At 45.8% G+C, this 72089-nt stretch overlaps 2 protein-coding genes across 2 annotated transcripts; both read right to left on the bottom strand.

The window, feature by feature from the left end:
- Positions 1-38723: 38723 nt before the first annotated feature.
- LOC309548320 (histone H1.3-like) lies at positions 38724-39333 on the bottom strand (the record flags this gene model as incomplete). The annotated part of the gene is made up of 2 exons (XM_082248259.1): positions 38724-38969; positions 39070-39333. 2 exons carry the CDS (start codon positions 39331-39333, stop codon positions 38724-38726), a joined length of 510 nt encoding a protein of 169 aa, XP_082104385.1.
- Positions 39334-59182: 19849 nt separating this feature from the next.
- On the bottom strand, positions 59183-65587 carry LOC309545656 (HEAT repeat-containing protein 1-like; the record flags this gene model as incomplete). Its single annotated transcript, XM_082244927.1, has 1 exon — positions 59183-65587. The coding sequence occupies one exon, from the start codon at positions 65585-65587 to the stop codon at positions 59183-59185; it is 6405 nt and encodes a 2134-aa protein (XP_082101053.1).
- Positions 65588-72089: the final 6502 nt, after the last annotated feature.

Below are 72089 nucleotides of genomic sequence, written 5' to 3' on the forward strand. Positions count from 1 at the left end.
ATGCCTCATTCATTTTTATAAATGTGAGGTAGTCAACACTGTCGTGAGCTAGGTGAGTGCGCTTATCGGTCACGATCCCCCCTGCTGCGCTGAACGTGCTTTCGGACAGGACACTGGATGATGAGCAAGCCAATAGTTTCATTGCACATTCTGCAAGCTCTGGCCAGAGGTCAAGCCTGCCCACCCACCCAGTAGTCCAGGGGTTCATTACTTCTCAGAGCGTCCACATCGGCCTTTAACCCAATGTAGTCGGACACCTGTTGGTCTAGGCGTTCCCTGATGCTGGATCCGGAGGACAGCTGTGGATGGGTCGGCTGAAAGAATGATCTCATATCAGAAGTGACCAACACATCTTTAAACCACCCTCTTCTTGCAGGCGCTGTTGGATTGTTACTCGCAACTTTTTCTCTGAGTGGAAATTCCTCTGCCAGCGCACGCAAAAGCAGAATGCAGCATTTCTCGAAGCAAGGCCTGGAAGTGCTGCATTCTGACAGCCCTCTGTGATGGTGGTAACATTTCCGCCATTTTTTGTTTGTACTGGGGTCTAAGTACGTTGCAACCCAGTACTGGTCATTTTGTCACAGGGTCATTTAAAAAATGACAGGCAGAGGAAGAGGCAGGCCCTTCTGGGGTAGGGCAGAAGCACCAGGCCGGAGCCAAAGTGGGAAGTTGCAGAAGGTGCGTTCGATTACGTCAAAGGACGCACCAGACTTGGTTGAGTGGCTCACTCAGCCTTCCTCTTCTACACCCTCCTCATCCTCTCTATATGCACCCTCTTCACTCTGTGCTGTGTCCACCTGCAAAGACACCACCACCAACACCACCATATATCTTCCGCTTGAGTTACAGGAATTATTTTCCGATCCATCACAAGACATTTGCGATGCGCAGCCATTCTTGGCATCGGATCAGTAAGAGGAGGTAGCAACAGCCGCCACTTAGCAGTCTGACGACAGTACCCAGATCAGCCCAAGGAGGTTGGTCCCCGCTGTTGCTGCCTACTCCGAGATCTCAAATGTTAGTGGTGGGGAAGATGACGTAGATGATGACGTGTCTATGGACGTCACATGGGTGCCTACAAGAGAGGAAGAGGAGGGGAGTTCAGAGGGAGAGATGGACCAGATAGGGAGGAGAAGCAGGCCGAACCTAAATTGCACAGGAGGGACAAACCAGACTGCTAATATACTGTATCAGGAGCGATCCATCAACCATGTACGGTCACATCTGGAGCTCCCAGGACACCGGCACATGGCTCCGCAGAGTGGGCTTTTTTTAACGTGTGTTTAATAGTGTTGCCATCTGCAGCCTTTTCAGTAAACGCAAAAGTCGCGGTAAGCCCAACACTCACCTAGGGACGACCACCTTAAGAAGGCACCTGGACTCCCATCACCGAGCCCAGTGGGAGCAACGCTGTCAGAACCCACAAAGCCACACTCCAGGCTCTCACCATCCAGCCTCTTCTCCTTCTCCCCTCTCCTCACAATTGACCTCCGCTCCACCTTCCATCATGCCGTCTAGCCTCTAGCAAACACGGGCAGGGAAGGTATATAACTTTTACTGCTCACTGGGTGAACCTTCTGATGGCCGTCAAGCATGTAGCCCATGGCACCCATGTAGATTTGGTTTTACCGCCACGGATTGCATGCAGGCCTGCCTCTTCTTCTCCTCCTCCATCCTCTCTCTCCTCCTCGGCTGACTCCTCCTTTTCCGCTGCTACCGTCTCTTCTGCTGCGCCGCCCAAGATCCCCAGAACCTATTCCACATGCCAGGTGAGACGTTGCCATGCTGTGCTGTGTCTGTTGTGCCTGGAAGCCAAGAGCCACACTGGTCCTACACTTCTTTCAGCTTAGCGTTCACAGGCAGATCAGTGGCTAACACCTCTCAATTTGACAGTTGGTAAAGTGGTGTGCGACAAAGGTGCCAATCTGCTGAGCGTGCTGAAACAGGGCAAAATTACACACGTGCCATGCATGGCACACGTCCTGAACTTGGTCGTGCAGCGATTCGTTGTCAAATACCCTGGGGTCCAGGACGTCTTGCGGCAGGCCAGGAAAATCTCGGGCCATTTCCGAAGATCTTACACAGCCATGGCTCGCCTTGCTGACATTCAGCGGTGACACAACCTGCCCGTCAGACATCTTTATTGTGACTGCCCAACGCGATGGAACTCAACCTTGTATATGCTTGATAGGCTGCTCCATTAGAAACGTGCAGTTAACGACTACCTGTACAAACTCTGTGGCAGGACAGGTTCTGATGAGCTTGGGTTTTTTTCACCGCGCCAGTGGCTGCTCATGCGCCACGCATGCAGACTTCTGTGGCCATTTGATGAGTTCACCAAACTGGTCAGTCGCAGCCAGGGCGCCATCAGTGACATCGTACCTTACGCCGTCTTTCTGGAGCATGCATTGCGTCGTGTCATTGATCAAGCCGTCGAGGAGCAGGAGCAGGAAGATGAGGAAGTCGCAATGCAGGATGAATTCCCAGGGGGAGCTACTCCATATGAGACAAGTCAACAACAGGAGTCTGAAGAGGAGTCAGAGGAGGATGGTGCCGTGGCGGATGAGGAGGAGCAAGAGGAGCATGCTTTAAACCTTTCTGGGATCCCTGGTGTTGTCCGTGGATGGGGGGAGGAGAACGAGGACGACATTATCCTGGATAATGAGCAGGAGCCAGGCCACTATACCGCTTCCAGTTTAGTGTAAATGGGGGCCTTCATGCTCCAGTGTTTTAAGAGGGACCCCTGTATAAAAAGCATAAAGGGCAAGGACCTGTACTAAGTAAATACAGTGGCATAAAAGGCCTTTTATGTCCGTTGAATGCCTAATTTTTGGGGCTGTAATGGCCGACACTTATTTATCCTGTGAATGCCTAATGTACCTCCCGCCACAGAATACCAAGTTCTTTGCTGTAGGGCAAACGCCTGTTGGCTAATTTTTGGGGCCTGTACTGGCCGACACTTACTTTTGTATACTGTGTATGCCTAATGTACCTCCAGCCACAGAAAACCAAGTACTTTGCTGTCAGGTGAACGCCTGTGGGCTCATTTTTGGGGCCTGTACTGGCCGACACTTACTTCTGTATCCTGTCAATGCCTAATGTACCTCCAGCCACAGAATACAAAGTTCTTTGCTGTCAGATGAACGACTGTGGGCTAATTTTTGGGGCCTGTTCTGGCCGACACTTACTTCTGTATCCTGTGTATGCCTAATGTACCTCCAGCCACAGAATACAAAGTTCTTTGCTGTCAGGTGAATGCCTGTGGGATAATTTTTGGGGCCTGTACTGGCTGACACTTACTTCTTTATTCTGTGAATGCCTAATTTTTCAGACTGGCATTGAAAATCAATGGGTCTGCAAACGTTCCACTAAATTTTTGAACGGATGCGGACCAATTTTAATGACGTGTGAATGGACCCTATATGTATTTAACATGTATTTAAATAAATTTGGTGTTATCGCTCTCACTCTCTCATACTGGTCACTGGAAGTTCAACATGGCACCTCATGGCAAAGAACTCTCTGAGGATCTGAAAAAAAGAACCGTTGCTCTACATAAACATGGCCTAGGCTAAAAGATGATTTCCAAGAAGCTGAAACTGAGCTGCAGCATGGTGGCCAAGACCATACAGCGGTTTACCAGGACAGGTTCCACTCAGAACAGGCCTCACCATGGTTGACCAAAGAAGTTGAGTGCACGTGTTCAGCGTCATATCCAGAGGTCGTCTTTGCAAAATAGAAGTATGAGCATTGCCAGCATTGCTGCAGAGGTTGAAGGATGGGGTCAGCATGTCCGTGCTCAGACCAAACGCCACATATTGCCTCAAATTGGTTGTCCCAGGAGGAAGCATCTTCTAAAGATGATGCACAAGGACAGTTTGCTGAAGACAAGCAGACTAAGGACATGGATTACTGGAACCATGTCCTGTGGTCTGATGAGACTAAGATAAACTTATTTGACTCAGATGGTGTCAAGCTTGTGTGGCGGCAATCAGGTGAGGCGTACAAAGACAAGTGTGTCTTGCCTACAGTCAAGCATGGTGGTGGGAGTGTCATGGTCTGGGGCTGCATGAGTGCTGCCAGCACTGGGGAGCAACAGTTCACTGAGGGAACTGTAAATGCCAAAGTGTACTGTGACATACTGAAGCAGAGCATCATCCTCTCACTTAGGAGACTGGGCTACAGGGTGGTATTCCAACATGATAACGACCCAAAACACACCTCCAAGATGACCATTGCCTTGCTAAGGAAGCTGAGAGTAAAGGTGATGGACTGGCCAAGCATATTTCCAGACACTAAACCCTATTGAGCATCTGTTGGGCATCCTCAAATGGAAGGTGGAGTAGTGCAAGGTCTCTAACATCTACCAGCTCTGTGATGTCATCATGGAGGAGTAGAAGAGGACTCCAGTGGCAACATGTGAAGCTCTGGTGAACTCCATGCGCAAGAGGATTAATGCAGTGCTGGAAAATAATGGTGGCCACACAAAATATTGACACTTTGGGCCCAATTTGGACATTTTCACCTAGGGGTGTATCACTTTTGTTGCCAGCGGTTTAGACATTATTGGCTGTGTTGAGTTATTTTGAGGGGTTAGCAAACTTATGCTGTTGTACAAGCTGTATACTCACTACTTTACATTGAGGGGTGTACTCATTTTTGTGAGATATGGTATATATATATATATATATATATATATATATATATATATACAGTGGGTACGGAAAGTATTCAGACCCCCTTAAATTTTTCACTCTTTGTTATATTGCAGCCATTTGCTAAAATCATTTAGGTTCATTCTTCTTCCTCATGAATGTACACATAGCACCCCATACTGACAGAAAAACACAGAATTGTTGACATTGTTGCAGATTTATTAAAAAAGAAAAACTGAAATATCACATGGTCCTAAGTATTCAGACCCTTTGCTCAGTATTTAGTAGAAGCCCCCTTTTGATCTAATACAGCCAGGAGTCTTTTTGGGAAAGATGCAACAAGTCTTTCACACCTGGATTTGGGGATCCTCTGCCATTCCTCCTTGCAGATCCTCTCCAGTTCTGTCAGGTTGGACGGTAAACGTTGGTGGTCAGCCATTTTTAGGTCTCTCCAGAGATGCTCAATTGGGTTTAAGTCAGGGTTCTGGCTGGGCCATTCAAGAACAGTCACGGAGTTGTTGTGAAGCCACTCCTTCGTTATTTTAGCTGTGTGCTTAGGGTCATTGTCTTGTTGGAAGGTAAACCTTCGGCCCAGTCTGAGGTCCAGAGCACTCTGGAGAAGGTTTTTGTCCAGGATATCCCTGTACTTGGCCGCATTCATCTTTCCCTCAATTGCAACCAGTTGTCCTGTCCCTGCAGCTGAAAAACACCCCCACAGCATGATGCTGCCACCACCATGCTTCACTGTTGGGACTGTATTTTACAGGTGATGAGCAGTGCCTGGTTTTCTCCACACATACCGCTTAGAATTAAGGCCAAAAAGTTCTATTTTGGTCTCATCAGACCAGAGAATCTTATTTCTCACCATCTTGGAGTCCTTCAGGTGTTTTTTAGCAAACTCCATGCGGCCTTTCATGTGTCTTACACTGAGGAGAGGCTTCCGTCGGGCCACTCTGCCATAAAGCCCCGACTAGTGGAGGGCTGCAGTGATGGTTGACTTTCTACAACTTTCTCCCATCTCCTGACTGCATCTCTGGAGCTCAGCCACAGTGATCTTTGGGTTCTTCTTTACCTCTCTCACCAAGGCTCTTCTCCCCCGATAGCTCAGTTTGGCCAGACGGCCAGCTCTAGGAAGAGTTCTGGTCGTCCCAAACGTCTTCCATTTGAAGATTATGGAGGCCACTGTGCTCTTAGGAACCTTAAGTGCAGCAGAAATCTTTTTGTAACCTTGGCCAGATCTGTGCCTTGCCACAATTCTGTCTCTGAGCTCTTCAGGCAGTTCCTTTTGACCTCATGATTCTCATTTGCTCTGACATGCATTGTGATCTGGAAGGTCTTATATAGACAGGTGTGTGGCTTTCCTAATCAAGTCCAATCAGTATAATCAAACACACTCAAATGAAGGTGTAGAACCATCTCAAGGATGATCAGAAGAAATGGAAAGCACCTGAGTTAAATATATGAGTGTCACAGCAAAGGGTCTGAATACTTAGGACCATGTGATATTTCAGTTTTTCTTTTTTAATAAATCTGCAACAATGTCAACAATTCTGTGTTTTTCTGTCAGTATGGGGTGCTATGTGTACATTCATGAGGAAGAAGAATGAACCTAAATGATTTTAGCAAATGGCTGCAATATAACAAAGAGTGAAAAATTTAAGGGGGTCTGAATACTTTCCGTACCCACTGTATATATATAACTCATACAGGGAGGAGAAAGGAAAGGGAAAAAGGAGGAAAACACCACTTACTATCTAACTTGCATTCTACCCTATTTAGGGGACAACGCACCAACCTTTCCGACTCACATACTCATACTCTTTCACTTGATTATTTTAAGCTCATTATCCATTTATTATAGGCATTGCCACTTTTTCCCATCCCACTTCCATATATCTGTTGAAGTAAGTAACCATCGTATTACATTACTAAGACCTACTATCCAATGCTCTACTTTTGCATTCTTTAAAAACATTAATAGTTATACATAAATTCCAATAGAATGCACAAGAAGCATGGTGAATTAAGGGACAAAGGTTTTCCTAAAAGAGTATTAGTTAATTATTAGTCCATAGTAGCAAATAAACAAGACATAACATAGTGGCTTGTGCAAGCAACAGAATATCCTACACAACCAAGGAGAGAAAATCAAAGTGCAGAGCCTTCTGATGGAAAACAAAACTATACATTATCCAGGGGGAGACGTACCAAAAATATCGTAATTCACAGGCCGTGGTGGTATAAACCCCAGCAATGGGGTATCAGGGTTAGGCATACCCAGACAGTAGGGAGGGCTGTGAAATACATATGTCATACACATTGATCCAAAAACAATTCAAAGGACCTCATAGGTCTACCACCTGTAGGTGATTAGGACTCCCACCCTCCATCCAGATGAGCAGCTCCAGACTGGCATCGAGCCCAAGATTGGAATGTAGAAGGACCCTGCTGGGGAAACATAACTCCCGTACGACCCGGCATCCATGGAAATAACTGATGCCAGTTGGGGACCGGGAAGGGTTAAGTCTACAAAAAAGAAAATCAGCTTGTGGAGAGTAAAAAACTTTCCGTATTATGACCTATATAGGTAACCTCCATCTGTAAGTATATCCCATCTGACGCACCTGGTCCAATACTGGACCAAGGAGAGCTCTGTGCCGCAGTGTGGCTCGGGGAAAATCGTAATATTTTACCTTGTGTGCCGTCAAACGCGGCCCAGGTGAATGCATTTTAGCTCACAAGATAAGTTTGCCTGTGCTTGGGGGGTGAGGAGGATGTAGTGATATGGTACTTGCCTAAAATGCACATTATAAAGAACCCAGACGAGAGAGTGTTTATATGTTTTTTGTAACAGTCTGTTTATCTGTTTGTTTGTCTATGTATGTCACATGCTGCTGTGTCTCTGTTCTATCTTGTACTAACTTCCAGACATGGGAGTAAGTCACACATGTGCAAGTCACAAGCAAGTCTCAAGTCTTAACCTTCAAGTCTCAAGCAAGTCCCAAGTTACTATGGTGAAAAGCAAGCAAGTCAAGTCGAGTCCCTGCTTGAAGTCAAGCAAGTCATTTATTTTGGTCAAGTCAAATCAAGTCAAAATACTGATCTACCCCAATTTTCACCTTTAAATCAGTTAAAAGTCAGTGGTCAGGAAAGGTTTTGTTTTATTTTCAACATTAACAAAACCGCTTAGTACTTTTTTCTTGGCATATTAAAGAAACACTTTGAATGCCCAAACAGCTCAAAATCTTTCGTCCGGTCATGTTTCAACACCACAGTCACTAAAAACATGTTAAGTATTTCCATTGTTAAACAGCCAGTGTGCTAAAAATCAGAACACACTGACATATTTTAAGTGACTGTGGCGTCAGGAACATAACAGGCACATTAATTTTGCTTTAACACATATCGAGAAAATGCAAATATTTAATAACTTAAAAAAGTAAAGTCATTTCGAGTCATATGTCTCAAATCAAAGTCAAGTCTCAAGTCATGAATACCAAGTCAAAGTCAAGTCGAGTCTTTTATTAATTTTAGTCAAGCAAGTCTCAAGTCCTCAAACTGGTGACTTAAAGCGGAGTTCCGGGCACAGAAGTCATTTTTTAACAAACATACCCCCGGGACAGTCAGGGCTAGTACATTCCACAATGGCTAGCCTCTGATCTGTCCCTGTTCGCACTTACCTTTTAGAAGAAATACTCACTTATAAAATTTCTTCCACAGCGTTTCCATCTCTCTTGTGGGCAGCTGAAGCCGGCGCGGTCCTCTTCTGTGTCTTCTTCCGCGTCTTCTTGTCCCAGAATGCGCCTGCACCGGCCCCTCTCGTCACTTCCGGTGCGGCGCCGCATTCCTAAACAGCTTCTGGGCATGCCCAGAAGCTGTTTAGCAGGGGAATGCGGCATCGCCCGGAAGTGACGAGCGGGGCCGGTGCCGTCGCATTGATTCCTGGGAGCGATGACGTTCAGCTCCCAGGAATCATCGCAGCGCAGGAAATGACAGCGGAGCCGCAGGGCTGAGGGAGGAAGTACCCTGAGGTGAGTATTTACGATCTTCAATTACAAGGTGAGTTTTTAAAAAAAAAAACCTAACTATCCTTTTCAGGACGGGCACAAAAAAAAATATCGATTTTGTGCCCGGAACTCCGCTTTAAGTCTGACTTAACTCAAGTCATGTGACTCGATTCCCCCACCTCTGCTAACTTCTGCTGTATGTGTGGGTTCCTGAAGCCGTAACCACGAGGGTTGCCGGCTTAAAGTCCTTCGGAGCTCAAGAAGGTAAAGGCTGTGCTGGCTTAACGCCTGGCCAGTCCAACGGAGGGGTTATGAGCCTGTGGGAGAGTGAAAGCAGGGGCCGTTTTGTGGTAAGTGAAACCCCTTGCTGGGCATGTGAAATTGTGAGCGTGTGTAATTAGAAATAAGGTAAATAAAGTTAAAAGCAGAGTACTGACCGAAAAGCTTCCCCCTTGATCTCTCGCTCTCTCCTACTGCACTGTTGTTTCGCTTTCATTTCCTGCATTGATCCTTTTGGTCTTCGCTGGGTCTTGACAGAATTCAGTGCTTGTATGACAACACATCCTGTCCTGAAAGGTTTCAGGATAAAATCCTCAAAAGTAGGCAGGGGGTAAGTATGGCGGTTTCAGCTTTAGAAGGCTGACCAGGGAAGGACTGTAGACCACCAATTCATTTATCTTTGAAATTACTCTAAGATAAAGAAAGTGGATGGGTCCTCTCCCAGGAACGTCTGGACTGACGCGGTGCGAAAAGACACTGAGACACTGAGACTGATCAACGTCAGCCGGGACACTATTTTAAACACGAGCTGGTCTGTTTCTATCTAAAAAACTCTCTGTAAATGTATTTTACTTCTGTTTCCTCTGTATAAAGAATTAACAGGGCTAAGCATTTCCTTGTTGGGAGGATCTGGCCCAGAACCAGGTGGAGATCAGACATCTGTACCTTGCTGATATGAGGAATGCTGGCTGCTTCCCTAGATAGTAGAAGCAATTTACTAACATGGCTTAACTAAATTTATATAAGAGCTTTGGAATTTATATAATGCAAAGGTCTTTATGTATATGTTTTATTGCAGTGATGGCAAACCTTGGCACCCCAGATGTTTTGGAACTACATTTCCCATGATGCTCATACACTCTTCAGCAGTGGTGTATTTAGGTTTTGTGCTGCCCTAGGCCTGACTAAACTTGGGCACCCCCAAATTTAAAATATGACCCTCCCCTTCCAGTAAAAGGCTACATCATCCCTTCCTGTTTATGACCCGCCCTGTCATCTGTAAACCACAACTACAGACAATCAGTGCCTATCAGTGCAGCCTCATCAGTTCCCATAAGTTCAGCCTCATCAGTACAGCCTTATCAGTGCCCATCAGTGCAGCCTTATCAGTGCAGTCTCATCAGTGCAGTCTCACCAGTGGCCATCAGTACAGCCCATTCAGTGGCAGCCTATCAGTACCCATTAGTGCAGCCTATCAGTGCATTATATCAGTGCCCATCAGTGCAGCCCTGTGACGAGACCCTTGCTCGCTCGCTTCCGCTCTTCCGACACTCCTCTGTTTCTAGTGAGTCAGCTTGCAGATCGCAACGTCTGATGGTTCGGTCAACCAAGGCTCCGGGATCCGAACTACAGCCATGTGCCGTTCGGAATCCATTAGAACAAACACCAAGCAGGCTGTATGTAAGTTCAAACAGGAAGACGTTTATTGGAAGTACACAATACACTTTTATACAGAATTTGGAACATCCTGCCCCCAACAACCGCTTTCCCATTGGTCAATTGCAAAGTACATGCCGTTCTCCTTCAGGTCTTCCTTAGCCATGCAAATGAGCACTTGAAAATGAGTCAGCAGGGATTGGCCAGATAGCTTGACCAGAAGGACTGTTATGTGTAATGAGACAGAAGCCCCCAATACACATTACTCTGAGTGTCAATACATCCCTTAGCAGACAACAGGTGAGTTCATTAGCACACCCGACAATAGGTGAATGGAAAGCCACCTCAGACAAAAGCAACATTGTTAGACAGTCAGTCTCCTCATTGAACTTCCTGGAATGACCATATTAGGAGTTGTACTTCCTGGTCAGAGACCTCATGGCAAATGGGAACAAATCTCAATGTTTCTACATGGAGACCTTGCTGACAAATATGAAGCCATCCAAATCATCACCCATCTGTCCTTAAATTCCAGTGACGGTGAACACCGTCACAAGCCCCATCAGTGCAGCTTATTAGTGCTGCCTCATCAGTGGCCATCAGTGCAGCCTCATTATTGGCCATCAGGGCAGCCTCATTAGTTCCCATCAGTACAACATATGAGTGCCCATCAGTGCAGCCCCATGAGTAAAGCTTATCAGTGCCGCCTCGTGCCCATCAGTACAGCCTCATCAGTGCCCATCACTGCAGCATATCAGTGCTGCCTTATCAGTGCAGCCTCATTATTGTCCATCAGTGCAGTTTATCAATACCCACCATAGCCGCCTCATCAGTGGCCATCAGAGCAACATAGCAGTGCCCATCAGTGCAGCCTATTGGCGCCCATCAGTGCAGCATATCAGAGTTGCCTTATCAGTGCAGCCCCATCAGTGCAGCTTATTCAGTGCCGCCTTATCAGTGCCCATTAGTACAGCCTTATATCACAGGATTAATAAGATTACTCCTTTCTTTTAAGATATTTGGACTTGTGTTTGCTGCCACTGATTGTAATCATAGGATTATTTCACTTATTTGTATAATAAATAGGAAGTCCATAATCATTAAAGAAATAAGTGATAATCAGTGGCAGCAAACATAAGTCCAAATATCTTATAAGATCGGAGTAATCTTACTAATCCAGTGACATAGCGATAGTACATATGAGGTCCATACGGGTCCAAATATTATTGACATCATATACGATTAAAAGTCCTAGTTGTATATGATGCAATTCAATATTCTCTCTCAAGGACAAGGATGTTTAAAGAAATGAAATTGTATTATTGACATGATGGCTGCCATACCTGGGGGCGGAGGAGGGTGGGCGGAGCATTAGACTGCAGTGCCACACTTAATACAACTGACCAGATGGCCGCCAATGCTAATAAGTGTGGTCGGCGGCCTGCGGTCTGTCTGAATGTCCTCACCGGCCGGTATTATCATACCCACAGGTAACAGTGTGACTGCTTTATGGGGCTGCCAGATTGATTTGCCTCCTGGACCCTGCCCTCTGGCCCAATTTGCCCCATAAGACTGGCACTATACTAAAAGTGTAGTGCCAGCCAGTGGGGACCTTTTTGTGTAGGAGCCGGGAGAAGGCTGTTTTTTTTTTCTTTCTTTCGGGGTGCAGCTTTTTTGCTGTCCCCCTGCAAAGTGCCGCTCTAGGCCTGGGCCTTGTTGGCCTAGGCCTAGATACAGCACTGCTCTGCAGTGTAGTTGAGCATCATGGGAAATGTAGTTCCAAAACATCTGGGGTGCCAAGGTTCGCTATCACTGTTCTATTGACAGGAAAGGGAGTATTGAAAGGTATAACCTGAAATAAATGTTTAAATGAACAATACACTAAGTACATGCCACACACCATTGTTTGTTTTTGAAATATTGGTGGTGGTGTTGGGGGCTATTGCCTGGATTCTATTGACAATAGTTGTATTTAAACGAAAATGGACACCATTCCTCATATCAGATTCCCATTGATTCTCAAGTCATTGAGCCAGAGCGTGGGGAATATGTAGCATTGAGGAACATTGTCCATGAATTCAGCCAATGTGACCCAGAGGTGTGACCCACTAATAATCCACAATACATCTGATAGATTGGGAGTAATAATTGACATTGTCTTTATATGTTATTTCATTTTATTTGTTTTAATTGTGGTGTTAAAAATTGGGAGGGATAGGCAAAGAGGGTTTGTTATCTGTGATCTCAAATTTCTCATATAAGTGTGAAGTGTGAATCTGTGCCGAGTTGAGGAATTTAGAGAGCAGGTGCCTCAGTAGTAAAGAGGGCTACCTCCTTATTCTGTGTGATAATCACTGTACACTAGAAGGGGTAACTGTGAATGCATAAGACTGCCCAAGGAAGAGGTAGCCAGGGCCGGCCTTAGGTGTTCAGGCGCCCTGTGCGAGCTAATCCTGTGGCGCCCCCCCCCCCCCCCCCCGCGCGCGCATTTTCTTGCACCTTTTTTGCACTTTGACTTTTCTTTTTTATGATCACTAATAACTTAGCCCCCCGTACATCAGAGACCCCCCACACAGAGCCCCCTTTACATCAGAGACCCCACACAGAGCCCCCTTTACATCAGAGACCCCACACACAGAGCCCCCTTTACATCAGAGACCCCCCACACAAAGCCCCCCTTAATTTAGAGGCCCCCTACATCAGAGAGCCCCCCCCACACAGAGCCCCCCTCACATCAGAGACCCCCCACACAAAGCCCCCCTCACTTCAGAGACCCCTCCACACAAAGCCCCCCTCACATCAGAGACCCCACACACAAAGCCCCACTTACATCAGAGACCCCCCCACACACAGAGACCCCCTCACATCAGAGACCCCCACACAAAGCCCCCCTAAGATCAGAGACCCCCTACACACACACACACAAAGCCCCCCTCACATCAGAGACCCCCCACACAAAGCCCCCCTCACATCAGAGACCCCACACTCAGAGCCCCCTTACATCAGAGACCCCCACACAAAGCCCCCTTACATCAGAGACCCCACACACAAAGCCCCCTTACATCAGAGACCCCCCCACATCAGAGACCCCCACACAAAGCCCCCCTAACATCAGAGACCCCCTACACACACAAAGCCCCCCTCACATCAGAGACCCCCCCCACACACAAAGCCCCCCTCACATCAGAGACCCCCCACACAGAGCCCCCTTACATCAGAGATCCCCCACACAAAGCCCCCCTCACATCAGAGACCCCACACACAGAGCCCCCTTACATCAGAGACCCCCCACACAAAGCCCCCCTCACATCAGAGACCCCACACACAAAGCCCCCCTACACACACAGAGCCCCCCTCACATCAGAGACCCCCCACACAAAGCCCCCCTTACATCACAGACCCCACATACAAAGCCCCCTTACATCAGACCCCCCCCACACACACAGAGCCCCCCACATCAGAGAGCCCCCCTTACATCACAGACCCCCACACAAAGCCCCCTTACATCAGACCCCCTCCATGGAGCCCCCCACATCAGAGAGCCCCCCCTTACATCACAGACCCCCACACAAAGCCCCCTTACATCAGACCCCCTCCATGGAGCCCCCCACATCAGAGAGCCTCCCCTTACATCACAGACCCCCCACACAAAGCCCCCTTACATCAGAGCCCCCCCCCCATGGAGCCCCCCACATCAGAGAGCCCCCCCTTACATCACAGACCCCCCTCACACAGAGCTCCCCACAAAAAGCCCCCCCTTACATTTTTTTAAAGGAGAGAGTCCTCACTTACCTTCTGCTCTCTGCAGCTTTTTTTTTCTTTAAACTTCCCGCCCACACATCCCCGGGAGTGTGGACAGGGCGGGAGGAGGAGGAGAAGGGACAGGGTGAGGAGGAGCTGACGATCTCTCCTCTGGCGTCAGTGCAGGGAGGGAGGAGAGATTGTCAGCGTGGAAGGATCGGAGCGGCGGCTGAGCTGTGTGAGAGATACACAGCTCGCCTCACTGCATCAGTAGGGTGACCGAGGCACAGCCGCACAGCGGGAGGTAAGCGGTGGCTGCGGCCTGTGTTAACCCTGTCCAGGGTGCGGTCGTCGCTCACCTCCCGCTGTGCGGCCTGAATCACCTGATCTTCTGCGAGCTGTGATGGCCGCACGGCGCCCTTGTTGCCCATGGTGCCCTGTGCGGCCGCACGGCTCGCACACCCCAAAGGCCGGCCCTGGAGGTAGCAGCAATGAGGATTAAGATTTCTGGTGAAGATAGCCACCTATTCGGGGAGCAGGTGATATCTAGGTAATCTATGTAGCAAACTATTTTAGTTTCACCTTTCAGGGTGGTTGTGAAGAAGGTGTAAGAGAATTGAGTGTCCTGTCCTGGGGGCAGGAAGGAGACACCTTCTGGAGAAGGTGTGTTATAAAGAAGGGGAAGTGGGACAAAATATTGGCTCTATATGAAAAGCTGGTTGGTGACAGGTTCCCCAATGAGGTCTCCGTAACAGTCTTGTCTATGTTGCCAGGATCTTATAAGCAGATTAAAAAAAGCCTCATCCGCCACTTTCTCACAGCGGCGCGATCAGTGATTGCCAGACATTGGCGTCAACCACTGGCGCCCCCTATGGCTCAATGGGCATGTGAAGTCGACCGGATGGAACATATTGAAAGACTGGTGTCTTGGGAGAATAGCAAATCAGATTCTCACACTATCATGTGGTCAGTATGGCTCAACTTTCGCTTTTCCAGCGAATTTGATACTTTTGTTTCGGACTCTCCGGGCGATCCCCCATAGGCCCCCCCCTCTTTTTCCTCCTTTTTCTTTCTTTGCTTTACCTCTTTCGGCTTTCCCTTACTAAATCCCATTTTCATATTTCTGTATATGGTCTTTATTAACACTTCTGATTCCCCAGCACGGTCACACTGAGAACTTGGAATCAAGCAATACACTTTCTTGTTTAAGCCATTATCCCGGTTGTATCATTTATACTTGCTGTTCCTATAGCTGTTCATTACCTATATGGTACTGGTTTACTGTGTGATTCATTGATATTGTAAGCACTGTACAATATAAAGAAGGGGAAGCTTTGGCCAAGCTTTTGCCTACTCAATTCTGGGAGAAAAGGGATAAACAAAGGACCCAGGGGTTTCCAAAATGGGAAATCATTTGGGAGGAGGTGCAAAAATTAAGGGACCACCTTTGACTCCTTGCCCGGAATTAAAAGCACGCTATGGCAAGTGGGTGGTTAAGTATTTAAATAAATGGCACAGACTGACACAGATCATAGACTACCTTGCCCTTCACCATGATATTAAAAGTAAAATGACAGGCCCAAATTAATTGGCGGCCTGGGCGAGGTTTGACAAATTAAGCTTATTCAAAAACCTCAAAAATCTTGTTGGCAGTATTGCCAAAGGAGTCAGAAGGAGAGGGGGATATATCAAAAAAGATGGTTATGAGCACCCAACTATTGGCTAAAACTCTCAAAAGGGACCCAGCAGTCCAGCTGCAGAGAAGGTATCAAGCAGTGTCAGGGAGGTAGCAGGTCATGATGGCCGTCCACCCCCATATGCAGCAGCATCAGCTCCAAAGGGGGGCCGTTTGAGGGTGAGAGGGACGTCATCAGGAGAAGGATCTAGCATGGGATCATCACATGAGGTGAGTGGATATAGTGGTTCACCAGGGGATGTGTCTCAATTTGCTTTACATTTGTATTCCCCCTTTGCCACCTGATAAGGAATGGGATCAGGAAGACGCTCCTGACAGGGGAGGACTGGGCCAGGGGGCAGGGGGGCAAATGCCCCCTGGGCCACTCTGATGTCCAGTAAAAAGGCTGCGCCGCTTCTGCCACAGACATGCCTAAAGGATTCCTGGTGAAGAGAAGTAAAATGTCTCTGTCACTGACCTACTGATTGTGGGATGAAGAAGTGCAGGATGGTGTAAACTGTGTCCTCCTCTAGCCAGTCCCAACCGGGGAGTTGGAAGAGTTGGGAACCCAGATTCAGCCAGTGAGTAGAGAGTGAGTAGAGAGTACCTGAAGCAGCGCTACAGCCTGAAATAGGTGTCAGGAGGAGGAGGGGAAGAGGGAGAGTGGGAGGGGGGCCGAGTTGCTGCACCATGGGCCTCTGGTTTGTACTTGCCCCCTGGGCTGAAAGTTGCCAGTCTGCCCCTGGCTCCTGATACCACTGGGGAGGCAAATAGGGAACCTTATTACAACCTTAAAGGAAATTAAAGGAGCAATTGTATCCAGTAAGGGAACAGAGAACATATGATCAGAACCAGCATTTGACAGGGTCTAATAACCCATCAGGTTCCCTGGACTCCCGAGGAAATGAATACATTTTTAAATACAATTCCATAACAAAGGCACAGTCCACACCCCATCCACCCCGTCGCTTAACAAATATGCAACATATCAACACGCTATAGAGCGAACTGGGAGGATATTTTACATATAATTAAGGGGTTAGCTGGAGCAAGTGACTATGAGTTAATAATACTGGAAGCAGAGTTATACAAGATGGAGGATTTAGGTAAAGCCCCAATTCCAAAAGATTCCCCAGAATTTGCTATAAGTCAGTGTACTAAGATGAAGGGGGCAACAGGAAAAATGATTCCTGTGGCTTCCTGGACTAAGGTAAGTACAATGTCACTAAAGGACCTTGGGAGGGGGAGAAAGAAAACTGTTCTTCAGCCTGACTTGTTACAATTGTGGCAAGCCTGGACATTTGGTACGAGAATGCAGTCTGCCACGGAGACAGTTCAGAAAACCGGGGGTAAAAGAGATTGACTAGATGCAATATTTCCAGTAATCTGAGAAAAGGATGGCCAGGATACTTTTGTGAAATTAACCTTAAAAGAAATGCCACTCAGGGGCCAGTAAAAGTGTATTATGTACACAGACAATGTAAGAAGAGGTTTTCTGTTCAGAGTTGTGTTTCTGTTCAATCCCGCCGGGACTTGGTGAATGCGCATACGCGAATGCACGAACGCACGCAAGCACGCAAACACGCAACGTGACAGATGCTGGCGCCAAATGGACTATTTAAACTCAGCTCTTGCTCAGCTCCAGTGCTGCTTTGTCTTCAGCCTTGTTGACCTGAACCTGCTACCTGTATCCTGTTTACCAGTACCAGACCCGGCTTGTCCTAACTATCCTCTGCTCTCCGCCTGCACCGACCTCGGCTTGTCCCTTGACCTCCGCTCCAGTCTGCTCCTTTTGGCTCCTGTATGACCGTTTGGCTTCTGACCCGGCTTGTCTCACTACGCTCCTGCCACCAGCACCTGTTGCCTGCATACCTGCTCTGGACTTACCCGGCTATCCCTGTCTGTGGACTTCAGCCTTCTTCCAGCTACATCAGGCACTCGTGCTACTCTATACCCGGCACCTCCTGTCTGCACTATCAGGGGTCCCGAGTCAGAGGCGTAAGAGAGGCCTTCCTCACCGTTCAGGCTCACCTCCAGGTACGTGATAGACTGTTTCCCCTTTGCTCACAGGTCACAGTGTGCCAGTGGCAGGACTAAAGGTTTCTACAACGTTATTGCAGGAAACTCCCTCTCTTCAGGTGAAATTGGGGGATTTATCCTTACAGTCAACTTTCCTGTTGTCTGATACGGTACCTTGTAATCTGCTGGGATTAATTTGTGGACAATATTATTAATGTTCTGCCGTTCTCCCAATTCTTAACCATTCCGCCAATTTACATTTCATGGTTAACATAGCGGACCTCATCCTGTTATTTATGGCCCCTGACCTCTGACTGGAAGCTTGATGATTGCACCAGGGTGGAAGGCGGCTCATCTCCTTATGTCACATGACTGCGATTTGTGCTCCACCTTTCCTGTGGACAGGAGAAGGCCTCTGACTACCCAGAAGGAAAATAACCGCCATGTTTTGCCTGGTAGGAGCCACTGCCAGTTTCAGTTCTCCATAGTTTACACCCCAGAGGGAGTTTATGCAACTTCCCCACAGACTGAAATAGAACAAAATGTGTGGGATAGCCGGTGTGTGTTAGTTGCAAGAGCACAGGAAAAGACACACCCAACTGGCCTTGCAGAGTTGCCAGAAACACTCTGGGCTACCTCTAGAGAGGACATGGGAATATTAAATGTAGCTCTGATCGGTGTCAAAGTGAAACCAAGTTGAAGTTAATCTGCTGAAATTGCCTCAATATCCCTTATCCCAGCAGCAAAAGGACGGTATCAGAGAACAGATTCAATTTCTATTTGGAAAAAGGGGTGTTGGGAAAGGTAAATTCTCCTTGCAATACACCTCTCTACCCAGTAACAAATAAACCATCAGACAGTAATGTCTGATGACATTAATGTAATGTTGTAAAAATTTGGGCCTTGTGAGTTACTGTAGAACCTGGATTCCAAACATGTCACAGATTGCCTAGCCTTTATATACACTGACATCTAGTAAAATTACACATTTTAAATTAACAGAGGAGCAAAAGCAAGCAATAGAAACACGCCATTATGACAAGCTCATGTTTAGCCTTGCCTGATTACAAAAAGGATTAATATTTGTTTTGTCATGAGACAAATAATCAAGCATTAGGCCCCGTTCACACTGGGGCGATCCGACTTCCCGGGGCGACCTCACAGGTCGCAGCGCACAGACCTCGGAGCGGCCACCACGGACTTCATAACATTGAAGTCTATGCAGGTCGCTCCGGGTCGCCCCAAAGAAGCTCCGGACCCTTTTTCTAAGTCGGAGCGACTTGTGTCGCTCCTATTAGAACGGGTCCACAGCTTCTCTATGCGAGGCGACCTACGGCGAACTGTCAGACGACCAGGTCGCCTGACAGGTCGCCCCAGTGTGAACGGGGTCTTAGAAGTAGGGATCGACCGATTATGCACTTTCCCCAATATATCGGAATCGGCCCCTGAGGTTATTTCAGGAAAGTGCTTGTACCAGAGTGATGCCTACAGCTAGAGGCATCACCCTGGTACCGGCGCCCATAGCCAACGGCCGGCTGTCTTGTAATGACAACCGATGCAGCTCAGAAGCCGCTTGGCTGTCATTACAAGGAGCGGGAGGGTACGCCCCCCCCCCTCCCGCCACCTTCCGCGGTTCGTCAGGGTCTCCCGTTCCATTGGGAGACCCGGGCAACCAGCCTGCACGGCCGCCGAAGAGAAGACCCGATCAAAGCCGCATTCGGCTCTGATCAGGTTTCCATTTAAAAACCCGGAAGTGAAGTCATGACATCACTCCCGGGTACTCAGCACCAAATTAGAAAAAATGACAGCATTCAAAAGAGCCAAACTTGGCGTTTTGAATGCTTTTAGGTGCAGAGGAGGGGTTTGGGGTTTTTTAGACCCCCCAGATCCCTCCACAAGAGTACCTGTCAAAAAAAAAAAAAATGAATGTACGGAAATATCGGCGATCCCGATATGCGATGACCAAAATATCGGTATCGGCAATAAAAATTATATCGGTTGATCACTAATCAGAGGTATTGGCACAGAGACACGGGGACAGGTATAGGCCAGTGGGGTACTATTTTCAGCCGTTGGATCCAGTTATCTGTGCCGCAGCACCTTGTGCAAAAGCTACAGCTGCTGCAGCGGTGATGCCTGGTGAAGAAAACTGCTAAAATAATATTGGTAAATACCTTAATTTTAATGGTCCCTCATGCAGTAGACCAGGTGCTTAATCACTATAACACCAAGCATTTGTCTGCTGCCAGATTGACCAGATATGAGTTAGCATTGCTTACCCCAAGTAACATAATAATCAAAAGGTGTAATGTGCTGAACCCAGCCACCTTACTCCCTGTCATCTCTGAGCCATTGGAGGTGTGGGGGGCATGATTGTGGTAGTAGTATAGAGGCTTATCATGTGTTATCCACAACAGTGACAGATGTTGCTCTTGAAAACCCAGATATGGAATCTGGGTGCCTGACGAAGGGGTCCTGTGCTATCACATGCCTGGCAAAGGGGTCCTGTGCGGCTCCGAAACGTTGCACCATTTTTTGATGTGATCGTAACTTCAATAAAGTTTTGGACTGCTTTTGCAAGAGCCTTGGTGTGCTGGAGAATATGTATTTACGTATCTAATCCAACTGGTGATCGCCAACTGGTGATCGCTTCAGCACCCAACACAGTAGAGCCTACAAACCAGGAAGGTGTGCGATAGGACTATGTACTACATGCTATGGGTAGATGATTCTTGCTTCTATACAGAGAAAGGTTCACCTCTCACAGGACAGGCTATAGTGGACCAGGAAAGGGTGATGGTTCAGGAAGAATTACCAAGCCTTTGCTCGGCCCAAGTGGCCAAGCTAGAAGCCTTAACAAAGGCATGTCAAATAGCAGAGGGTCAATCGGTTAACCACTTACCGCCTGCCCGCCGCAGTTTTACGTTGGTCCTTTGACGCTATATACCGGGGTTATGGCAGCAGATAGCTGCCATAACCCCGGTATTTTTGAAAACGGGTTTCAGATTAGGGTGGTCCCAGCGGCAGATTAGTAGCAGGATCACCCTTACAGCAGAATAGGTGCCCCCCTGCCGCCGTGTCCCGGCCATTTCCCCCGCATCCGGACCCACCGGCAGCAGGGAAAACGATCCGGTCCCGGTTCCTCAGAGACAGGAAGTCGAGTGAGGGCAAGATGGCCCCCACTTGACTCTATGGTCTTGGGGGAGCGGAGCGACGTCAAACATCGTTGCCTAGCAACCGGTTTAAAGGGCCGATTTTTTTTCCACACTTTTTTTTTCTTTTTTAGTGTAGTTGGGAGGCCTGAGGTCTTTTTGAACCCAGATCTCACAATAAAGAGGACCTGTCGTGCCTATTTCTATTATTTATTTCAGGTACTTAATATAGCGCTGTCAATTTTACGCAGCGCTTTACATATACATTGCACATTCACATCAGTCCCTGCCCTCAAGGAGCTTACAATCTAAGGGGGATGTTTACATTCCTTGTAATAGGAATAACAATGATTATTTTTTTTTTTTTCTAAACTGTATAAAAAAAAAAAAAATAATGAATAAAAAAAATAGGAAAAAAAAATTAAAGTGCCCTGTCCCTGTTAGCTTGTGCGCAGAAGCGAACGAATACGGAAGTCCCGCCCACATATGAACACGGGGTTCAAACCACAGGTATCGCCGCGATCGTTAGAGCAAGAGTAATAATTTAAACCCTAGACTTCCTCTTTAACTCTAAGCTGGTAACCTGTAGAAATTTTTAAAATGTCGCCTATGGGGATTGTTAAGTACCAAAGTTTGTCGCCATTCCGCGAGCGTGCACAATTTTTAAGCATGACATGTTGGGTATCTATTTACTCGGCATAACATTATCTTTCACATTATGGAAAAATTGGGGTAACTTTACTGTTTTATTATTTTTAAGGTAAAAAACGCGAATTTTTCCCCAAAAAGTTGCGTTTGGAAGACCGCTGCGCAAATACGGTGTGATAAAAAATATTGAAACGATCTCCATTTTATTCTCTAGGGTCTTTGCTAAAACAATATATAATGTTTGGGGGTTCTAAGTAGTTTTCTAGCAAAAAGAAAAACAAACTAATTTTAGCTTGTAAACACCAAGTGTCAAAAATAGGCCCGGTCTTAGGCCCCTTTCACACTATTGCGATGCAATTTTACCGCGATTTCGCGGCACGATTTTTGCCGCGATTTTGAAAGCAATGGCAAGGCTATATGCCTCAAAACACATTAAAATCATGGCAAAGTAGTGCAGGAACTACTTTGAAGTCGGTGCGACTTCAAAACGCACTGATATGAATGGGGCTCATTGAAAATAATGGAAAACAACTTGTCATGCGATTTTGCGGTCCAAAATCGCGGGACAAGTCGCACTAGTGTGAATGGGGCCTTAAAGTGATTACCGGTAATATCTATACCAACTCACGCTATGCTTTCGGTGCAGTGCATGATTTTGCTGCGCTGTGGAAAAGTAGAAACTATTTGACATCTCAAGGTAAACCAATAAAAAATGCTTTTCAGATAAAGGCTCTATTGGAAGCTATTGTCTTACCAGCTGCCGTTGCTGTGGTGAAGGTAAAGGCTCATACAAAAGGAAATGATCCATTCCTGTCACTATCGGAAACCAGAGAGCAGATAAAGCTGCTAAAGGGGTAGCGCTATTTCCCTTAGATGAGAGGAGAACTGAAAAAAGTGTGTTCCTTAAAAGGAACACTTGAGGAGGAAACATTGGGGAGGTTGCAAAATGCAGCATTTCAAGAAGAAATGAGTAAACCGAAAAAGGCTCAGTGCAGACAGAAGGAAAGAGGTATTTGGCATCATGAGGATGGGAGACCTTGTGCCCCCTACTCTATGTCTGCCTTGTGCTCAATGGCAGGGCCGCTGATAGGGGGGGACCACCAGCCCTCTTGTAGGGGGCCCCAGCACACAGGGGGGCCCATACAGGGAGGGGTTTAGTGATGGACAACAAATACAGAAATCTTCCTCCAGCACCTGAATCTGATCTGTCCCTCTCCCTGCTATCAGCTTTTACCTGCTGAGAAAGAGACAGTGGTCCCTCACAAATCCTGTGTGGGCCCCCCTCCCAGCACAGGCTCTAATGTTATCTCTGCTCAGGAGTTTATTTGTAACTTTGTTTCTCTCTCTCTGTCTCTCTGAGCTCCAACTGCCCAGCCTGTATATTTTTCTTATCTCATCTTCATTTTTATTTAACATAGTTTTTATTTATTAGATTTAGCAGGAAATTGTGTGAGTTATGTTATATTTGTGTCTGCTAATTGTGATTTTGTTGTAATTTTAGCTAAATATATCTTTAATATAGGGGGGAGGGGGCCCTGCCAGGTAGTCTGTACGGGGCCCCGCGATTTCTAACAGCAGCCCTGCTCAATGGCACATCTCCCCTCTTATGTTTCCAAAGGAGGCATGGTGGATGCAATTTTAAAAATATGGTTTGCACCAGGTATTGAAACGTGGCAAAACAATTTTGTCAAGCATGTTTGATTTGTGCACAATTCAACCCAGGGAAAAAAGGTACAAACACCATGTGGTTATATCCCAAGACCATTATACCCATTTCAGAGACTGAAGATAGACTACATACAGCTACCAAAGGTGGGAATGTATGAGTATGTTTTAACTTGTGTAGATTTTTTTTAGTGGGTGGGTAGACGCTTTCCCGGTACAGAAGGCTACAACTACAGCGACAGCTAAGAAAGTGATACAGGAAGTAGTTTGCAGGTATGGAATTCCAGAACAATAGAGAGTGATAGGGGAAAAGCATTTCACAGGTCAGATAATGAAAGAGATACTGACAGCTTTTAACATTGAATAGCGCCTACATACACCATATAACCCAGCTGCAAGTGGTAAAGTAGGAAAATATAATGGGCTGTTGAAAGCAAAGTTGAGGAAACTTAAGGCTGAGGTAGGATTGAATTGGCTACAGGGATTACCTATTGCACTGTTTTTTTTTGAGAACTACTCTAAAACAGAAGGAAAAGATATCTCCTTATGAGATATTTTTTGAATCAGTGCCAAAGATTTGTACTACCCACAGGCCTTAACTAAGTCCTATGGCATGCTTACAAAGATAGAACCACAGAGACACCTGAACCAGTTGCATAATAAAATCTATGCTTCACTTCCAGATCCAGATGGTCTTGAAGGGAGACACAAGTTACAACCAGGTGACTGGGTGATGATCAAGAAGCACCAAAGTAAAGGTCTTGAGCCTAGATGGTCAGGACCCAATCAGGTAGTAATGATAACCCCAAAGGCTGTAAGGCTTGAGGGGAGAGAAGTTTGGGTGCATGCATCACATTGTAAGCACGTGCATAAAGCCATGGTACCTGAGCAATGAGGCTAGCTTAAGGGATGGAGGTCTCGGAGGGGGCCCTGGATCTTGGCCGACAGTGCTTAGGAAGTGTATTAATTGTGTCCTTTTAGTTTCCAGAATAAGTCATCTGTGGAGGAGGAAGATGGAAGCATGGCAGGGTGTCCTTATGGTATTAATCCTGGGTCCGATATATGTGAGAGGTTATCAATATTCAGTTCAATCTATCAGATTGTTGGATATGTTCTATGATTCCCCTAGTGTACGACACAAACCCTTAATTGCTATGGCAGTAACGAGTCCAGGCCTATACCATGCTTTTTGGTAAATTTGTCTAGGAATAGTGTGTTAACGGTGCAGCAAGGGAAAGTAGTCAAAGAAGAGGATTTACTGATCCAAGGGACATCAGGTAAAGGAATAGGTATTATCCTGAACGGGACAGTTAGAGTGGGTATCACAGATTATTATCAAGAACCAGGTGAGACCCAAGTTGTTCTGAATGGGTGTTATATTGTCTTGAATCAAACAATGTGAAAATGATTGCTCCAATTGTTTTAACTACTTGTCGAGTGGGTCATAGCTTAATGATGGCTACAGCTCGGTCGGCTAATTCTGGGAGGGCGTACAATGACATCCTCTCAGAATCGCGCTTCCCCTGGAGCGCGAACACGGAAGTGTCCATGCTTGCCTGTTCCCGGGGATCTGGCGCATCATGGATCGTGGTAAAGGGCCCTTTACCACATAATCTCTCCGACCAATGATGAAGCGATCACTTGTCAACAAACCAGGGCATGTCCGGTTAATTTCTCTCCTCTCCTCGCACACTGTACACAACAATTGGTACAGCGTGCGAGGAGAGGAGAGAGACTGCAGCTGCACCCCTCTTCTATATACCTCAACTATGCCCATCAGTGTCTCATCAATGCTACATCCATGCCTCATCTGTGTCACATCCATGCCTCCCCCGTGCCCCATCCATGCCACATCTGTGCCCACCCATGCCACCTCAGTGCTCATCCATGGCTCATACATGCCACATCCGTGCTCATACATGCCACGCCAGTGCTCATCTGTGCCACATCCATGCCATGTCAGTGCTCATCCATGCCACATCAGTGCTCATCCATGCCACATCAGTGCTCATCCATGCCACATTCATGTCATATCAGTGCTCATCCGTGCCACATCAGTGCTCATCCATGCAACATCAATGCCACATCAGTGCTCATCTGTGCCACATTCATGCCACGTCAGTGCTCATCCGTGCCACATCCATGCCACGTCAGTGCTCATCCGTGCCACATCAGTGCTCATCCGTGCCATATCCATGCCACATCAGTGCTCATCCATGCCACATTCGTGCTCAACCGTGCCACATCCATGCCACATCAGTGCTCATCCGTGCCACATCAGTGCCACTACAGTGCTTATCAGTGCTATACAGTGCCTCAAAAAATTGTAATGGGAATTCAGGAAATGACGGTGCTTCTTGCATGTTGGGACTCTGTATGTGATTAGGCTGTGTAAAAGTGTCACACAAGTGGTATCGCCATACTCAGGAGGAGTAGCAGAATGTATTTTGGGGTGTAATTTTTGCTATGTACATGCTATGTGTTAGAAATATCTTATAAATAGACAATTTTGTGTAAAAGAAAATGCATTTTCATTTTCTTTCCACATTTTCCAAAAACTTGTAGAAAAAAATGACATGTTCAAAAGACTCATTATGCCTCCTAGAATATGTGTTGGGGTGTTTGGTTTCCAAAATTGGGTCATTTTGTGGGTGTTTCCATTGTCCTGGTGCTACATGGCCTTCAAAATGTGATAGGTTGTCAGGAAATGATATGTGTAATTTTTGCTCCTAGAACACCTGGAGGTGCTACTTGGATGTTGGGCCTCTGTATATGGTCAGGCTGTAGAAAAGTCCCACACATGTGGTATTGCCATGCTCAGGAGGAGTAGTAGAATGTATTTTGGGGTGTAGTTGCAAGTATACCTATACAGTGTGTGAAAATATGACCATTTTGTGAAAAAAAATCTTCATTTTGCAAAAAAGTGTGAAAAATTTACAACTTCAAAAAACTAAACATGCCTCTTACTAAATACCCTGGAATGTCTACTTTCCAAAAAGGGGTCATTTGGGGGTATATTTACTTTACTGGCTTGTTAGGGTCTCAAGAAATGAGATAGGCCGTCAGTACATAAGGTGTGATCAATTTTCAATGATTGGTACCATAGCTTGTAGACTCTATAACCTTCAAAAAGACCAAAAAATGTATACTTATTTGGGTTTTTTCTACTAAAGATATGTAGCAGTATAAATTCTGGGCAAAATTTATGAAGAAAAATTACTACATTTTCAAAGTTTTAAAACCGAAACGAAGAAAAATGCATTTATTTTACAAAATTTTCTGTCTTTTTTCATTTATAAAAAATAAAAAAAACAATGATGATTAAATATCATCAAAAGAAAGCTCTGTTTGTGTGGAAAAAAGGACGAAAATTTCATGTGGGTGCAGTGTTGCATGACTGAGTAATTGTTATTCAAAATGTGAGAGCACTGAAAGCTGAAAATTGGTTTGGTTAGGAAGGGGATTTAAATGCCCAGTGGGTAAGTGGTTAATGAAACCTTGAAGCATTAACCTTCCTAGCGGTATTCCCGAGCGTGACGCAGGGTTAGATTTTAGAGCCACACTCGGGGTACCGCTAGGAAGATCGCTGGATCCTGGTAGAGGTTTTACTTACCTTTTCTCCGGGATCCAGCGAAGTATGCGGACGGTATGCGGCGGCGGAGCTTCCTCCCGATCGTCTGCGAGCCCCGGCTTCCGCCTCCGGCGACGTGGCGTTCGCAGGGGGGTGGAACCGGCGGAAAATTCAAATGTAAAACACACCAAACACACTGATACCATTCAAAATAAAATAAAATCACATTGCATTGCCCCCCAGTGCCCTTTCCTGCAGTTTTACTGTACTTTTTATATATATATATATATATATATATATATATATACAGTATATATATATATATATATATATATATATATATATATATATACATATATATACATATATACGTGTATATATATATATATATATATATATATATATATATATATATATATATATATATATATATATATTTATATATATATATATATACATATATACATATATATATATATATATATATATATATATATATATATATATATATATATATACATATATATATACACGTGTATATATAACAAATTAATAGAGGTAAGACAATAGTTGATTGCTAACCATTTGGGTTTGGACATACTGTTTGCGTCCCAGGGAGGGCTATGTGCAGTAGTAAAGCAGGAGTGTTGTACCTATATGGTTGACAATAGTTATGACATAAATGCCCACCTTTCAGCAGCAGAAGGGTTACAGGGTAATGTACATGATATTCTCAAACATAATCTAGATTTATGTGAGTGGGGTGGAGGTGTACTGTCATGGACATCCTGGTTAAACCCAGCTAATAAGTTTAAGGAAATTGGTGAGGTTTTGAAGACATTCCTGATAGGATTTCTGGAAATAGGAGGAATTGTGTTAGGGGTGATAATATGTTTGCTCCTGTGCTATAAACTAAGCTTCTGTGCTTTCAAGAAGATTTATAACCAATTTAAATCTAAGAAAGATTCAGATGTGTTTGTCACTTCATTTCGAAGGAACAATGGAAAACAGCAAAGAAGAAAGTGAGATGTCACCCATGTCTGAACAATCCTTTCATACACTTGTTGATACACTCTATGTGCCTCGAGATGCCTGCATTTTTACCAGTGTCTCCTGCAAACCATGATGGGAAAGGTAAGCGTGACCATGATGAAATTGCCCAAGACCCTCCAAGGATGGAATCCCACCCACCACCTCCTGAAGCAACATGGACTGTGCTTGCATTAATTGATTTGCCATCCACTAGTGGGGGACTGAGACAGGATCCTGACCCAACTCATGCTGAAGAGACCTCAGGAGAAACACAGCTCCCACTGGGAGTTTATAAACAAATTCTGATTGGTGGACATTCATGGTCCCCAGGAAGACGTCATTTGTGACGAAACGCGTAGGAAAGGCGTGCTGACGTCACCACGCAATACCCGGAAGTCGGGCGGCTGTGTGTTTTTCTTTTGGATCCTGCCGATAAGCGCTGTTTTAGCATACACATGTGAGTTTTCTACCTTTTAATAAATGGTTTACATATACGTACTTCACTATGGTGGTTATCATTCCTTTATGATCATTGCTGGACCGTGGATTGTCCGGATTTTCGGGGTCTACCATCTGGCTGATTTGAGCGGAACCACCTGCCGGTCTAAGTGGAGGTGTCAAGGTCCTGGTTGAGCTGGTTGATTCACCCTCCGAGTTCTATATGCCTAAATATATGGCGTTCGGGTAAGCGCATTAGCGTGATTCACTTCCAGCACGGTGATAGCATTATTGAACGGTGGAGGTTTGCTTTTGAGCACTGTTACACTCATCTTTGGACTTTATTTACATATTTGATTGGACACTGTGATTCATGTTTTTGACACTATTGGATGTCACTTCATTTATTTCATTGCTAGAGCAAGTATTTGTTTTCATTTATATTTATTTTCATTTGGATATCTTTAGGGATATCATTTTTTATATGTGTTTATCACATTTATCACTTAGCACAGCTTTACTTATTTATATATTCATATAAATATATTGAGCACATTCTAGGGCCATGTAGTGGAATATGAGAAATTCGGGGTTCACTAAACAAGGGATTAGGATCAGGTGGGTGGGGGAGTGGGGAATGACCTGGCGACAGCTAAAACAGTTTTTACAGGAAGATCCATTCACTAACCCACCATTTGCCAAAATAATACACTTGACATAAGGAGAAAGGGGTGGATGAAACCTCTAATAAGAAGGGTGAGGGAAGATATGCATTGGATAAGAGAGAAGTTCCTGACTACACACATAGTTGTTGTCTTTGTGATCATAACCCCGACCCTTATGGAAACATGAGAGAATCTCACATGCACAAAAATTCAATGGGGAGTGTTATAAGGCTGTAAGAAAAATTGGTGGAGTTGCAGTTCATCACTTTCAGGGAGATGCACAGGACCCACGTCTATTCAGTGGGGACTTAGTACACCTAAGTGACAGGGGATGTGACATCTTCCTGGAAGGATTGCAATGCACAGTTGAAATGTGTCTTACCATGGGAACTCAGGGGGAAGCTGGGCAAATATTAAAAATCACTTAGTAGATTATTTCCATTAGCTAGAGTGTGAAAGCATTGTTATTGCTAAGTGTGAAAATGCAATAATAAATATGGATGCTTGTTGGTGTAGCTGCGTAGGGTTGGTGTCCCTTCGTTGTGTTTCTGCCCCAGTTGGAGGCATTCCTCCAACATGTAGATGTGCCTAGCCTACCTATATGTCCCGGTAAGGACAGGAATGGGATATTGACAGGGGAGGACTGGGCCAGGGGACAGGAGGGCAATTGCCCTCCAGGCTGCACTGATGCACCATAAAAAGGCTGCACCGCTTCTGCCATAGACATGCCTAAAGGATTCCTGGTAAAGAGAAGTAAAAAGTGCCTGCTGCAGACCTACTGAGTGCGGGTTGAAGACAAGAACAGAGCGAAGGTCTCCCCCCCCCCCAGCATGGATGTTGTCTGAGCAGAGGCTGGTTTAATGCCCCACTGGAGACTCTCCTCCCCTGGCCAGCCCCAACCAAGCCAACAGCCCCCTGCTGGTCAGGTCGGGAATCCGGAGTGGAGCTTCAGCCTGGAATGATTGTCAGGAGGAGGACAGGAAGAGTGGGAGTGGGGCTGAGTCGCTGCACCATGGGCCTCTGGTTTGTACTTGCCCCCTGGACCGAATGTTGCCAGTCTGCCCCTGGTTATTGACCACCTATAGGCAAATAGTAAGGAAGTTTTTTTAACATCTGCTGATGGAGAGCTGAGCGGAAAAAGGACTTGAGTGTGGAGAACCATGCCTGTGAGGCAGACGTACAGGTGTAACGGAGGTAAGAGCAGCATCACAGGGTTTGCCACCTCTAGAAGTCGGGTTGCAGGCTCTTCCAACAGCAGATGACAATCAAAGGGAGGTGGGGTTGATGATCACCAGATGATCCGAAGGAGGCAAGAATGTAGAGAATCCAAATGTTCCCTGCAGCTTTCCTGACGGTCATGTGGAGATCTATTGGCCTGCATGTCCCTTACTTGCATTGTAATTACTAAATACTATTGTGTGATCAATAAGTAAGAGAATAGTAGTAACAAAAACAAAGATTCTAGCCCTCCTTTGGCACATTAGTGCAAGGAATGAGATGTATGATCAGTAATGATCAAAGGCGGGAGTTAATGTATAAGGATAATGTCATCCTAACTGATTCCTACATCGTAGAGTATGATAATAATACATTTATAAACATATTTAAAACTATATAGTGTTAATATTAAAAGGTATTAAAAAATATGATAAGTTAAGGTAATATATATTTACGTATATTAAAGTGGAGTTCCATCCATTTTTAATAAATTGGATTACATAGATGTATGTAATCCCCTTTAAAACGACTTTTACCAATGGAAAGTTTTTTTTTGCTAGTAAATACCTTATTTTCTGCTTTATTTATCCTCTTCTCACTTCCGGGTCCGGTCAGCGTTTACGTCATTCGGCGATTTGCAGTGTGTGCTGGGATGTATCTCAGGCCATGAAATCTCGCATTATTACACAGGAGATGAGCTGTACTGCGTGCTCTGCCCCGCCTCTGCCCCGCCTCCTCTCAGTGAGCTGTACTGAATGTATTGTATTGAGGCTGTGCTCCGCCCCGCCTCCTCTCAGTGAGCTCAGTGAGGATATAATGCTTTCAGTCCTCGCTCACTGAGAGGAGGCGGGGCGGAGCACGGCCTCAATACAATACATTCAGTACAGCTCACTGAGAGGAGGCGGGGCGGAGGCGGGGCAGAGCACGCAGTACAGCTCATCTCCTGTGTAATAATGTGAGATTTCATGGCCTGAGATACATCCCAGCACACACTGCAAATCGCCGAATGACGTAATCGCCGACCGGACCCGGAAGTGAGAAGAGGATAAATAAAGCAGAAAATAAGGTATTTACTAGCAAAAAAAAAAATTTCCATTGGTAAAAGTCGTTTTAAAGGGGATTACATACATCTGAAGTCACTAAAATGGGTGGAACTCCACTTTAATGTATACTTCATATTAATAAGTGAAGCTAAAATGGCGCTTATGAGTTTGTTAAAAACATGTTTTTGCTAAGATGTTATCAGTGGAATACCACTTTTGTGTCTTCACGCATACCAATGTATCCTGTTAAATATGGGATGTGTGATAAGAAACCCTTCGAAAGGGTGGATCTGAGATCCATTAGATCAGAGCATACAGGGCAGCTTTATAGGGGTGTTCTCGCAGGTAGCTACGCTCAATAATAAACCTTTTTTATTTGGAACTCTCTCGGTCTGAAGGTTGCTTCATTTCAGGTCAATTCCCTATTCAGGTGGTCGAGGAACTGAACCCAGAGGTCCTGCAGAGCTGACTGGAAGGGAGACACTGGAAAGGATCTGATTCTGCCCACAATAATTACAGATCTGTGTCATGGGGCCTGCCCTGTGAGGGCCATCCCTTCAGTGGAAGAGTCAGTGGACAGGTGTCGAGGGGATGCTAAAGAGTGTCCTGAAGATAATGTAGTTGCATCAAGTCTGCTGCTATAGAGAGCAAGAGGACTTAATTCTTCCATACAAGTGGCAGTATGGATAAAGAAGTGTGTCTGCTTCCACAAGTAACCTGGTGAGACCAAGTGAGAGTTGACCTTATCTACTGTGAATAGTTCAGTTGGAGTATCCCACTATTCCCTTCTCCCATCCAAGTTCCACAATAAATACAAAACCAAATACCCTGGACTGTTTATTGAGTAACGGGAGTAAGGATGGATGTGTGAAAAATCCCCTAGTGACTGTTTGCAGGTAATCAGAGGGAGACCCAAGAAGTCAAAACATCGCAAACCCTATGGGGACAGTGCTACATTTACTAAAGCTGGAGAGTGCAAAATCAGGCTCATTTCTGCATAGAAACCAATCAGCTTCCAGGTTTTATTGTCAAAGCCTAATTGAACAAGCTGAGATTAGGAGCTGATTGACTACCATACACAGTTGCACCAGATTCTGAGTGCATCAGTTTTAGTAAATCTACCCCAATGTGTAAATATACTTATGTTAGATGTTTGTATTATTACTTATGAATATAAGAATGTGGTGAGTGGCTACACTAAAGGGAACGTTAACTGTTCTCTTCTGCTGCCTATAGGCAAATGCCTACTGTGCCCATCAGTACACCAGAACCCAAGGGCAGATTTATAGAGCAGGAGGTTCAAGCCTGGCATTTTTCTCTTCATATAGGTAGATATACTGATATACATATAAAAATATACATTTACATATATATATATATATATATATATATAGGAATATCACAGAGCAGAACCCTTACCTTTGCCGTTGCACACGGGTAGGTTTGTTTACGATCCGGTTTCTTGCCTTGTTCTCAGCTCACCATCCAAACATATTAATTGTTTAAACATCTTCAGAGTTCCAACATTTTATAAATACAGACTGTTACAACAGAATCTACTTTCTGAGAACCATGTATCCACAGCTTCCTCTTTCACCTCCTCCATATGTACGCACGTACAATATCTCACAAAAGTGACTCACCCCATCACATTTTTGTCATTTTTTTATTATATCTTTTCATGTGACAACACTGAAGACATTACACTTTGCTATATTATAAAGTAGTGAGTGTACAGCTTGTATAACAGTGTAAATTTGCTGTCTCCTCAAAATAACTGAACACACAGCCATTAATATCTAAACCACTGTCAACAAAAGTGAGTACACCCCTAAGAAAAATGTCCAAATTGGGCCCAAAGTGTTAATATTTTGTGTGGCCACCATTATTTTCCAGCACTGCCTTAACCCACTTGTTCATGGAGTTCACCAGAGCTTCACAGGTTGCCATTGAAGTCCCCTTTCACTCCCCTGTGACAACATCACGGAGCTGGTGGATGTTAGAGAACTTGCGCTCCTCCACCTTCCATTTGAGGATGCCCCACAGATGCTCAATAGGGTCTGGAGACATGCTTGGCTAGTCCATCACCTTTACCCTCAGTTTCTTTAGCAAGGCAGTGGTCGTCTTGGAGGTGTGTTTGGGGTCATTATGTTGGAATACTGCCCTGTGGCCCAGTCTCTGAAGGGAGGGGATCATGCTCTGCTTCAGTATGTCACAGTACATGTTGACATTCATGGTTTCCTAAATTAACTGTAGCTCCCCAGTGCTGGTAGCACTCATGCAGCCCCAGACCATGACACTCCCACCACCATGTTTGACTGTAGGCAAGGCACACTTGTCTTTGTACGGCTCACCTGGTTGCTGCCACACACGCTTGACACCATCTGAACCAAATAAGTTTATCTTGGTCTCATCAGACCACAGGACATGGTTCCAGTAATCTATGTCCTTAGTCTACTTGTCTTCAGAAAATTGTTTGCGGGCTTTCTTGTGCATCATCTTTAGAAGAGGGGACGACAGCCATGCAGACCAAGTTGATGCAGTGTGCGGCATATGGTCTGAGCACTGACAGGCTGACCCCCCACTCCTTCAACCTCTGCAGCAATGCTGACAGCATTCATACATCTATTTCCCAAAGACAACCTCTGGATATGACGCTGAGCACGTGCACTCAACTGCTTTGGTCGACCATGGCGAGGCCTGTTCTGAGTGGAACATGTCCTGTTAAACCACTGTATGGTTTACAGCTCAGTTTCAGGGCCTTGGCAATCTTCTTATAGCCTAGGCCACTGATTGTGTACCTTGGCACCCCAGATGTTTTGGAACTACATTTTCCATGATGCTCATGCACTCTGCAGTGTAGTTGAGCATCATGGGAAATGTAGTTCTAAAACATCTGGGGTGCCATCACTGTCCTATGCCATCTTTATGTAGAGCAACAATTCTTTTTTTTTTTAGATCCTTAGAGAGTTCTTTGGCATGAGGTGCCATGTTGAACTTCCAGTGATTACCAATCATTACCAATGGTGACGATTAAGCGATCCTAGAATCGTGAAACGCGTTTACCTGTCCTGTGTCTATGTGAAGCTTTGTATGGATTATATCCCACAGGGGAATAAACACTTCATTCTTCAATTTCTCCTGAGTTCGGTCACTTTTTCTTTGAATCATTGGACTTTGCATGACGGATCCGACTTGCACCGGAGCACTTTTCCTCACCTGAGCGGTTCTCCTCCTCCCACCCACATTTCAGGGGAGTTCCCCGAATTCTCCACAGCAATTTTTGTTTTCTATACAATGTACTCATTACACAAATCTAGCAGAGGACAATTCCCATTCTCTTGCTGCTTGGAATGATAAATAGTGGAAGAGGTTTTGTGGATTGGAAGTCAGTGTGTAGCTGTGTTCCCCTCCCCCTCTGTATCCGGGAATCATTGTATTCGGTTAGAGAAAAGCAGAGGAGATTCTCCAAGTATAGATTGTTCATAAAATATGAATTGTTACTTTGTGATGATGGAAATAATTGCACTAATGAATAAATACTGAACCCCCCTTTGCGCTATTGTACTTTTGGAGTATTCCAAATTGCAAATTTATCTTATAGCAAACCCCCCCCAACTATAGAAATAGGAGACAACTACAATATCAGTTCAAAACAAATTCTGGCATTGAACGGATATAAAAGTAATACAGGGTCTAGATAAAAGGAGAAAGGAATGTAGCGAAGCTTCTCTCTTCAGTGGATAAGATGAGAATTCCCAGACTGGAGTTGGGATAAAAGAAAGAGGGAAGTGGAGATCTCCCCGGCGGGGTAAATTGGCTCGGTGTGATCATTGGAGAAAACTCATCACTAGAATTCTATAACAGCACTGAGAACCGATCCATACTTTAATCTGAAAATATAATAAAAATATATAAAAAACAGGGTCATTTGAAGGAATTTGGGGGCCCCAAGCAAAATGGACATGGAGGCCCCCCGACCCCCGCACACACGCAAAGCCTACAGGAACCACAGCATAGCCATACAGTTTAAGTATCTATCTATCTATCTATCTATCTATCTATCTATCTATCTATCTATCTATCTATCTATCTATCTATCTATCTATCTATATATATATTTACATATATGATATAGATAGATGGATATAGATATAATAAAGAAAGGAGAGAGAGAGGAGGGGGACAGATAAACAAAAAGAGACATAGGAAGACTAAGATTAGAAGGGAGATAGAAAAAAAAGAAAGAAGTTTTCAGACCTGTCGGCACTCGGCAGATGTAGAAGCAGAGGGTCCTAGCAGCTACTCACCCTGATGCTATCTGCTCCTCACTCATCCACACCGGCTGCAGGAATTTTAATTGCATTTAGAGCCCTGCTATCTGTATACAGTAGGAGCTGTCAGTCTGCACTGTCCATGGGCTGGTCCATACTCTGCATAAAGTCTACCTGGTAGGCCAGGGATCTCTCTTGTGTCTGCAGATCTTATCAGACTTTTTACAAACCTGTTGAGGCAGAGAGGGGCCCCCTTGAGGGAGATCCCGATAAAAGTGTCATTGCACTTTACTGCATTGACGATCAAAGGGGCGCTAACAGCCTTACACAGTGTCGTTGCATTTATTCTTAACCAGTCGTTGTCTTGGGTCCCCAGGCCAGCTCGGGGCCCCAAGCAATTGCTTGGTTTGCCTGCCTTGTAGCAACGGGCCTGCCTGTGGTCGGGTGATGGGTAATAGATATATAGAGCTCTGTATATAGGAGGATGTGGTGGCTCTGAAAAGAGCCTTTGTGTTGGGATGATGGGGGGGGAGTAGTAGTAGGGGTGGTGGTGCCCTCCCCCTCTATGCCCTCTCTCCGCGGATGTGGCGTGCCAGCTGTATGTCTTTGGGCATGATGGTGACCCACTTGGCGTGGATGGCGCACAGGTTGGTGTCCTCGAAGAGTCCGACGAGATAAGCCTCGGAAGCCTCTTGCAGAGCCATGACGGCAGAGCTCTGGAAGCACAGGTCGGTCTTGAAGTCCTGGGTGATCTCTCAGGAGGAGGCGCAGGAAGGGCAGTTTGCGGATGAGCAGCTTGGTAGATTTCTGGTAGCGGCGGATCTCCCGGAGAGCCACAGTGCCGGGCCTGTAGTGGTGAGGCTTCTTGACTCCGCCGGTGGCCGGGGCGCTCTTGCGGGCGGCTTTGGTGCCAGCTGCTTGCGGGGAGCTTTCCTTTTGGTGGACTTCCGGGAGGTCTGCTTGGTTCTCGCCATCTTTACTCAACTCTCTGCTGGAACAGTGAATGTGAATCATTGCCGCTCTGCGGAGCCATTTATACACTTCACTGCCTTCTGATTGGACAATTAAAGCACACCCCTTTTCATGATTGGTTTACTTAAAAAAAGCGGCATTTTAAAATGCCCGCCAAAATCTGCACGTTATCTTCGTAAGTAGAGTTGTCTTCTTTGTGTGGGATGGGGGAGGGGGAGTTACTCCACATCCTACGAGCGCTCCCTTTTACCAAAAAAATAAAATATTCATCAGAAATATCTTTATATTCAAAGATTAGAGACTCCTTATAGGTTTAGGAATTATAGACTGTGAGAATGGACTGGTGGTAGATCTCTACCTTTCTATATGATGGGAAATAAAGGATTCCATGTTTCATTATCAGATCTGTGTAGGATCACGGAACTGACCTCTATCAAACATGTAGCGGTTACAGATTTCCTCATATTAAAACTAGAATATGAAAAAAGTGAAAGGACTGATAGAAATCATGACACTGCCAGATATGTACAACGAATCAATAACACAAATATTTCATGTCTGAAGAAGCAGATCTGTCCCCTCTTAGAAACATTGTAAACATGTTGCTGGTTTCAGCGCTCAGGAAGTTTTCTATCAGATCCATTTGAATGAAACTCCACTAAACTGCTCCAATGCATTCTCTATGGAGGAGAAACACTGACACCTGCTGGTGATAAGAGGAATGACTTCCGTGCGGGGATCTGGGATAAGATACAAATGCGATTTCATGGCTTCCTTTCCGAATCCCTCTTACAAGGAACAGAATAAAACGGATTAGTTTGTGGAGTTTGATAACATAATTAAAATTCATAGCTGAAGATCTGAGGGAAATGGCATCTAGATTGCAGAATTCATCGGATTATTTTATATGTTTTTGAGTCAGATGAAACCTTTAGAAGTTGGGCAGATGAGGGAACACTCGGTGCGATCATTATTTCTAGATGTTCCATGTGGATCAGCATTAAATCCTGAACACCTATCGCTGGATTCCCATTCCCCTTTCAATCAAATCTCTGTGTAATCATTATAATAGGTGTGCCACTATTGCACCTTTCACAAATATCTATCTATCTATCTATCTATCTATCTATCTATCTATCTATCTATCTATCTATCTATCTATCTATCTATCTATCTATCTATCTATCTATCTATCTATCTATCTATCTATCTATCTATCTATCTATCTATCTATCTATCTATCTATCTATCTATCTATCTATCTATCTATCTATCTATCTATCTATCTATCTATCTATCTATCTATCTATCTATCTATCTATCTATCTATCTATCTATCTATCTATCTATCTATCTATTCTATCTTATGTGGATCTAAGATCGATCTGTAAGGACTGATCCATATGTCGATACAGTGGTACACCTCTAATTAAAGAAGTACGGCTAAAAGATCTGATTGCTGAGAAGGCCGCATGTTTGATCCAGGGTGTATTGCTGCAGAATAACACATGAACTGATATAGTGAAATGATGGGCTGAGATTGGTTGGTGTATGAGCACTGAGGGATGGAATTGGTTTGTACTCTGGTTATGTACAAAAGCTGTGCCGGGTCCTATCCCATTCTAATAGAAGATGATGAGAGATCCGGGATTCTGGAGACATAATACAATGTGTGACATCTCATCTGTTCCAGGACTCTGGAGGTACATGACTTGTGAGAGATCAGCAAAGGGTTCTAGATGTCCCAATCCATCCGTGCAGTGTATGACCTGAAGGAACCCAGAGCCGAGCGTTCATTGTGGGGACTTTATATAGTAATCTGGATAGGAAGGTAACCAGTGGAAGGTGCGGTGTCGGAACATCTGTTATAAACAGGATCGATTGAAAGGAGAACTTTATATCCAGGAAGTGTTAATGGTCTAGGAAGCCTTCTCTGGTCAGATGTAATAAAAAGTCGGCTAAACGATTGTGATAATTATTGGGAAGGAAATGGATTTCTAGACAATATTGGAAAACTGATAATTCTTCATATTGTCTATATTTAGGGGTGGCTAATAGCATTTTTGTTTCTATAATGATGGGGGGGGGGGGGGGCAGTTGTATGGACATTTGAGTGCGCTCATCTCTGATGTCTGTGTGCTATTAGATGTGTAGAAGGGATGCGGAGCACTGTGTGCCATTGGTGATGTGGGTGTAGGTAGGTATGTGTGGCTCTGTTAGGAGGAGGTAGGTGGCTCTGAGAAGAGCCTTTGGGGGGTGTAGATGAAGGAGGCCTCCGACTGCTGCTTGGATTTATTTCTTCTTCGGAGCGGCCTTCTTGGGCTTGGCTGCTGCCTTGGGTTTAGCCGCCTTCTTAGCCGGACTCTTGGCAGCTTTTTTGGGCTTGGCTGCGGCTTTGGGCTTCTTGGGGCTCTTTGTCACCTTCTTGGCAGCTGCAGCCTTTGCCGGTTTCTTGGCCACTTTGCTGGCCACCTTCTTGGGGGATTTTACTGCCTTCTTGGGGGACTTGACCGCCGGTTTCTTAGGGGACTTGGCTGGCTTTTTGGCCGCAGCTGATGGCTTCTTTTTGGGGGCTTTCTTGGTCTTGTCGCCCTCTTGCCGCCATGTCCTTTGACCTGTACGAGGCTCCCTTAGTCACCAGCGCCCTGATGGCGACCTTGAGGCGGTTGTTGTTCTTCTCCACATCGTATCCTGAGGCGGCCAGGAGCTTCTTGAGGGCGGCCAGGGAGACCCCGCTGCGCTCTTTGGAAGCGGCCACGGCTGTGACGATGAGCTCGGACACGCTGGGACCGGACGGCTTCTTGCTGCCTTTCTTGGCTCCTCTGGCTGCCGCCTTCTTAGCCGGCTTCTTCTTGGCTGCGGGCTCCGCTGGAGGAGCGGCGGCTGGGGCGCTCTCAGTCATGATTCTAGAAAGTCTATTGGACAGATAAACTTCCCCACTCACCTCTTCTGGGATTATATAGTTAAACGTCCTGCACTGCTATTGGTCGGTACACAACAAGCCTCCTGCTCTGCTATTGGTTACACATCAGACACGCCCACTCAGTATCATGGAGTAGTTGGAGAATCTTCTCTCTCTTGTTGTGTTTCCCCGGTAGATAGAAAACCGACTTTTATCTGAAATAGAACGCTGCCCGATCTTCATCGGGGACCCGATCTGCTCACTGGACTGTCACTTATCGGGGGTCACTTACAGCTGCCAGGAGCTGCTGAGGAGGCTGAACACAGAGGCTGCAAACACCTCCATCATCCTGAGTGTGTGTCCCATTCTTCCTTCTATCTTCTTTTCTACACAGAAAACAATCTTCTCACATCTCCCTCTAGAATGATCTTCACATTAGATGAGTGAAGAGTGACCATCAGGAAACATTTCCCTCTAATACAGAACTCTGCTCATCTATAGCTGAGTAGAAGGAGCCTGGAAGAAAAACATCAGCCGGTGACATGAGATCCTTGTGTGATGGGATGGGAGAGATTGTTATACATACAAATGTCTCAGCTGATTACACAATGTCATGTTTAATATGCAATGTATCATTATCTGCTCACCATGATAAACATGTTTTTATACTCTGAGTATGTTTATTGTCCGATATTGCTGCAAATCTATACTGGCGGCTACTCATGTATAATGTTTGTTTTATATCCTTGTATCTAGAATATCATTTGTTAATTTGGCGTTTAAAGAGCCAATCCATCAACATTTGAATTCACAAAATATTATTTCAGTAATAAGAACTTTGCTGCAAATCATTTTTTTTTTCCTTTCAAAAACTCCCTCCCACCCCTCCCTCTCAGGCCTTTACCTCCAGACACAAAGTCAGACCTTCACCCTCCCCTTCCCTCTGATCACCTGATTTGGGGGAGAAATGAATAGAAATCCATCATTAGGAATAATAGGTAAATTATAGATATATTTTAAGTTTTGAGTAAAGAAGAGAATAATTGCACACATCACAAAAAAAAAAAAAAAAAAAAAAAAAAACATTATTTTGCCAGAACTGGTGGTGGTGACATTGTACGGTGGTTCCTATAACTGACACCAATGGCCCTGCATTAAAGGCACTGTGTATTGCTCTGGCACTACATAAACAAAGACTTTTGAAGGACTCTGTTCTTGCTTAGTTGGATGTTTTGGATTATTTATGCAATTTATGCACTTTATTTATTTGCACTTTATGAAAGGAGGGTAACACCATCCCTGCGCTACTGAAATTCTAAGAAAAATAATCTGTTTTTTTTTTTGTGATGAATTTTAATTTATGTATAGTTGTCACTGAGGCTTTATCAACTGTGCGATGTGAAAATCACCTGCAAAACGCACACTGCTATGCGACCCAAGTTGTCTCTAAATAAAGCAGATGTGTGTGACGCAGAGTAGCAAAGCCTTTTGCAGTGGACTTAACGCTTACAACAAGAACAGCCGTTAAGTTGTCACTGAGGCTTTGGCAACTCTGCACGGTGAAATTCACCTGCAAAATGCACACTGCTATGCAACCCAAAGTTGTCGCTAAATACAGCAGATGTGTGTATCGCTGAAATGTATTTTGCACAATAGCTGACTAGCAAGCACGTATACCTGCTGTAGATATATCAGCAGTGAAACATGCTCACTAGACGGAACCCTGACACTAAAACTATCCCTACAAAAACTAGATTATTGAATCTAACTATAGTGGTATATACTACCCTAACTACACTGCATATCCCTTTCCTCACACTAAAAGAACAGCTCCATACAGCAGAAGATAATTTCTAACTAACACTATCCCTTTATTTATTTTATTTTTCGAACTCAAACAGCACAATCGCTGTATTTCTAACTACATTGACAATCTTTCTGTAAGCTGACTGCTCTTCTGCTGATATGGAGCTTTACAAGCAATCGGCTATGCAGCAAACGTTGTTTAACAGAGCAGGAGAAACACAAATGCTTCCACTCTCTTCCAAAGCCTCTGTATTACAGTGCTAGAGGTTAGGCGGGGCTATGTTATATACTGTGGGGCGTATTCACTCCCGATTGGCCTCTGGTCCCCGTAGTCACTCCAATCACGTTCCTAGCAGACTCCTGCCCCCTCATTTACTGACATTTCTGGGCCAATCACTGGCCTTTAAAGCCCACTTCCTGTCCCATTGCATTTTGGGCCGTTCTGGTGACCAATTCCGAACTTTTAACGCAAAAAGTTCGGAATTCGGCCGAATTTCGAACATTCAAAGTTTGGGTCGAACCAACGGTCGACCCGAACCGTTCGATCATCCCTAGTAATGAGAGGAAATGTGATAACAGGACATCATTCTCTCGTCTCTTTTCATTCCAATCTTTCTATGCTGATCGTCTACTCACTGCTAAACTCCTCCAACCAAAACTATGCACACCTACATAGAGCTCCAATGTCAAAACACATTGTATTCCATATTTCCAGAAATGATTTCCCCTCTTGGCTATTAATAGACCACGCCTATGATGGCTCCGAGTTGCTATATTTAAATCTCCCGCCATAATTCTACTGGCCGTTAGGAAGATTCAGCCGCATTATAGAGCTAAAGCTGACATTGTAGAAGTTCTATTCATAGATCTGTTCATCTTCCTCCAAATGACGTTACTTGTGTAGGTTTTCAGCTTCCAAATATTTCCTCCAAAGCGGTAAAATCCTCAAAGATTTCTGCCACAAACCCGCCAAGTAAACCAAATCAATTATTTTCTATTACCAAACCCAACGGATCTTCTCTGAGTCACCCACTTCTATCTAAGGAGTCGGACATATATGTGTGGGAGATCTGATTGTATATTTAGACACCGAAGATTGTGATCCGGGTTGGGGGGGACAATGTGCTATAATGACACCTGTCCGTCCTAACAGCAATTATGAGTCTCTATGATTTTATTGTCTAATATAACACATGGAATTGATGTGAGTTTAGATAAGCAGGTGACTGGTTTCCATTGTCCTCCATCCTTTAGATTAGACACATTGCTGGGATATGGGATCCAAATCCAGGGTCAGGATTCAGAGTTAGACACTGTTCATGCCGATCCTCATATTTTTATATATATATATATATATATATATATATATATATATATATATATATATATATATATAATTGTCATTGGCAGGTGTGAAAGAAATACTTAGAGAGGGTCAGAAGCATTGGATCAGATTCCTCTTTCTGCATTTTGATGAAAATACGTCCATTCAATGGGAGGAAAGGAGAATAAGAGTATCCAGGAGGCACCTTCATACCTCAGAAAAGGACTTTGCCACCTCTTCCTCCTGCACCATGCTGGAGGGCTCAGTCTGGATCCTCACTGCAAATGGCTTCTGAACAGATAAGTGTGCCTTTATTTGCAGATTAAGGGAATCTTATCCAACCGAAATCTGCTGACATTGTAAATACTGGCCACACACTATGCAATCTTTTTAAAATCCCCTGTCAACTATGAAGTGCCTTATAATTTTATAACTAAAGAAAATTGTACAATCGGATTGTATAGTGTAAAGGGCCATACACACTATAAGATTTTCTGAAGACTTTTTCCTTTAGACTTACCAAAACCCTATAATAGGAGGTCAAACCTAAACACTTTCAATTTGTGTGCAATCTGGCAGGCCCTTGCACTACATAGAAAAGGTAAATCTGAAGGAAATCTAACCACAAAAGTTGGATAGTGTATATCCAGCTTTAGTGTGGCTAAAAATAACTTCCTCCTCCACATATTTGTACAAAAACTGCTAGAAACTCGTATAACTCCGGTAGTAATGTATAAATTTCCACACAGACAGCCCTTTGTATGAGAAGTCCCCATCTTCCACTGCTTCATGGCTACAAATTGAAGCTACAGCAATCTCTCTACCTCCCTATCTGCTACTAGCGGCCATTTGGATGGACTTTCATGCATTCCACTCCTTTTTACCTTTCATCCATGCAGTCTGGAATGCTATACGACAAACCTCCCAAGGAATTCACATAGAGACCCTGCAGTCTCTTCCACTCCTCTCCCTCCAAATATTCACCAAACTTACCTTTACAGCATTGGTTTGAAGTGGGGATACACAAGATTGGAGACCTATACCATCAACTTCATCTTAAAGATTCCCATCATCTCTCTGCCTCATACAACCTTCCTAGCAAAGACTTCTACATTTACCCCAGGATTCCTCATATTATCTCCTCAATATCTATCACTGCTGGGACTGTCTCTAAGGATTTGTTCTCCTTCTGCACCCAACTATCAACCAAAACTAAGGGAATATCCAAAAATATTGAAATATAAAAAATGTAAATGGATAGTCAAGAAATGAGATGTGTGATTTATGCTTCTAGAACACCTGGATGTGCTACTTGGATGTTGGGCCTCTGTATGTGGCCAGGCTGTGTAAAAGTCTCACACCTGGGATCTCCATACTCAGGAGGATTAGCAGAAGGTGTTTTGGGGTCTCATTTTTGCCATGTACATACTATGTGTTCAAAATATTTTATAAATGGACAACTTTGTTTAAAAAAAAAAAAAATGGAATTTTTGTAAAATCTTACCTGTAAAATTCCTTTCTCTGAGTCCTCCGACAGTCGCCGCCCACTTCATATTCATCACCAATGGGGTTATGTCCTCTATTCCGTAGGAGTAGCTAGGCAACAGAATATGTTAGTACAAAGACTTTTAACATATCCCACCCCCAGGGGGTGGTCCCCTCAGTACATAACCCTCCACTTCCTGTATCCAACTCAGTTTCAGTGGAATAGCAGTAGAGAGTACATCAAAACCCCAAAAGAGGGGCGGGGGCGGCGACTGTCGGAGGACTCAGAGAAAGGAATTTTACAGGTAAGATTTTACAAAAATTCAGTTTTCTCTTACGTCCTCCGACAGTCGCCGCCCACTTCATATTCATCACCAATGGGGATGTCCCAAAGCAGTGTAAACATGAGGGGTGGGAAGAACGCAGCCGCGCCCAAGGCAACGCCGTCTCCCCATCAGAGAAAGGAACCTTACCAAAGGAAGGAAACCAGTTGGGCATAAAAACAAAACACTCGCTCAACAGGAGCAAGAAAACCCAGGGAAAAAAACAAATATCCCAAAAAGCCAAAGAACCCGTAACAAGGGCTCTAGGGAACTGCCGCACTAAGAACCTTGCGGCCAAAGGAAGCATCAGCCGATGCCTGAACATCTACTCTGTAGAATTTCGTGAAAGTGTGTACGGTCGACCAAGTCGCCGCCTTACACACCTGGGCCACAGAGGCCCCATGATGACAGGCCCAAGACGTACTCAGAGATCTGGTAGAGTGCGCCTTCACAGGTACAGGGGGAACTTTCCCCTTCAAAGCATAGGCCTGTTCAATGGTCTGTCTGATCCATTTGGCGATTGTAGAAGCCGACGCCGCCATGCCCTTCCGAGGACCTTCCGGAAGGACAAACAAGGCATCCGACTTGCAAAAAGACTCAGTCGATTTGAGATAGACTCTAATCGCCCGGACAACATCCAAGGAGTGAAGCAGCACCTCCGTCGGATGCTTCGGCTTCGCGCAAAGCGAAGGTAGGACAATGTCCTCATTGAGATGAAAGTCCGAAACCCTTTTTGGAAGAAAAGAAGGGTTAGGTCGCAAGACCACCTTGTCCAAATGCACAACCAGATACGGAGACTTGCAGGACAAGGCTGCCAGCTCCGACACTCGACGAGCCGAGGTGATAGCCACCAAAAAGGCAACCTTCTTGGATAACAAAGACAGCGAGATCTCCCTGATCCTTTCAAAAGGAGCACGCTGCAATACTGATAGAACTAGATTCAAGTCCCAAGGGGGAAGAGGGTCCCTCCTAGGAGGGATCAGATGACGTACCCCCTGCACAAAAGTGCTAACCAAAGAATTAGATGCCACAGGCCGTTGAAAAAGAACGGCCAAAGCAGACACCTGATCCTTGATCGTGACCAGCGCCAGACGCTGGTCAACACCGTCTGAAGGAAGGGCAACACCCTAGACACCGAATAAGTGTCAGGAGAGAAACCCCTGGATTCGCACCAGGCAAAATACGCCTTCCAAGTACGGTAATAAACCTTCCCCGAGGAAGACTTCCTCGCATTTATTAAGGTGTGAATGACCTCAGGGGAAAGACCCCTGTTCTTCAGGACCTCGGTTTCAACAGCCAGGCCGTCAAAGCCAGCGACTGTAAAGCAGGATGGAAGATCAGTCCTTGCGACAGAAGATCTTCTCGAAGAGGCAGACGCCACGGGGCGTCGATTGCGAGATTTACGAGGTCTGCGTACCAGGACCGGCGAGGCCAGTCCGGTGCCACAAGAATCACCGTGGTCGGTTCCGCGTGTAACCTGCGAAGGAACCTGGACAGCAATTGAATCGGTGGGAACGCATACATCAGTTGGTACTGATGCCACGGGGCAACCAACGCGTTCCGACGCGTCTGCCCGAGGATCGCGCGTCCTTGCCACGAACCGTGGTACTTTGTTGTTCAGACGAGACGCGAACAGGTCTACCTCCGGAAGACCCCACCTCGCGCACAACATCTGGAAGACAGCCGGGTGAAGGGACCATTCCCCCTGGTCCAGGGTGTGGCGGCTCAGGTAATCCGCCTGCCAATTCTCCACCCCCGGAATGTGAACTGCCGATATTGCCAGGACATGCGTCTCGGCCCAAGACAGAATCGCGGCCACTTCTCGAGCCGCCCGGGCACTCCTGGTGCCCCCTTGGTGATTGATGTAAGCCACCGCCGTGGCATTGTCCGTCTGCACCCGAACCGGGCAGCCGTGAAGATTGTCCGTCCAACGACGAAGACAGAGGAGTATCGCTCGCAGTTCCAGAACGTTGATCGGAAGGGAGGATTCCTCCGTCGACCAAACACCCTGGGCGGACAGAACGCCCAGAACACCACCCCAGCCCGACAGGCTGGCGTCCGTGGTGATCACCGTCCACGAAAGGGGACGAAAAGCCTTGCCCCCGATACTGAGGGGGATTGAAGCCACCACAGAAGATCCCTTCTGGTCTGAGAACTCAATGACATCTGGAGATCCAGAGACTGCGGACGCCCGTCCCACTTGGACAATATCTCCGCTTGGAGATCCCGTGTGTGAAACTGGGCGAAGGGAATCGCCTCGAAAGCCGAGACCATCAATCCCAGACACCGCATGCACGTCCGAATGGACGAAGATGGAACGTCCCTGAGGGACCTGACTGCCTCCTGAAGAGCTGCGAGTTTTTCTTCCGGCAGGAAGACCTTCGCCTGGACAGAGTCCAGAATCATACCCAGGTAAGAAATCCGAACCGATGGGCACAATGTCGACTTTGGAAAATTGATCGTCCAACCAAACTCCTGCAGAGTCTGCAACGTGACGGACAGATCCTTCTCCAGACTCTGGCCGGTCGCAGACCGAACCAGAATATCGTCCAGATACCCCAGAACCGAAATGCCCTGGGCCCTCAACAAAGCCAGAACCGGTGCCAGCACCTTGGTGAACACCCTCGGAGCCGAGGCGAGACCAAAAGGCAACGCCACAAATTGGTAATGATCTTCCGCTATGGCGAATCGAAGGTACCTCTGGTGACCCTCGAAAATCGGGATGTGAAGATACGCATCCTTCAAGTCGATGGAAGCCATGAACTCCCCCGGAACCAGGGCAGCCACCACCGACCGCAGGGATTCCATGCGGAACTTGCGCACCCGCACAAAGCGGTTCAGCGCCTTCAAGTCCAGAATCGGACGCACCTTGCCCTCCTTCCTGGGCACGGTGAACAGATTGGAATAGAACCCTCGAAATCTGTCCCGATGAGGCACCGGGACCACCACTCCCTGAGCCCTCAGGTATTGCACCACTAGATGCAGGTCCCGCAAACGCTCCGGGGATAACAGAAGATTTGAGGGAAAAAATCTGCTCTCCGGCCGAGAGAGAAACTCGATCTTGTAGCCAGATCGAACGATTTCCTGAACCCACCTGTCCCGAATCCGGGACAGCCATGGCTGAGGGAAACCGAGCAAGCGTCCCCCCACCCCTGATTCGGGTGAGGGCGCCCCTTCAGGCCGCACTGTTGTGGGCCGCAGAACCGGATTGGCCGGACTTTTGCTTACCTGCCCACGGCTTCTTGTGGGAGCCTTGACCCTTGGATGGCTTGCCCCTATAGTGTGACCGAAAGGCACGAAAGGACCCCTGAGAGGGCCGAAAGAAAGCATTCTTTTTTCCAGGAGCCGTCTTAGTCTTGTGGGATTGAGGCAAGAGCGTGCTCTTACCCCCCGTGACCCCTTTAATTAGGGCATCCAGGGATTCGCCAAAAAGGCGAGAACCATCAAAAGGCAGATTGGCCAAGGTCTTACGTGAAGATTGATCCACAGACCAACACTTCAACCAAACCAGGCGGCGAGATAACACCGCCACACTGTGTAACATGACACCCTGGTGGATTTGATCCACCATATCCAAAGTCGCCTGGGGGGCAGAATCAGCCACCAGGACACGCCTAGGCACCTGCGTCCAGCTCGCGACCGCCTGGGCCGCCATAAATGAAGCAAATAAAGCTTTCAACATAGAACCCATAATAGAATAGGTATGACGGGCAAGGGACTCCATCCTCTTGTCCGTGGCATCCCGGAAAAAACCGGGGTGTCTTCAGCAGGAATCGGACTTGTTCAAAACTGCTATCGCATGGTCCACCGGAGGTGGGACACACCAACGCTCATCAGTAGCGGGCGTAAAAGGATAGCGCAGCTTAAACCTACTTGGTACAGCAAAAGGTTTGCGTATATTACGCCATTGTTCTTTCACAGCGCACTGAAAATCATCAGTGCATGGAAACATCTGCGATGATTTGCGCCTTTTCTGCGTCCCATAAGCCGCCAAGGCAGCTGGAGGACACGTTTCCTCCTCCAAACGCAGAGTTTGCTTGATAGAAGCAACCAATTCATCGATGAGTGCAAGCTCTTCAGACGAGCCAGGGGGAGAATTATCAACCCCCTCTACCTCAGCCTCCATTTCTGACCCTATAAGGTCCAGGGAGGAACGAGACCCCGATAAGGAGATCTCTGCCACAGCAGCCCCAGTACCATCACCCTCTGAATCAGAGGAAATTGAAACTCTGGGCCTTTTAGAGGATTGAGCAGCCACCAGCATTTGCACCTGAGTCGCAAGGCTAGCCACAATCGCAGCCAAATCCCCCCCGGGGGGGGAAACCGCAGTCCCCTGGCTTCCCACTAAAGTGGCAGGAAACTTGCATTCCTGAGAATCCATGCCCCTGTAGTAGCAAAAATAAATGGGTGACCGCCCCTTTAAGAGAGCGCTGCGACCGTAGCCCACTCACACTAAGCACCCCACACAAGGGACCCCCACAGGGACAAGTATACCAAGGCAGGATACAGGGAATAGAGAGAAAAGAACCTGGAGAGATCGGTGCTGCTGCTGCTGCCTGCGGTGCTCCTGAAGGAAAGGAAGTGCTGGCATACAGGGCGCTCTATTAAAGCCTATGGAGGCTACAAGAAAATGGCCGCCATGCATGTAAAACATGCGGCCGGAGCGATCGCAGCCAAAATGGCGCCGTTTTGGCGCCGAAACCGCCGCTCCCACACCCCATGAGGGTGAAGTAAAACACACCATCTGCCCAAAAAAGGAACATGGTAAACCGCCGCAGCGGCGCTGTAATGTGCCCCAAGCATGAGAAACTCAAGCCCCACAGCACACAGCCGTTCACACAGACAGAAAACTGACACAGAGTGCAGCCAGCCCCCCCTCCTGCAGCCCACAGCATGCAATGTGAGAGATAGGGAAACAGTAATAGTGTGAACACAGGGCAAGGTACACAGTCCCAGACTGACACCCCCCAGACAGACAGGTCCCCACATAAATGCACTTACCTCTTACATGGCGTGGGGGACCCGCACAGGCGAACAAACCGCTGTACATGAGGCAGGGAGAGTCGCATCCAGGACGCATCAGAAGGTGGGTTGAGAAACCGCACAGCGTCCGGTGAGGTAGCCACCTCACCTAGCATCCCTGCACGGAACAGGGATGGGTTGTTCAGATAACTCAGGAGCGATACCTGACTGAACGCTCGATGGCGGGCTGAGAAACCACTGACCCACAGCCTGCTACCAGGGGGGTCAGCCCGAGACGCAGCCCGCATGATCCTCTTCTTCCGAAGAACTAACTAACGCTGGTAAAATAACAGCTAACAAGAAAGAGAGAAAAAACTCAAATAAAATCCAAAGAAAGGAAAGAGAGCTGAGACAAGGTGCCCCAGCACAGAAACTTCCAGCTACTCCTGACAGCTAGACAAATGAAACTGAGTTGGATACAGGAAGTGGAGGGTTATGTACTGAGGGGACCACCCCCTGGGGGTGGGATATGTTAAAAGTCTTTGTACTAACATATTCTGTTGCCTAGCTACTCCTACGGAATAGAGGACATAACCCCATTGGTGATGAATATGAAGTGGGCGGCGACTGTCGGAGGACGTAAGAGAAAAGCATTTTTTTCTTTTCCTATTTACCAAAAACTTGAAAAGAAATTACATGTTCAAAAGACTCATTATGCCTCACAGAATATACGTTGGGGTGTTTACTTTCCTAAATGGGGTAATTTTGTGGGCGTTTCATTTGCACTGGTACTCAAGGGCCTTCTAAAATGTGATAGGTAGTCAAGAGATTAGTAATTTAATTTATGCTACTAGAATTCCTAAAGGTTCTACTTAATTATTGGGCCTCTGTATGTGGCCAGGCTATGTAAAAGTCTCACACACGTGGTATTGCCATACTCAGGAGTAGGGATGGGCTCCACCTTCGAGTTGAACAGAAGTCCAACTCCCACATTGGGTGTTTGTGTGTTCAGGAAAGTTTGCCAGCCAACGAGTGCCCCATAATGCACTGCATTTGCACAGTTCATTGATTGTTAATGATTGGCCAAAGCATGCAGCTGACCTGTATGCTTTGGCCAATCACAGCACAATGTACTGTAAGAGCCATGATTGGCCAAAGGCAGGGTGCTTTTGGCCAATCATGGCTCAGGTGGCTAAGTCCACACCCCACACTATATAAGGTTGCTAACACGGCAGCCCTGTGTAGTGTGTTAGGCGACTGGATTGGTAATATGGACTTTATAGGCACATAGATAAAAAAAAAGTATTAAAATGTATTAATACATAATAATGACATACAATATAAAAAAATACACAACATCAAGATTTGGCATAGATAACATAACCATAAAAGCCCAAATAGCAATTCCGGTCATATAGCCGGATCCCCTAAGAGGATAATGTGTAGTGTGTTGGTGGAGAGTAGGCAGGGTAGTCAGTGAATTGTGTGTTCAGTCAGTTTAGTGCTGTTAGTCTTGTGTAACAGAGTGTAGTGGTGCCACTGAAGTGTGGGTGTATACAACATGTCTGTGTCACCCCACTGATCCTATTTTTTCTTTTTCTTTCATATATATATATATATATATATATATATATATATATATATATATATATATATATATATATATATATAAAAAAGGATCAGGTTCTGTTGCTGCATTATTAGCACTCCCCCCATCTTTGTCGCAGGTGCTATTCCTTCTGCATCAGCAGTGTTTTTTTTTCCGCAGCAGCACTAAAAATATTTAGAGCATTATTGCTGTTCCTCAATCCTGCATCGCTGACATTCCTCCTCTGCGTCTTTATTCCTCCCAAAAGTACCGTGTCCCCATGTTGATAGGGACAAGGGCCTCTTCCCAACAACCCTGGACTGTGGTTGTTGGGGGTCTGCGCGTGGGCTTATCGGAATCTGGAAGCCCCCTTTAATAAGAAGGCCACCAGATCCTGCCCCTCTCCCCACATTAATGGGTATTGGGTATATAGTACCCCTACCCAGTCACCAAAAAAGTAAGAACCACAGGAAACAATTTTTGACAAGTCCTTTAAAAAAAAAAAAAAAAAAAGTAGTGTCCCCCAATGTATATCTATTGCCAATCACGATGCCCTCCAGATCTGAAAAATAGAAAAAAAATAAAAACGTTCCGCCTCTTGGGAGGCCTCCTTCCCGATCTGCACCTTGACAGTTCTTATATAGGCAAGGGGCATGGGCACTCAGGTATGTCACCCGATGGGACCGCCCCTTATGACATGTGATGTCATAAGGAGGCGGTGCCGCCGGGTGACGCTCTGCCCCTTGCCAGACAGTGGGACGTATCCCAAGAGACGGAGCGTTTTTTTTTTTTCTATTTTTTGGGTCCGGCGAGCGTCGTGATTGACGAAGGATTAACATCGAGGGACACTATTATTTTATTTTTTAATAAAGGACTTGTCAAAAATTGGTTTCCTAAATTTCTTACTTTTTTGGTGAACAGATAAGGGTACTATGTACCCGATACCCATTCACAAAGGGGGGCAGGGATCTGGGGGGCCCCCTTGTTAAAGGAGGCTTCAAGATTCTCATAAGCCCCCCACCCGCAGACTTTGACAACCACAGCCCAGGGATGTCAGGAAGGGGCCCTTGTCCCAATGTTGCTTTTGGGTGGAAAGCGCCCCCCCCCCCCCCATCTTGAGGGCATGTGGCCTGGTATGGCTCAGGAGGGGCCCCTCACCCCCCCCCCCCCCCCCAGTTTCCTGACCTGCCAGGCTGCATGCTCTGATAAGGGTCTAGTAATTTTTTTTTTTTTTTGGGGGGGGCCTACGCATTTTTAAAAAGAAAAAACAAAATTGGTGTGTGGTTCCCCTTAAAATCCATACTAGACATAAAGGGCCTGGTAAGGACTGGGGGTAGGAGGGGGGCACATTACGTCATTTTCATTTCATTTTATCTGTTTTGCCAGGAGCCGGCGATACATTACAGCCACAAGAAAATTTAAATTACTTTTTTTTTTTAGAAATATCAGTATTGCTGCAGCAGGCTCCATACCCAAATAAGAATCTGGTATGGACTTTGCGGGGCCCCCACAACATTTATTTTTTAACTGGCACTTTTTTTTTTTTATTCAGCTGTCAGCGGGGAAACCCATTGACCGCTGAGGACTCATCAGTTGTTAGGGACGCCACGGCCGGCTTCCCAGGCCACGCTCCTTAGCAACCAGCTTACACGGCACTCTAATTGGGCAAAGCTTTGCCCAATCAGGGCACAGAATACACTGTGCAGCGCATTGAAAGGTGTTCTGCTGGCCTGAACACCATGCGCCCATCCCTAAATAAACTGCAGGAAATCACACAAACTAAAAACTTAAAAAAACAGACCTTAAAGAATGCAAAATAATTTTTATTAGAACAGCTTTTAAAATATTTTTTTTCCCAAAACTTCATACATGGGTGACTCCTAGCACAAGGGGGGGGGGGGGGATACAAATGCAGCCACACTTTTCACATATTTGTAAAAAAAAAAAAAGTGAAAACCATTCATCATTTTCCTTCCACTTCACAATTATGTGCCACTTTGTGTCGGTCTATCACAGTGATGGGGAACCTTGGCACCACAGATGTTTTGGAACTACATTTCCCATGATGCTCCACTACACTGCAGAGTGTAGGAGAGAAGAGGGGGCACTTTTTAGGGTACCGTCTTCGACCAACACCTATAGATGAAACAATGTATTCAAATGTCAAATAAAGTTTAACATATTACAACGTTAAAATTGTATTCTTTCGTGAATACATAAAGTACAAAAGTATACATTGAAAGGGGAGAAAAAAAAATACACAAATAACACAATAGTTATCTACATAGAGGGACAATTGATCCAAACATGCCCTCACTGACTAACAGTGCTGGAACATGGTCAGCTAGATGTAGTAACAAAAGGTGCCCAACATGTTTTGCGGGAGATCGCTTATTCAGGGGCAGCCGGAGTGGTGCACAGACATCATAAATACATAATACTAAATATAAAGACAAAAAGGGAGAGTATCAGCAAATGAGGTCATAAATCTTATAGAAACATAGTGATATTATATATAAAGGATCTCGAGGGGGGCCAGAGGTCCCAAAACCAAACCATACCCACCTAAGGAAACGTTGCCGGTAAGCTAGGCAGGAGGCCGAAAGGCCACAAGGTGATAGGTATCCCCCGGGGAGAGCACGGGAGCAGCCAGAAGGAACAGGACCAGAGTGATGTTACAGGTATATCTGGGAATCCATAGACAACATTTCCTTAGGTGGGTATGGTTTGGTTTTGGGACCTCTGGCTAGGGCTGGGCGATAAAACGATACCGATATGTATCGCGATAGTGACATTTCCGATAGCAATAAAAGACTTTGAACGATAAGTCCGCTCCGACGGGTTTAAGCTTTAAAAATGGCGCCGCCACGTCATTGCGCACGCGCCGCCACGGCTCGTGTAATTTCGGCTATTCCCGGCCTCTCCCGAGCAGCGGCGGCGCGTGCGTGGTGACATGTATGCACGCGCCGCCGCCGCTCGGGAGAGGCCGGAAATAGCCGAAATTACACGAGCGGTGGCGGCGCGTGCGCAATGACGTGGCGGCGCCATTTTTAAAATGAAGGCGCCTCTGGAACAGGTAAGTAAAACAGCTTCACTACCTGCCATTATGCAGGGCTGCGGGCACACTACAAGGGATGCAGTGCTGCGGGCATGGTCTACCTGTACCATGCCCACAGCACTGCATCTCCTGTAGTATGCCCACAACCCCGGATCCTCTTGTACTATGCCAGTACCGTGCATTCTCCTGTCCCATGCCAGTACCCTGCATTCTCCTGCACCATGCCAGTACCCTGCATTCTCCTGCACCATGGCAGTACCCTGCATTCTCCTGCACCATGCCAGTGCCCTGCATTCTCCTGCACCATGCCAGTGCCCTGCATTCTCCTGCACCATGCCAGTGCCCTGCATTCTCCTGCACCATGCCAGTACCCTGCATTCTCCTGCACCATGCCAGTCACCCTGCATTCTCCTGTACCATGCCCACCGCCCTGCATTCTCACCCTAGGGTCCTTATTTTAAATGGGTAATAAAAAATATCAATAATTATCGATATCGACCGATATGAAACACTGATATCGTGATACAGTTTTCAGCCATATCGCCCAGCCCTACCTCTGGCACCCCTCAAGATCCTTTAAATATAATATCAATATGTTTCTATAAGATTTATGACCTCATGTGCTGATACCCTCCCTTTTTGTCTTTATATTTAGTATTATGTATTTATGTATTATGCATTTATGATGTCTGTGCACCACTCTGGCTGCCCCTGAAGAAGCGATCTCCCGCGAAACATGTCGGGCATTGTTGGGCACCTTTGTTACTACATCTAGCTGACCATGTTCCAGCACTGTTAGTCAGTGAGGGCATGTTTGGATCAATTGTCCCTCTATGTAGATAACTATTGTGTTATTTATGTATGTTTTTTTTTTCTCCTTTTCCAATGTATACTTTTGTACTGTTTATGTATTCACGAGAGAATACAATTTTAACGTTGTAATATGTTAATAAACGTTATTTGACATTTTAATACATTGTTTTATCTATACGTATTGGTCTAAGACGGTACCCTAAAAAGTCCCCCCAAGCCTCCTGTTCTCTCCTATATTCTTTATACAAATTTTGGGACGCAAGTACCTTTATTTTTGTCCTCTCTATGTTTTGAGTCTATCCTATATAAATCTACACTGCAGAGTGCATAAGCATCATGGGAAATGTAGTTCCAAGACATCAAGGTTCATCATCACTGGTCTATCACATAAACTCCCAATAAAATAAAATTTACATTTTTGGTTGTAACATGACAAAACCTGGAACATTTCAAGGGGTATGAATACTTTTTGAAAGTATTGAATGTTGCGTTATGTAACAAGAACATCTAAACCATATTTAGGATTGTCTCTTCCTCTAATAATGGGACTCCTGTAAATGTGTTCAAAGTATACATTGCTGGGGCAAACTTTTTTTTAAAAGCGGAACTTTACTCTCTCAATCACCAATGACTATTTTTACTCATTATGCTGCTAGCATTAGTAAGCAGATAAGTAGAACATAGTTACTTCTTTTACATTTCTTCAGTTACTTCCTGTTTTCCAGGCCTAGGCAAATGATGTCATCCATCCCAGGTGTCTGAGAGGGGGGGTTCCTAGCAAACTCACCCACCTGGCTGCGTGTCTAAGCTAAGGGCAGTCGGATTCCAAGAAGTAAATACTACAGAAATCATCTGTCCTTATTTAAGATGGCCACACCCAAAAAATGCTAGGGGGGGGGGGGTGTTTTCCAAAGTGATTTCTCCACAAAATAAAGCATGGGGACATGGGGTGCATTTGCTTTAAAGTGTTACCCAAAAAAAAAAAAAAAAAAGGATCTTGTTCCCTTTAAGCATGTTGTACAGCACAGTGCTTGCGTGTTGTCATTTGGTCCCTTCTATCCCCTGCAATACCTGGCTGATCCTGCCTGGTTCTGCCCCCCCCCCCCTGTAAACTGACCACGGTTTAGCATGGCTGAGGAGCCCTGACACCGTGGTCAGTTTATGTGCCTCCGTCATCCACTGCTATCTGCAGCTATCCTCTGTCCCCCCCCCCCCGCCTGTCAGCTTCCACTAGCACCGCTCTGCTCACCTCCCCACTGCTACAAAACGATGTGATCTTTATACCATCCTCAATGTTAGATAGGAACATGTGTCCTAGTGTCTGTGCTTTATAAACAAAAAAAAAAACAATTTCTACCTGATTTTACAGCACCTCCCGATGCTCACGTGACTCCTGGCTCTCTCCTCTCCTTGTCTGACAGCTTGAGTGGGCGGGGCCAAGAACTGCCGCTGATGTCAGCCAGGTGGGAAAAGAAAGCCGAGGAGTCACGTGAGCGTCGGGAGGTGGAATCAGGTAGAAATAGTTTTTTTGTTTATAAAGAAGAAACAATTTCTACCTGATTTCACGGCACCTCCCGACGCTCACGTGACTCCTCAGCTCTCTTCTCCCCCCTGGCTGACATCAGCGGGAGTTCTTGGCCCCGCCCACTGGAGCTGTCAGACAAGGAGAGGAGAGAGCCAGGAGTCACGTGAGCGCTGGAAGGCGCTGTGAAATCAGTTTTTGTTTTATAAAGCACAGACACTAGGACACATGTTCTTGTCTAACAACAAGGATGGCACAAAGATCACATAGTGGCTTAACAAACACTTTAAATCAAATGAAAGTATAACCTCTCAGCTTTTGTTGCTGTCTGTGCCCCTATTAGGGAGAGTCACCCTCTCTATTTGTCCAGTTTACCATTATCACCAACAGTAAAAGATTAAGAAAATCCTAAATTTCGGGTTGTCAACAGAACAAGAATAGAGAGGAAATCTTTAACTTGGGGGGTCCCCATGGAATTCCCTTAATTTGCAGGGATTTCCTCTCACTTCCTGTTTGGCTCTGGAACAGGACGTGAAGGTAAATCTCTGCAATGGGACAGAGATGGTAAAAAAAAAAAAAAATCTAACGGGTTATAATTAGGGATTGACCGATTATCGGCAAAGCCGATATATCAGGGACAGATTTGCACTTTCCCCGATATATCAGAATCGGCCCCTGAGGTTACCGATATTTCGGGAAAGTGCTGTATCGGAGTGATGCCTGCAGCTAGAGGCATCACCCCGGTACCGGCGTCCATAGCCGACGGTCGGCTGTCTTATAATGACAACCGATGCGGCTGAGAAGCCGCTCGGCTGTCATTACAAGGAGCGGGAGGGGACGCCCCACCCCTCCCTCCACCTTCCGCGGCTCGCCTGGGTCTCCCGTCCTACCGGGAGACCCGGGCAACCAGCCTGCTCGGCCGCCGAAGACCCAATCAAAGCCACATTCGGCTCTGATTGGGTCTCCACGTAAAAACCCGGAAGTGATGTCATGACATCACTTCAGGGTACTCAGCGCCAAATCCAAAAAGATTACAGCATTCAAAACAGCCAAACTTGGCGTTTTGAATGCTTTTAAGTGCAGAGGAGGGGTTTGGGGTCTTTTAGACCCCCAGATCCCTCAACAACAGTACCTGTCAAAAAAATAAAAATAAATGTACGAAAATATCAGCCCATATCAGCCGATACCGATATGCATTGGCCAAAATATCGGTATCGAAAAATGGATATCGGTCGATCACTAACATATATATATATACACACACAGGGCTTTTTTTCAGCTGGAACGCAGTTCCGGCACTGAATGTATGTAATAGCAAGGGGTGTGCTGGAGGGTCTATTGGTGCTGGCTGCTGGGGATCTGTTATCACTGGTAGGGATCTGTTTTTGTGTGGGGGTCTATTGTTGATGGTGGGGAACTATTGTTGCTGGGGACTGGAGTTTTATGTAGCTAGTAGGGATCTACTATTGAGGGAAAGGTCTATTATTGCTGGCTCCTGGAGGGTCTATTGATGCTGTCTGCTGGGAAATCTGTTGTTGCCGCTGGGGTACTAATGTTGCCGGGGGGGGGGGGGAGTATTTTGTGGAATCAGGTAGAAATTGTTCTTTTGTTTATAAAGCACAAACAATTTCTACCTGATTTCACAGCACCTCCCAACGCTCACGTGTGACTCCTCGGCTCTCTTCTCCCGCCTGGCTGACATTAGCGGGAGTGGTGCTGTCTGCTGGGGAATCTGTTGTTGCCGCTGGGGTTCTAATGTTGCCGGGGAGAGTATTTTGTTGTGGGTGGTCCATGTTGCTGTTTGTGTGTGTGGTGTGGGGGGGTTGTCTACTGTTGTGTGGGGGATCTATTGTTACTTAGGGGGACCTATTGTTGTTGGAGTGGGGTCCATTGTTGCTGGGGGAGCCTATTGTTGAGTGAGGGTTCTATTGTTGCTGGCCCCAGTGGATCTATTTTACTGCTTTTCTTGTTATTAGACCAGAACAAAATCCCATACAAATTATTTAGCACCACAAAATTATTCTTGGGGCAGTACTGGGAGGTGGGTAGGGGTGGAACCGAAAAACGGTGCTTGGAGGTGGGCAGGGCAAGGAGACAAGGGGGGGGGGGGACTCAGAAGGGGGGAGTTCCTGCACCTATTGTCTGAGAAAAAAAGCCCTATATATAGTGTGTGTGTGTGTGTGTGTGTGTGTGTGTGTGTGTGTGTGTGTGTGTGTGTGTGTGTGTGTGTGTGTGTGTGTGTGTGTGTGTGTGTGTGTGTGTGTGTGTGTGTGTGTGTGTGTGTGTGTGTGTGTGTGTGTGTGTGTGTGTGTGTGTGTGTGTGTGTGTATTACTACAGACACTAGGACACGTGTTCTTGTCTAACAATAAGGATGGTACAAAGATCACACAGTGGCTTAACAAACACTTTAAATAAATGAAAGTATAACCCCTCAGCTTTTGTTGCTGTCTGTGCCCCGGTCAGGGAGAGTTCCCCCCTCTCTATTTATCCAGTTTACCATTATTGCCAACATTAAAAGATTCAGAAAATCCTAAATTTTGGGTTGTCACAAGAATAGAGGGGGAATCTTTGACTTGGGGTGGGGGGGGTCCCCATGGAATTCCCTTAATTTGCAGGGATTTCCTCTCACTTCCTGTTTGGCTCTGGGACAGGACGTGAAGGGAAATGTCTGCAATGGGACACAGATGGTAAATAAAAAAAAAAAAAAATCTAACAGGGGTTATAACCCTGCTTTAGTCTATCCAAAATGAAAAAAAAAAAAAAAAAAAATTGCCTTCAGTTCTCCTTTAAATAGCAGGTTTGGTTTGTGGCGCTCCGGTGCAGTATCGTTCCGCTTTGACCTGCAATAAAGAAAACAACAAAAGGTCAAAGTTTCCAACAAAAGGTCAAAGTTTAGGAAATGTGTAGACAGAGAAGAGGAGATTTATGAAAGTCAGGCATCGTACCGTGTGAGAAGGCGGCTCTCTCTCAGAAATAGCTCTGCAATGATTCTCCAAGAACGCTCTCCAGCCGCTTGATGGTCTTCTGGCATTGCTGCTCAACCTCTTGGCTCTCATCCTCCATGAGTTCTGCTAGGAAAGGAATGGTTTCTGGGAGCAGGGCTAAATAATTCTCTCTTAATTTCTCCACCAATTCAACCAATACAAGCAGTGCAGCAAAGCGAACCTTGGCAGAAGAGTGTCGCATCTTTAAGAGGATCTGATAGTTCAGCGGTTTCCAAAGAGAGTCATCAGCCATGGCGACAGAGAACTGAGCAATGCACGGAACCAAGCTCTCATTTACTCTGGATTGGAACTTCTCATCTCCACCAAGCAAGTTTTCAATCTGATCCAGTAGGGGCATCATCAGGGCATCTGCTCTTCCCTTGGTGAGGAAATGCTTGGTGTCATACAGGAAGACTTTATGCAGGCAGTTGAGAACAAATTCCAGTAGCAGGCAACTTTTCTCACTGTTGTCATCGGATTCGAAAAACGCTTCCTCTGTTTTCATGGTGTTTGTTTGATTTAAAACTTCTGCTAATGGCTTGATGAGATGTCCAGCAAACAATGTGAAAAGTCCCTTCAATCGGTCAGCAATACAATCCGCCAGCCGGCAGAAGGTGATGAGTCTCTCTTTTGGGGCTCCTTCTGTTCTAGACCAATCAAAAAGCTTGAAGAAGAGCGGCCTGAATGTTGCTTCTGATAGCTTCATGATCATTATGACCAGACAGTTGATGATATCGCCCTCAATGTTACCCACTTCTTTTAGGTCGATCGTAGATTGCTCAACTCTATAATCCAAGGCCTTGAGGAAAAAACTTGTAAACTCAGCCTGGTGAGTTGAGAGTTGCAGTTTATCCATTGCAGCTATGTGTTCCCTCAGGACCTCCATAAGGGAGGAAATGCATTGTTGCTGCTTTGTGTCCACAAGGTGGCAGTAACATTTGGAGATCACAGGGAGGAGAACTCTGGTTGTCAGATTGGTTGACAACGTTGTTTTCAGTGCTTGAACTCTTAATGAAATCTGAGAAGAAGATCCATCTTTAACATCCATTTTATCAAGCAGTGTAACCTGTAGCAATGACTCGTATAAGTAGGGGCTGATGAAATGCGGCAGATTCTCCAGCACCTTTTGCAGAGCGGTCAATACGCTGAGCAGGTGAATTTCACTTGTAAGCAGTTCTTTCCTTTCTTTTAGGATGGAGAGTAGAGCTGGCATCAGTCTGGGGAGCTGAGGAATACTCAGGGCCTTGATGGCACCGGTAATTTCTGCAATGCACAGCAAAGCGCTGCCCAATATGTTCTTTTCCTTTTGCCCCTCTGCAATGATGTCTACGGCCACATTAATCACAGGCACAAACACCTTCTGCCTCTGAGAGCCAAAACGTTTGCAAAGTAGCTTCAAGCTGTATAACGCAGTTTGTCTGTTGATTGCTTGCTCTTCCTCTTCCATGTTATTATTCCGTTGTGCAACAATCAGGAGGTCATTAACAAGTCCCAAAACTAATTCACTCTGTCCTTCCTGCCATTGGGCTTGGTGTTGCAATTTATTGTTAAGCATATCCATTGCTTTACGCCTCACAGACGGCAGCTGATTGGTCAGGAGACCGCGTAATACTGGGATAAACATTTCTGTAGGCAGTAAAGCATTAATCTTATCTAGCAGCTCGTAGGTTTTGTTGAGAAGCGCCCGCCAGAATTTTGCAGTGGGTTTGTCTGCATTTGCTTCCACTGAACCGGCTACCAAACTGATATAGCGAAGAGCTTCTTCCATTAACCCTTGCTCCAGGCTTTTTAGGTCTTCCGTTTCACATTTTACAACCTTGCTGATAAAGTTGTGAGAGGCTAAGAGATGGGTAATGAAGGATACAGACAAGAACTTAAAGTGGCGAAGCTGCTTAGCTGAGTGAGTTTCCAAACTGAAGACTTCAAAGTCTTGCTTCTGAGGTTTATGTATCTTTCCTTTCATCTGCTGATGCAAATCTTCATTATCTTCCGGCAGTCCGGCGAGAAATCTCAGGAGTTTAATCATGCTTTCTAGCTGTATATAGACACTGAATTTACAGCAGATGGTTATCCAGAAATCGGTATCTTGCTCCAACGTTGCATCCTTCTCTCCATGTTTTTCCATGGTTTTGGACACATGCTGCTCAAAAAAAAGTCCCAGTAGTACCCAGAGAAAGCGCCCAGCCCCCACAATCTCCAGGAGCTGTGACAGAATGGGCAATCGTCTGTGTTCTGGAACATGAGGAATGGCATCCACAAATACATGTAAAATCTTTTCAACCACTTTCTCCAGATCATCTCTCATCTCCTTAGAGGACTCCTCTCCTACCTGAATAAGTGTGGGGATCACAGTCTGCACAGTCTTACTGATTACCTGAAAACTGTAACTGTCATCCAAACGCATGACACTGGCACCCATGAAAGTAAAGATGGGCATGATGTTGTGCAGAACTTTGTCTGGGAAGATTCCAGCAGCGGTTCCTAGAAGTAGTAAAGCATGATGATGAGTTTGGGGCATCTCAGAGGTCCTCACACACTGGACAATCAGCTCCACGCTGAACTTTTCCTCATCCAGAATATCTTTTGCGTTTTTTCCATGATCAGATAACATTTTATGACAGATGTTGTGCAGGCTGCCGAGGATCAGTTGTTTGTTGTACTCAAAGTTTTCCTGCTTAAGATTTGAAGACTCGAGGCACTTAGAGAGCAGGTAAAAGAGGGTGGGGACCAATAGCTGTGGTTCTTTTAGTTTCTTCTTGTGCTGCAACAGCTCCAGAATAATAGTGGTCCTGGGCCAGTTCACATTTTCCTCCTCCTGTGTGTCAGTCTGTGGCTTCTTTTGTAGATTTTGCATTTTAGTCCTCCTTGTTTGGCGCACAGATGATATGGATTTGTCTCTTCCAGGAGGTTTGAGTTCTGCACTGATGAGTCCAGCATTTATAGAGATGGATTTAAAAGCACTGGTGACAGCTTGGGAAGATGCAGGGTTTGTGTTGTCTACTAGTAAATCAAACATGACACCGAGCAGCTTCTGCTGAACATTTCCATCATCTATAGCAGCAAAGAATGCTTTATTGATTTGTCTCAGTGTAACAATTTGGAAGGAGGGTACCCCACTGTGAGTCTTCAGACCTTGCAGAAAAATATCTAGGCATTGCTGGTTCTTGGGCAAGAGAGAAGCAGAATGCTTGTTAAATTTTCTGAGAATGAGCTGAAGCAAAAGTGCCTGGTCTACATCTATGGCATTATGTGCAACCTTCTCCAACAATCTCTCCAAAACTGGCAAAAGCTGAATGAGAACAACCTCCCCATTGACATCATGTAGCACCATGAGCAAGACTTTGCCAACGTAGGACGGGCAGCTTGTTGTTTGCAGTACACACAAGAGTTGGTCCAAAGCATCTGAGAGTTTAAGTGCAGCCTTAGATGGGTCTGAAGTACTTCCATTCATAAATAGATTACCGAGAAGCAGTGACACATAGGCGGAGTCAGCAACAATCTCTTCAGTTCTTTCCATCACAGCCTGTATGACTGGGGACAGTGGGGACTCCTTTACAATACTTAGTACATTGAGACAGGCAATGGCGGCTCTGCGTACCTCCTTAACTGGACTAGTCAGGTTGACCAGCAAGGATACCACCACAGGAGAAGAGATCAGCATTAACTGTTTTTTCCTTGCTGTAGTCTCAGAAGCCAGGAAGCTCTGGCCAATGTAAAGCGCTTGAGTCTGCAGAACTGCATTTACCATGCAGCCAAGTGAACTTGTGAGGTTGAAGCACAATGTCCATAACAGGGAAAGGAAGCCAAATCTTTGAAAAGAATCCTTTAAGTGTTCCTTAAATAAAAGTCCTAGGAGAGTTCTGAAGCTGACATTATGCTTTCCATCACTGGCCCCCCACACAATCACATCAAAAAGACCAACAAGAACTTCCAGGTACTGAAAGCTCACGCTGTCCATTGTCTCAGGATTCCACCATAAATCACCCCTTGGAAAAGATTCTGGACGTCTTAAATTTTCCATGAATGTCTTTAGTCTCAGCATCAGCAAAACTCCTTCCTCCGATTCTGCGCTGTGCTCAGCATTCAGCTCATCAATATATTTGGTCAGCAGCAGTTTGTGTTGCTCTTCTCCACTGGTGTCATCTATCAGCCACTTGTCTTCAGCAATCTGTGCTGTGCTCTCCACTTGTCTCAGTTTCTTGGCAAGCAATTCAAAGATTGTCTTTGCAATCTGGAGCCCAGGATCCTGGCATTGGGAGAATCCTTCCACTAGGGCGTGACTGAGCACATAAAAAGTTATTTTCTCCCTTGCAGTGAAAGCATTCTTTTCCACGAGTTGTACCAGCTCCTCCAGCATGTTCAAAAGGGAGGATGAATCCATTGCAGCCATGTTAGCTGATATCAGGTGAGCCAAGTTCATGTTTATTACAGTAAAAGACTTTTCCGGTTTAGCCTGCTTCAAGCCGTCATCCAGAGCTTTTCTCCAGCCCTTCAGCAATGGATGCAAATTACATACAGAGCTTCTTCCCAGGTTAACAGCCAGACTGTGTTCAGCCGAACGAAAATCTCTGCTTCTGAATATCATATGAGGTAATATGGTCATCATCACTTTGTTGCACAGCTGCGGATCGTCTATAATCGATTGGTTTAGGATTAGGAGGTTTGCAGCTTCTTCAAGTACTTTGCACCAGCCGCCATCCTTAGACAGATCCGTTCGATGGAATAAGGTAAGAAGATCTGAAACGATATGTTCGGTGGCTGTGAAATGATTGTGGTATACCTTTAAAGAATTCAAGGCGGACAAAAGCACCTCAATGTTGTCATCCATGAGACGAGCCATGATCGCTTCCTTGAGAAAAGATTCCTCAAATCCTGGCTTAGAGGACTCAATGATGTTCTTAAGGTGCAGGACGGCGTGTTGTCTCACTGCTGGCTGTGGATGGTTTAGGCGGAGGAGGAGTGCTGTAGGACAATCTTCTAGTAGATCAGGCTGCCCTCTGCTGGTGGAGAGTGGAATGAACTGGTTGAATAAACCCTGCTCTTCCTGAACCAACACATTCTTCAGCTGTTTCTCCAGCACACAATCCAAAGATTGGGGGTATTTGGTTTCCAAAAGCCTTATGAGAGGCAAGAAGCTCTTTTTTATCTCGGCCATTTTGTTAGCGTCCTCACCCAATGAGAAGAATTCCTCCAGAAAAGTCTGTGCTAACATCTTGGACAAGTTTTCTTCCAGGGTGATATTGTGGAGTATTTCTTCGAGAATAGCTTTACACCCAACAGGACTTTCCTCGTCAGCATCGCCCCCTACTGAGCGAATGATAGTGGAGACCAAATTCAGTAGAAGGTATTCTAATAATGAGGAAATGTCATAGGAGGCGGAGATTTCCTTCAGAACGCTGACCAGGTCCGGCACCTTGCAGAGATGAATAAACGGCTTTTCCCCCACCTCCGATGAGCGCTGATTCTGCAGAAGGACAATCAGACATCCCACCCCTTCCTGGAGGAGAGACGGCGTCTTCAGGAGCGTTCTACTGACCTGCGATTCCAGAGCTTTGACCAGAGGGGGCGCTAGAACCGATTTGGATGCCAGCTGGCAGATGATGATGAGCGTGGAGGATTTGTATTCCACCAGGGAAGTCTTTAACCCCTTCTGTATATAAGGAAGAAGTTTAGCAACCAGCGTGTGGGAAATGTCCACGGATTCCAAAGCAGCCACTATGGTGGAGACATAAAAAGACATCCGGATCCGAAGTTTGGCTGCGATTCCTTCCTGGTTGGAAAACTCTTTGAGGGATTTGGTGACGGAGTTGCAGATGAACTCCATGAACCCCATGTCGGTGTAACAATGGGTGATGAGAGTGCTGCGGGCCAATGGGAGGCCGGCTTTCTGAATGGGGTGCAGCCAGTGCCATCTATGAGTCGGCTCGGAGAGGTTTAGTAGCTGAATGAGGCGGACGAAGACTTTGGTTTGATAATAGGGCAGGGCGCAGCCAATCACAGCGTCCTCATTGTAACAATGGACCTGGAAGCGGTGGATCAGCCACTCCAAACACTTGTGGGCCGGTTTCAGCATAAAGTATGGAGAGAGAAGAGTGAGGAAGGAAGAAACCTTCTCATCCAGCTCCCGGTTCACCGCCTGGCTTTGGACGCTCCGCTCCACACTTTTCCAACTATTGCTGAACAAAGTTTCCTCAAAAGGTTTAAAGGAAGAATCGATGGCCATGAGTTCATCCAGGCCGGTGCATCCAATGGCCAGAAATGTGTCTCTGCCGAGGACTGCGGCTTCTTTACCTTCAAACAGCAGAGAAGACACCGATTTCCGATCACACAGGCCGGCCTCAGTCTGGGGCAGCGCCAGACGCTTTAGTTGGTGCGATAAAGAAGTCATCGCTGCTTACTTCCGGGAAACGTCCAATCATTCGCTATGCGCCACCGATTACCGAGAAACGGATCTATTCGCGGCTTCTCCTCTCATCCAGCATGGGCTACAGAACACCTTTCAACCGGAACTAGTCCATGGAAATCACTTCCGGTGTACGCCACAGTCACCGCCCTTCAGCGGCCATCTTTATTGTGGTCACGTCTGGTTCCTCTCACGGAACACTGTACAATCGTGTGTGCTGTATTTGTGTTTTATTATAGTTTGTATTCCTTATGTGACTGACTCTCTAGCCCAGAACATGAGCATGGAGCGGAGGAAGAAGCGGCACGCCATTTATATCACTTCATCGTTCTCCCACCCGAGCCGCTGCTCTGTCAGAATGCCGCGCCGGAAGTGACGTACGGACTAGATCGACTTACTGCGCATGCGCCATGCGTTCCAACATGGCTGCCATGCGTTCCAAATAGGTTTCAGAACAGGAAGCAAAGGCGGACATCTCATTACACCCACGCAAGTCCTGAATTTTACATTTATTTTGGCAGTAAACTCACCTTATATACTGAAATAGATATTTCACCGCGACCGAGTGATATATTCTATATCACTATATAATCAGTTTGTTGCTGAGCAGTGCGGGGTGTACCAAGATGGCAGTGCGGGGTGTACCAAGAGGGCAGTGCGGGGTGTACCAAGATGGCAGTACGGGGTGTACCAAGATGGCAGTGCGGGGTGTACCAAGATGGCAGTACAGGGTGTACCAAGATAGCAGTGCGGGGTGTACCAAGATAGCAGTGCGGGGTGTACCAAGATGGCAGTGCGGGGTGTACCAAGATGGCAGTACGGGGTGTACCAAGATGGCAGTACGGGGTGTACCAAGATGGCAGTGCAGGGTGTACCAAGATGGCAGTGCGGGGTGTACCAAGATGGCAGTGCGGGGCGTACCAAGATGGCAGTACGGGGTGTACCAAGATGGCAGTGTGGGGTGTACCAAGATGGCAGTGCTGGGTGTACCAAGATGGCAGTGCTGGGTGTACCAAGATGGCAGTGCGGGGTGTACCAAGATGGCAGTGCGGGGTGTACCAAGATGGCAGTGCAGGGTGTACCAAGATGGCAGTACGGGGTGTACCAAGATGGCAGTGCGGGGTGTACCAAGATGGCAGTGCAGGGTGTACAAAAATGGCAGTGCGGGGTGTACCAAGATGGCAGTGCAGGGTGTACCAAGATGGCAGTGCGGGGTGTACCAAGATGGCAGTGCAGGGTGTACAAAGATGGCAGTGCGGGGTGTACCAAGATGGCAGTACGGGGTGTACCAAGATGGCAGTACGGGGTGTACCAAGATGTCAGTGCGGGGTGTACCAAGATGGCAGTACGGGGGGTGTACCAAGATGGCAGTACGGGGTGTACCAAGATGACAGTGCAGGGTGTACCAAGATGGCAGTGCCGGGTGTACCAAGATGGCCGTCGCCACCTTCTACCTGCAGGTTTCTCACTATACTTACTAGAATACAATAATAATATAAATGTAATACTGTCATTCAGTGTATAAGGAGAGTTTACTGCTAAAATAAATGTAAAATTCAGGACCTGTGTGGGTGTAAGAAGATGTCCGCCTCTGCTTCGTCTTCTGTTACATTAGGAAACCTATTGGAATGCATAGCTCCAAACTGTCCCTGATTTCAAAGGAACTGTCCCTGATTTCAAAGGAACTGTCCATAATTTAAAAGGGACTGTCCCTGATTTCAAAATGAGCTATCCCTAATTTGGAACACAGCCCCTCTGTCCCTCTTTCCACCTCATTTGTCCCTCGCTTTGGTCCGATCTATATAGTTGTATATAAAATGCACTATTTATCTTCTAAAAACCGTTTCCCAGCGCTAAACCTTTTATTCAGTTTCTACATTGTTATATTTGTAAATTTTAGGCCAAAATAAAGCAAAATAATACTTGTAAAAATATAAGCACTTGTGGATCTAACCAATAATTCTCCTTTAAGGGGGCGTGGCAGGGGCGTGTCTTACGCTTACATACTTTTGCTAATAGGTGACCCTCATTCCCATCTCAAAAATTTGGGAGGCATTCTGTTGGAACGCAAAGCGGCCATGTTGGCACGCATAGCGGCCATGTTGGAACGCATAGCGGCCATGTTGGAACGCATAGCGGCCATGTTGGAACGCATAGCGGTCATGTTGCAACAGAGTATGTGTGGTGAGTCCTGCGCTGTCTGGGGAATGTGCTATTCCAAGGGGTAAAGTGTTAGTCCCAGATGCTGCTAGTACCAGAACTGGTAACCAGACAGTGTCAAAATCATACAAAGGTGGGGGGTACTGCGCTTCTGGGTTAATGGTGCGTGGACTGTGCTCGGTGTGAATGCTAAACATATATAGGCGGTTTCCACAAATAGGTGTTGTATACATAAGGTGCAAATGGTCTTATATCAAAGTGCTCAAATCCTGACAAAGCAATTTAGAAAAAATACATAAATAAATAAATCAATAAAAGAATATATAAAAACACCGCTTAAAGTGCTAAAGATGCGATAGTGACAGGTAAAAGTGCTTAAAGCGGAGTTCCAGCCATTTACTCACCTGTCCAACGATCCAGCGATGCGGCCGCCCGAAGCCTCGATCCTCTCCCTCGGCGCCGGCATCACTGCTGTGGGCACCCGGCTGTTACAGTTTACGGCTTCACAGCCGGGTACCCACTGCGCATGCGCGAGTCGCGCTGCGCGCCGTGATTGGCCGGCAATCTTCTGGGACCTCTGACGTGTCCCAGAAGATTGCAGGGAGGGAGGGGGAGAGGAGAACTTCCGTTTAGGGCGCCGCGGCGCTCCGAGCGGAAGTGGGAGTGGGTACCTGTCAAAACTAGGTACCCGCTCCCCCCCAAAAAAAATGACATGCCAAATGTGGCATGTCGGGGGGTCTGGACTCCCTAAAGCGGAAGTTCCACTTTTGGGTGGAACTCCGCTTTAAGTGCATATACTGATGTGAAAGTAAACAGTTTAAAGTGTCCTCTGTGCTCCACAGTAATACGGGTGAAAACAGTCCAAACAATAGGTGTTCAATTGGGGGGATTCCACAGGTGATACTCCTTCACCTAACACCGTGCTTAAAGTGGTGGGGTGCTTCTCCTAAACCCCTCTAAGTGTCCTAGCCGCTCACCTCAAGGTCTAGGGGTAAAGGCCTTATATTTAATCCAGGGGGCTCCTCTCCAATCCTGCTCCGTATCCCACTAGGGCCTGATGTCTGGGCTACTGCGAGTGGGCTGGCTCCCTAGTCCCTCTCCAGGCTCCCAGCGGTCCCAATGGATCTCAAAAGAAAGGCTCGAAATAGTGCAAGTATGTCATGGAAATAAAGGTGCTTTTATTGAAAATAAAGTAAAAAAACTCACATTTGTTGAGCAAAAAAGCGCATATAGTAATCTCGGAGTGGGATCGCAGTCCTCACTTCCGCATGTGTGCGTCACTTCCGGTCCGAACGTCCCTACGCGTTACGCCACTTCCGCATCACGTGGCTTCTTCAGGGGTTCCTATTGGCCCGTGCGTGACGCTTATTTATATCACTGAGACCGGATGTGCTCTAATCGCCATTTTAGATGTGGGTTTATGTGTATTCCATGGGAAACCGGATATGCCGATTCCGCCATATTTTCGAAGCCTACTCCGGACTCCCGGAGTGTATTACTGGTCTTCGATGGGTTAGAATCATTTAGGCTTCTAGTCCAATTATAAATTACAGATCTAAAATAGTGATCGCAGTCTAATGGAAGTCCGATTGTCATGGTCTTACCTTCTTGCTGTTCTCCTTCGTTTGACATGTGCTGGCGGCCATCTTGGTTTCTGGGTTTCTTGTAGCCTCCTACTCTGCGGCTCCTCCTTCCCACTGGGAGGAGCTGGATGCCTAGCTCATATATATAGGAGGTCTGTGGCTTCAGTTCCTTGCTTGGTCCTCCTGTGTTCACATGCTTCTAAGACTGCTGCTGCTTCTGGTTCCTGATTCTGGCTTCGTCTGACTACCCTGCTGGTTCCTGATCCTGGCTTCGTCTGACTACCCTGCTGGTTCCTGATCCTGGCTTCGTCTACTACCCTCCTGGTTCCTGACCTCTGGCTTCGCAAGGACTTTGCCTCGGTTTCGCCATCCATTTGGACTTTTGCTTTACAGCTTGATTTTCAATAAAGCCTTCTTATTTTCACTTATCTGTTGTTGTACGTTTGGTTCATGGTTCCGTGACACCGATTAATGAAGTCTGAGATAACTATTCACGGAGGAATGTGTCCCGGAAGTGGAGTACACATTAACATCGCTGCATATTATTATATTTATCATCACGGTCGCTCCTAGTCATGACTGTCACATATACTAAAAATCCTCTATTAGTTAAAAATTAACATAACCCCGAAACTTTAATTAAAATTACATAATACATAAGATACTAAATCCCAGATACATAATAAATAAAAGATACCGGATAGCAATGTTGTAACTATGCATGACTGAATAGGCAAGTGTATAGCTCCTCTCCTATTCTGTAGGGTATTCAAAAGGAGATATATATATATATATATAGAAATAAATTTACCGAATGTTGATCGATATAAACAACTGTATTATTATTAAAATTGATAAAACTGTCAGTATCGTTTAACTCAATAAATAATCGTATTCTAGGGTTTATGGGGAGGCAGGTAATGTATTAATGGAACCTACCACTAGATGGAGTAAAATACATAATCAAGGGACGACTAGGTATCTCTGGTGATAAGGTCTAGATCCTAGGGTAACTCAGGGGGTGGAATATGAGGGGCAAGCACTTAGTCTATTCTGACTGAATAAAAGGTTAAAATACTATAATTAAAAGTCACTTATAAAACAGTTTAAATCGAATTCTATATTCAGGCCGTTTGGATTAAGTGTATCTAAGGTATGGATCCAATAGGATTCGCGTTGGCTGAGGGATCTCACTTTGTGACTCCCTCTCCAATGTCGCTTGTATGGTTCAATAGCCCAGAATCTCAGCTTTGAGGGATCTTTATTGTGGTATTTTTCAAAGTGCCTGGATACACTGTGTTTCTCGAATCCTTTTTCTATGTTCTTGATATGCTCTTTGACTCTGATTCTTAATAGTGTCTTCGTTCTTCCGATGTACTGGTGGCCACAGTCACACTCTAGGGCATATACAACCCCTTCGGTATTGCAGCATACAAAGTCCTTGATTTTGTGGGTTAGGCCATTTTTTGTGGATCTGAATTCAAAAATTTTTTCTTTTGGATATCTACTTTTCAGACAGGCGTAGCATCTTTTGCATGGATAGAAGCCTTTCCCCAAAAAAACGTGAGATTTCTCTTTGGAGGGTCTACCACTGTTTTTACGATCATGTTCTTAATGATTGGCGCTTTCCTATAAACAAACACTGGTTTCTCTGGGAGGATGTCCCCTAGGTGTTTGTCAAATTTTAAAATCTCCCAGTGTTTTTTAATCACTTTTTCTATTTTTTTGTATTGCATATTAAAATCTAGTAAAATGGGTAGTTTCTCATTAAAAGTTCTTTCTTTTTGTTGCTCTTTGTCTTTGATTAGTGTTTTTCTTTCTAGATTCCCGACTTCCTGTATTCTTTCTGATATGAAAGTAGGGTCATAGCCTTTTTCGATGAACCTATTGCCAATCAGTTTGGCTTGTTCTTCATAATCATTGTTCCTAGTGCAGTTTCTTTTTAATCGAAGTAACTGACCTTTCGGGATATTGCAGATCCAGTTTGCATGGTGGCAGCTGTCCGTGGGAAGGTAACTGTTCTTATCGACCTCTTTAAAGTGCGTTTTTGTAATTATTCTTTTGTCTTCCTCGTCTTGTATGATTACAAGGTCCAGGTAGTTGACTTGTTTCTCACTAATCTCCCATGACAATTTTATGTTTTTGTCGTTTTCATTGAGCTTTTTTAAAAACGTTTCTAGTGAATCTAAGTTGCCGTTCCATATTAAAAACACGTCATCTATGAATCTTTTGTATAAAAGTAGCTCGGTTGGGGTGTCATTAAAAACAGTATCTTCTTCCGATCTTGCCATGAAAATATTCGCGACACTCGGCGCGAATTTTGCGCCCATGGCAATCCCGATTCTTTGGTGATAATAGGTTTTGCTGTACCAAAAATAATTTTTCTCTAGACAGAAGTCAAGACATCTGATTATATATTTTCTTTGTTTGCAAGCTAGTGTTGAATACTTCCTCAATGCCCATTTTACTGATCCGCGTGCTTCCTGGTGGTTGATAATAGTGTAAAGTGTTGCTACATCTACAGTGGCCATAAAAACGTTATTGTTAAAATTCGGCAATTTTTCTAAAATCTGTAAAATATGTTTGGTGTCTTTGACGAAGGCCTTAGTCTGTGGCACTATCGGTTGTAAAAATGAATCAATATATTGACCCAATCTTGATGTAAGGGAGTCTATCCCGTTTATAATCGGTCTTGGTGGAGGGTTGTCCCTGTTTTTATGCATCTTCGGTAACATATAAATGTT

This window comes from Pelophylax lessonae, assembly GCF_965119305.1.
Source record: "Pelophylax lessonae genome assembly, chromosome: 2".
Taxonomy (NCBI): domain Eukaryota; kingdom Metazoa; phylum Chordata; class Amphibia; order Anura; family Ranidae; genus Pelophylax; species Pelophylax lessonae.